The sequence below is a fragment of the Pristis pectinata genome, chromosome 1 (assembly GCF_009764475.1).
Source record: "Pristis pectinata isolate sPriPec2 chromosome 1, sPriPec2.1.pri, whole genome shotgun sequence".
NCBI lineage: Eukaryota > Metazoa > Chordata > Chondrichthyes > Rhinopristiformes > Pristidae > Pristis > Pristis pectinata.
In genome coordinates, this window is record NC_067405.1 from 146,114,818 (window position 1) to 146,186,906 (window position 72,089).

Here is a 72,089-nt window from a genome sequence, read left to right on the forward strand (position 1 = left end):
TTCACTTCTCTGCTGGAAGGAGCCCAGCTGAATTTCCCCCTCCCACAGCTGAGTCAGGCTCCCTCTCCCCAGCACTGACCAGGAGTCCCATAGTGATCACTGCAGGGTGAGTCCACTTGTGAAAGAGCAACAGAGAAGTTGGAAGAACTCAGCTGGTCAGGCAGCACTTGGGGAAAGCAAAGCCAGTTAACATTTGAGTCAGAGACCCCTTGCTCAAGACTGGGGGGAGAGTGAGGGGGTTAACAGTTTACAAAGGAGGGGGGTTGAAGGCCAAAGACGAAACAGAAACAGATTGAGACAGAACATTGCCAGGACTCGAGGGCCTGAGTTATAGGGAGAGCTTGGACAGGCTAGGACTTTATTCCTTGGAGTGTCGGGGACTGAGGGGTGACCTTACAGAGGTATATAAAATCATGAGGGGTACAGATAGATTGAATGTGCACAGTCTTTTTCCCAGGGAAAGGGAACCAAAAACTAAAGGGTTGAAGGTGAGAGGGGAAAGATTTAAAAGGGACCTGAGGGGCACACAGAGGGCGGTGAGTACATGGAACAAGCTGCCAGAGGAAGTGGTTGAGGCAGGTACAATAACAATGTTTAAAATGTACTTGGACAAGGGCATGGATAGGAAAGGTTGAAAGGGATATGGGCCAAACGCAGGCAAATGGGTGGACCAGAACAGGCTATTGGTGACATTTCTAGGAGTGAACATCACCAATAGCCTGTCCTGGTCCAACCACGTAGATGCCATGGCCAAGAAAGCTCACGAGCACCTCTACTTCCTCAGGAGGCTAAAGAAATTTGGCACTTCCCTATTGACCCTCACCAATTTTATCGATGCACCATAGAAAGCTTCCTATCTGGATGCATCACGGCTTGGTATGGCAACTGCTCTGCCCGGGACCGCAAGAAACTGCAGAGAGTTGTGGACACAGCCCAGCGCATCACGGAAACCAGCCTCCCCTCCATGGACTCTGTCTACACTTCTCACTGCCTTGGTAAAGCAACCAGCATAATCAAAGACCCCACCCACCCTGGCCATTCTCTCTTCTCCCGCCTCCCATCGGGCAGAAGATACAAAAGCCTGAAAGCACGTACCACCAGGCTCAAGGATAGCTTCTATCCCGCTGTTATAAGACTATTGAACGGTCCCCTAGTATGATAAGGTGGACTCTTGACCTCACAATCTACCTCGTTATGACCTTGCACCTTATTGTCTGCCTGCACTGCACTTTCTCTGTAACTGTAACACTTTATTCTGCATTCTGTTATTGTTTTCCCTTGTACTACCTCAATGCACTGTGTAACGAATTGATCTGTACGAACGGTATGCAGGACAAGTTTTTCACTGTACCTCGGTACATGTGACAATAATAAACCAATTCCAAGACCATATGGGACCAGTTTAGGTGGGCATCAGGATGAGTTGAACGGAAGTGCTTGTTTCCATATTGTATAACTCCAAAACTAGATGCTGACAAAAAACATGTGCCCTTGGAGGACCACAAGTTCTTGCTTGTGCCCTTGACACACAGGAGGGAGAGTGGACGGCTTAACAAGTGTCCCAGGTCACTGCTGAGGTGGTTGAGAGGTAAGGGAGGGGTCAGTCACGCGGAGACAGGGTCACACTATCCAGCGGTCAGTCACACGATGACGGGGCTACACTACCAAGGGGTCAGTCACATGGTGACGGGGTCACACTACCAAGGGGTCAGTCACATGGTGACGGGGTCACACTACCAAGGGGTCAGTCACACGGTGACGGGGTCACACTGTTTGGAGTTCAAGTTTGAAGTTCAGACACATCCAGCTCATTTATATCTTTAATAGGTCCGTAGCTCCTGATTGGTGGAAGGTGCAGCCCCAGCAGATGACATCAGCACTCCCACCGTAGCAATGACAATACTAAACCAATGCAGCTTCCCATGAAGGGGACGGAGTCCGCAGTGCAGTCCGAGGCCATTCTGTCCCGCCAGCCCTGCTTGCCCAACGTGAGGCAGTCCGAAACCAAGCAAACTACTTCACAGCCTCAGCTTGGGTCTGTACATTTCCCACTTACAGTCTCTGAGAGATCATCCCACCACAGTCCAAGCACAGTCCCTGAGCAATTATCCAATCAAAGTCCCTGATTGTCCAATCACATTGCTTGAGATGTTGTCTGATCACATTCCTTGAGAGATCAACCAATCACATTCGCTGAGAGATTGTCCGATCATATTCCTTGAGAGATTATCCAATCGTATTCCTTGGGAGATCATCCGTTCAGATTTCTTGAGAGATCGTCCAATCACAGTCCCTGAGAGATCATCCAGTCAATTATTTGAGAGCTCATCCATTTACAGTCCCTGAGAGATTGTCCAATCACATTCCCTGAGGGATCATACAAACACAGGGCAATCAGAGTTGGTCCCATCAGAGTTGCTGAGGAATAATCCAATCACAGTCCATGAAAGATGATCCAATCACAGTCCCTGAGAGATGATGCAATCATAGTACAGGATGATAATCCAATCACATAGCCTGATAGATCATCTAATCAGAGTCCCAGTCTTCACCCTGCTCCTGCAGTGAAGCTCCTTCATTGCAAATTTGAGGTTCGAGAATAATCATTATCTTTGGTTCTTGCTATAGTAAAACATGGCCACAATATTCACAAATACACGTCTGATATTCACCTCAAATCACTGTATGTCAGTTGAACTGATCAAAAAGATTCTAGCAATATTTGCTTTCATACATCAGCTGATGGTTGTCCATGCTGGTAAAGAAAATACAGAGGGTTAAGCACTTCCCGGCAGAGAAAGCATGGGATAGACACGGGGTGAAGCTCCCTCTACACTGTCCCATCACACACTCCTGGGGTCAGACACAGGGTGAAGCTCCCTCCACACCGTCCTATCACACACTCCCGGGGTCAGACACAGGGTGAAGCTCCCTCCACACCGTCCCATCACACACTCCCAGGGTAAGGACAGCATGGTTAGACATGGTACTAATCTCTCCTGATAACATACTCCCATCCCACCCTCCCTCACCTCCCTCACCTCCCTCACCTCCCTCTTCAGCCGCCCCATTTCCAGGGCGAAACACCCTCTCTTTAAGATTGTTCCGGGGTTGCTGCCCTTCCTTCCTCAGGCAACTCTCTGGCGATGATCCGGTCTCTCCCTGTCCTTCTGCAGGTGGTCATGGCACACACGGAGATTGAAACCTCTTCGAAAATCTTCCCTGGCACCCGGTCAAACCTCCTGTCTGCCTGCTCCCGAGTGCAAAGTTGGCAAGCCGTTCCCCACCTGAAAGCGCAGGTGGGACCACCTGATGCGTGTCTGAAGCCATGAGCTGGTCAGTTTATGCTGGCCACCTACTCCCTCTGAGAGCTGGACATCCGTCGGCTGGGGCCGTTCCTGAGGATGCAGCTCTCTGTCCCGGTATCCTGCGGGATGGGAAGGCAGAAGAGGATACGAAGGTCTCGGATCAACTCCTGCCTCACGCTCTCGGAGGAGAACATGTAGAGGAAGGGGTTGATGGCACTGTTGATGGTGGAAAGGCAGAGGAACACTGTGGAGACCGTGTAGATCTTCTGCTCGAACCAGCAGCTGTTCTCTAGGAGGGAATAGGCCACAGCCCGACTGAGGAGGATAATATGGTAGGGGGCAAAGCAGCCGAGGAAGATCAGGATCACGGCCAAGGCGAGGTATTTCACCTTGGCCTTCTGGGCCTGGTTGAGACAGGGGCTAGACTGGATCCTGCGGAAGATGAGGAAGTTGGTGGAGGCCAGGATGAGGAGGGGGATGCAGAAGCCCACAAAGAAGCGGGCGTAGTTGAACATGGCCACCAGGGGCGGCATGGGGATCGTCTCGAAGCAGGAGTTATTCTTGGACTGGGTGGCCCGCACACCCGACAGGACGAAGACAGGGGTGTGGGTCACCATGACCAGCATCCAGATGGTGGCACACACCGCCACAGCCGTCCGCCTCTGCCGGCGCCACTGCGCCTCAATGGGGTAGAGGACCACCAAGCAGCGGTCCACGGAGATGCAGCAGAGCAGGAGGATGCTGATGTACAGGTTGTTGAAGAAGATGTAGCCAGTGAGCTGGCAGGAGACAAAGCTCTGGCTCCACTGGTTGGAATTCCTCACGTAGGAGATCCACTGGGGGATGGTGCCCAGGTAGATCAGGTCCGACAGCGAGAGCGTGAAGAGGTAGACCGACAGCACGTTTTTGCGCCTGATCTTCAGTGTGCTCAGGCACAGGGTCAGCAGGTTGGCTGGGAGGCCGAAGATGAGGACCAAGCTGTAGACGGTGGCGAGTGGGACTGCCACCTCTTTGTAGGTGATGTTGCAGGACGCTTCCCCAGACCCGCTGGAATTGTTCATGGCAACGGGCTCTCCCGGCAGCCGATGCTCTCTAGCTGCCCCGCCTGCTGGGAGGAGAGGAAGTCGGGGGTGAGGGCAAAGGGCACGGTCCTTCCAAACGCTGACCCCGCACCACCACCCACCAGATTCCCCACCACCACCACCCACCAGATTCCCCCACCACCAGCACCCAGCAGATTCCCCACACCACCGCCCACCAGATTCCCCCACCACCACCCACCAGATTCCCCCACCACCACCAGCACCCATCAGATTCCCCCACCACCACCACCAGATTCCCCATGAGAAGGTGGGGAGGGATTGTCAAACAAAGGGATAGGATAAGATGAGTCAAAATGGCTTCTTGGTAATAATTATCGACACATTAAGCTTGTGGGTCTGTATAATCTGTTGTTAATGGTACGGTTTTGGGAGCTGTGTTAGGGTACAATTATCTAAGGGGTGACCTTATGGTTGTTTACAAAATCATGAGGGGCATAGATAAGGTGGACGGTCACAGTCTTTTCCCCAGGGAAGGGGAGATTAAAACCAGAGAGCACAGGTTTAAGGTGAGAGGGAAAAATTTAAAGGGGACCTGAGGGGCAACTTCTTCACACAGAGGGTGGTGGTTGTGTGGAACGAGCTGCCAGAGGAAGTGGTAGAGGCGGGTACAATTACAACGTTTAAGAGACACTTGGACAGATACGTGGAGAGGAAAGGTTTGTAAGGACATGGGCCAGATGCAAAAAAATGAGACTAGCTCAGGTAGATAACTCGGTCGGCAGAGATGAGTTGGGCCGAAGGGCCTGTTTCCGTGCTGTGTGACTCTGTGACTGTGACTGGAGGAACAGAAACTGAAGCCACATGATATAGAAACAGAAAATGGAAACTGCTGGAAAGATTCAGCAGGTCAGGCATTATCTGTGGAAAAACAGCCAGCGTTTCAGATGTGGGACCTTTCATTAGAAAGAGAGAAATACGTTAGTTGGGTTCGCAGCAAATGGCGTTTCTCTGATCGAGAGTGACTGGGAGATAAGGTTCAACAATTACAGCTTTCTCCTGTCCTGTTGCATAATGAAATTTTCATAATTCATTTCCTTTCTCAGCTTCCTGTGCATTCTTTATTGTGTTCTAATGCATTTTAGAGAGCATTCTGACTGGTTGCATCACCACCTGGTACGGAGGCTCCAATGCACAGGATCACAAGAGGCTGCAGAGGGTTGTAGACTCAGCCAGCTCCATCACGGGCGCAACCCTCCCCACCATCGAGGACATCTTCAAGAGATGGCGCCTCAAGAAGGCAACATCCATCACTAAGGACCCTCACAGCCGGGACATGCCCTCTTCTCGTTACTACCACCGGGGAGGAGGTACAGGAGCCTGAAGACCCACACTCAATGATTCAGGAACAGCTTCTTCCCCTCCGCCATCAGATTTCTGAACTGTCCGTGAACCCATGAACACCACCTCGTTATTCCTCTTTTGCACTATTTATTTATTTTTGTAATTTTATGCCTTTACACTGTACTGCTGCTGCAAATCAACAAATTTCACCTCATATAAGTCATTGAAAGTAAATCTGATTCGGATTCTGATTGTTATATTCTGTACATTTTCACCCCCAACATTTCGTTATTTGATACCTTATGTCGAGTTTTATACACCTAGTAATAGAGCAGACCAGCTCACCCTCTGCCAGGGTCGACTGAGGCAAGTGACCCAACCACTGTCAAGCAATTCAATTGTTTTTTGGGCTGGGGCATGATGGGGTAAAGGGTAGGGTAGAGGCACTAACGCACGTACACCCCCTCCCGGCACACCTCTACACGGGGGCTCATCGTAGCCCAGAACATCCTGCAATCAAATCAAAATAGGGAATATGGACAGGCACAGTGGTGTAGCGGTTAGCGTAACGCTATTCCAGCGCCAGCGACCCGGGTTCAATTCCGGCCGCTGTCTGTAAGGAGTTTGTACGTTCTCCCCGTGTCTGCGTGGGTTTCCTCCGGGTGCTCCGGTTTCCTCCCACATCCCAGAGGCGTACGGGTTAGGAAGTTGTGGGCATGCTATGATGGTGCCGGAAGCGTGGCGACACTTGTGGGCTGCCCCCAGAACCCTCTACGCAAAGGATACATTTCACTGTGTGCTTCGATGTACGTGTGACTAATAAAGAAATCTTATCAAAAACTGCAGACGCTGGAAATCTCAAATAAAAACAGAAAACGCTGGGAACACTCAGCAGGTCAGGCATCATCTGAGGTGGGGGTAGCAGGTAATGTGACCATCAGCTGCCGAGTCTGAGCCTTCTGATGGTTAAACAGCTCTCGAGGTCAGAGGTACGGCAGTGGAAAACCTGTGTATGACAATTTAGAGGGGAGTGTTGTATTCATAAGAAACAGAATGTTGGAAGACCCCAGCAGGTCAGGCAGCATCTGTGGAGGCAGAAGGTGTAAGGACCTCTCTGAGTTGGTAGTAAGGAAGGCAAATGCAATGTCAACATTCATTTCATGAGGACCACACTTGGAGTATTGTGTTCAGTTCTGGTCGCCTCATTATAGGAAGGATGGAGAAGATTTAGAGAGGGTGCAGAGGAGATTTACCAGGATGCTGCCTGGATTGGAGAGCATGTCTTATGAGGATAGGTTGAGTGAGCTAGGGCTTTTTTTTTGGAGAGAAGGAGGATGAGAGGGGACTTGATAGAGGTGCACAAGATGATAAGAGGCACAGATCGAGTGGACAGTCAGAGACTTTTTCCCAGGGCGACAATGGCTAATACGAGGGGGCATAATTTTAAGGTGATTGGAGGAAGGTATAAGGGGGATGTCAGGGGTAAGTTTTTTTACACAGAGAGTGGTGCGTGCGTGGAACACACTGCCGGCAGAGGTTGTGGGGGCAGATACATTAGGGACATTTAAGAGATTCTTAGATAGGCACATGAATGATAGAGAAATGGGGGGCTATGTGGGAGGGAAGGGTTAGATAGATCTTAGAGCAGGATAAAATGTCGGCATGACATCGTGGGCTGAAGGGCCTGTACTGTGCTGTAATGTTCTATGTTCTATGTTCTGGGACTAGAATATAAAAGCAAGGATGTACTGCTGAGGCTTTATAAGGTGTTGGTCAGACCACATTTGGAATATTGTGAGGAATTTTGTGCTCCATATCTAAGGAAGGATGTGCTGGAATTGGAGAGGGTCCAGAGGAGGTTCACAAGAATGATCCCAAGAATGAAAGGGTTAACCTGTGAGGAGCGTTTGATGGCTCTGGGCCTGTACTCACTGGAGTTCAGAAGGATGAGGGAGGATCTCATTGAAACCTACCAGATACTGAAAGGCCTGGATAGGGTGGACGTGGAGAGGATGTTTCCATCAGTGGGAGAGTCCAGGGTCTGAGGGCACGGCCTCAGAATAAAGGGACATCCCTTTAGAACTGAGATGAGGAGGAATTTCCTCAGCCAGAGGGTGGTGAATCTGTGGAATTCGATGCCACAGAGGGCTGTGGAGGCCAAGTCATTGATGCATTTCAGGCAGAGATTGATATGTTCTTGATTGGTGAGGGGGTTAAGAGTTACGGGGAGAATGGGGTTGAGAAAGAAATCAGCCATGGTTGAATGGTGGAGTAGAATCGATGGGCCGAATGGCCTAATTCTGCTCTGATATCTTGTGGTAGGTCAACGTTTCAGGCTCTGGTTGACTTGCACCTCTCGCCTCCACAGACGCTGCCTGACCCCCTGGGCACAACTTGGTGGGCCGAAGGGGTTTTGTGCTGTATGGTTCTATGGTTCTTCGAGCATTCTGGTTGTTGTTCCAGACTCCAGCAACTGCACAAACCCACTGCAGGTGTAGTGGGGGAGGCAAGCAGATGAGCTGCAGTGCAGGGCATCGATCCAAGCAGTCGGCTTAATAAAGAACGTCAGCCCAGACTGACTGACTGAGCAACTGTGTGGTGTCGTTCAGTCGCTTTGAAACTAGGATTGGGATTAGTATCTGTGGTAAGGGTGTTAGCTTTGTGGAGCGTGTCACATGCAGCTGGAGTGAGATGATTCATCTTTCTTGTTGAAAACTGCCAATTCTCACAGCCTCAGTGGGATTGTCCCCACTTCCGCTGCCAGTTTAGGCACTTATACCCTCTTGTTTGACTTTATTAAATGCATTTAAGTAATCAGAATCAGGTTTATTATCACTGACATATGATGTGAAATGTGTCGTTTTGCGGCAGCAGTAAAGTGCAAAGGCATAAAAATTACTATAAGTTACAAAAATAAATAGTGCAAAAGAGGAATAACGAGGTGGTGTTCATGGGTTCATGGACCATTCAGAAATCTGACGGCGGAGGCGAAGAAGCTGTTCCTGAATCGTTGAGTGTGGGTCTTCAGGCTCCTGTACCTCCTCCCCGATGGTAGTAACGAGAAGAGGGCATGTCCCAGATGGTGAGGGTCCTTAATGATGGATGCCACCTCCTTGAGGCACCACCTCTTGAAGGTGTCTTCGATGGTGGGGAGGGCTGTGCCCGTGATGGAGCTGGCTGAGTCTACAACCCTCTGCAGCCTCTTTCGATCCTGCACATTGGAGCCTTTTTAGCCGTCACCACTCTGTGAACCAATAAACTTCACCATTCCACCTTCTCAGATAGATCATCTGTATTGCAATGGAGTCAGAATCCTACATTGAACAGTACAGCATAGGAACAGGCCCTTCGGCCCACCACGTCTGTGCCGAACACAATCCCAAATTAAACTAAATCCCTTCTGCCTGCACATGGTCCATATCCTTCCATTCCCTGCGTATTCTGTGTCTGTCTAAAAGTCTCTTAAACACCACTGTCGTATCTGTCTCCACCACCTCCCCTGGCAGCCCATTCCAGGCACCCACCGCTCTCTGTGTAAAAAAACTTGCCCCGCACATCTCCTTTAAACTTTCCCCTCTCACTTTAAATGTATGTCCTCTAGTATTTGGCATTTTCTACCCTGGGGAAAAGACCCTGTCTACCCTACCTACCTCTCTCATAATTTTATAAACTTCTATCAGGTCTCCCCTCAGGAAGATACATCTCCACGTCTGCATTCTAATGCACTCCTATGCACTTCATTCTAATGTCGTTCCTATGCACTCTCTCAAAGCACCCTCATAAAATTACACAACACAATTGAATCTCCTGTCAGCTTCCTCTCCTCTGAGAGAAAAATCCCCCATAGAGTCATTGACTTCCTCATAGAGTCATCAAGTTATACAGCATGGAAGCAGGCCCTTCAGCCCAACTCGTCCATGCCGACCAAGTCACCTACCTGATCTAGTTCCATTAGCCCGCGTTTAGCCTGTGTCCCTCTAAACCTTTCCAGTCCATGAACCTGTCCAAATCCCTTTTAATCATTGCAATTATACCTGACTCGACCACTTCCTCTGGTGGCCCGTTCCAGGTGCCCACCACCCTCTGTGTGAAAAAGTTGCCCCTCAGGTCCCCTTTAAATCTTTCCCCTCTCACCTTAAACCTGTGCCCTCTAGTTGTAGACTCCCCTACCCTGGGGAAAAGACTGTGACCTTATCTACACCCCTCATGATTTTATAAACCTCAATAAGGTCACCCCTCAGCCTCCTTCACTCCAGGGAAAACAGCTTATCCAGTCTCTCCTTATAACTCAAGGCCTCCAGTCCCGGTAACATCCTCGTGAACCTTTTCTGCATCCTCTCTGGCTTAATGACATCCGTCCTACAGCAAGGCGACCAGAGCTGCACACTGTGCACAATTGTGATCTCACCAATATCTGGTACAGTTGTAACGTGACATCCAAACTCTTGTACTCAGTGCCCCGACTGATCAAGGCCAGCATGCCAAGCGCCTTCTTCACCACCCTGTCTACCTGTATCACCATTTTCAGGGAACTGTGTACCTGTACCCCAAGGTCTCTCTGTTCTACAACACTCCCCAGGGCCCTGCCATAGCTCCAGAGTTCCAGCTCTGACAACGTCCTTGCATCCCCTCCAGTGCAATCACACTGCTTCTGTAATGTGGGTGCCCAGAACTGCACCCACAGAGGCCTCAGGCTGTGGTCTAACTCATGTTGTAAACAGTTTCAGCACAACCTCACTGCTCTTACACCCAATGCCTCAAACAAAAACAAATCATGTGCCTTTTTAATCAGCTCAAGCAGGCTGCTCCGACAGCACCTCCTGAACCCCGTGAACCCTACTGCCAATAAGGACAAGAGCAGCAGGCACCTAGGGGTTCAAACCAGAGCTTCCCCTCCCAGTCCCATTTGAAATGTGTCACCAGTCCTTCACTGCCACTGGGTCTCAATCGTGAACCTCCTTCTGTAGGGCAGGCACGGTAGTGTAGCGGTTAGCACAATGCTTTACAGCACCAGAGACCCGGGTTCAAATCTGGCCACTGTCCATAAGGAGTTTGTACGTTCTCCCCATGTGTCTGCGTGGGTTTCCTCCCACATTCCAAAGACGTACGGGTTAGGAAGTTGTGGGCGTGCTATGTTGGCGCCAGAAGCGTGGCGACACTTGCGGGCTGCCCCCCAGAACACTCTACACAAAGATGTATTTTACTGTGTGTTTTGATGTACGTGTGACTAACAAAGAAATCTTGTCTTTGTCTTGTCTTGGGAGCACCTCCACCAGAAGGGGTGTAACGGTTCAAGACCATCACCTTCTCAAGGGACATTAGGGATAAGGAATAATCACTGGCCTTACCAGCGATCTGGAAATGAATGAATAAAACAAAGTGATCTGAGTGGGGCTTGAACCTGTAACTTTTCCACCCAAAGGAAAGTGTAATGTCATCGATCAAAGGCGGGCAGAGTTTCCATTGGCTCAAAGGCACAGGCCTAGAAAGGACACAACACTGCATAAGCAAGTAGACAGTGTGGTAAAGAAGGTGTATGGCATGCTTGCCTTCATCGGGTGGGGCACTGAGTATAAGCATTGGGAAGTCATGATGCAACTGTGTAAAACTTTGGTTAGGCCACACTCGGAGTATTGTGTGCAGTTCTGGTCGCCCCATTACAGGAAGGACATGGAGGCTTTGGAGAGGGTGCAGAAGAGGTTCACCAGGATGCTGCCTGGATTAGAGGGTATGAGCTGTAAGGAGAGGTTGGGCAAACTTGGGTTGATTTCTCCAGAGCGTCGGAGACTGATAGAAGTTTATAAAATTATGAGAGGCATAGATCGGGTAGACAGTCAGAATCTTTTTTTCCCAGAGTAGAAATGTCGAATACTAATAGCTGTACCAAACATGCGTCTAAGGTGAGGGGGGGGCGGAGTTTAAAGGAGATCTGCAGAGCAAATCTTTTTTACACACAAGTGCCTGGAATGTGCTGCCAGGGGTGGTGGTGGAGGCAGATACCATAGAACCATAGAACCATACAGCACAAAACAGGCCCTTCGGCCCACCATGTTGTGCCGTCCATCAAACCACCCTCACACTATCTAACCCTTTCCTCCTGCATATCCCTCTATCTCACATTCCTCCATGTGCCTATCCAACAAACTCTTGAACCTGTCCAATGTATCTGCCTCCACCACCACTCCAGGTAGTGCATTCCATACACCAACCACTGTCTGGGTGAAAAACCTCCCCCTGACATCTCCGCTGAACCTCCCACCCATAACCTTAAAGCCATGCCCTCTCGTCTTGAGCATTGGTGCCCCGGGAAAGAGGCGCTGGCTGTCCACTCTATCTATTCCTCTCAATATTTTATATACCTCTATCATGTCTCTTCTCATCCTCCTCCTTTCCAGTGAATAAAGCCCTAGCACCTTAAGCCACTCCTCATATTCCATACGCTCTAATCCTGGTAAATCTCCTCTGCACCCTCTCCAACGCCTCCACATCCTTCCTATAATGCGGCGACCAAAACTGAACACAGTACTCTAAGTGTGGTCTAACTAGAGTTTTGTAAAGCTGCATCATACGATACGATAGTGGTGTTTAAGCGGCTTTTAGATAGACGCAGGGATATGCAGGGAACAGAGGGATATGGATCGTGTGCAGGCAGAAGGGATTTAGTTTAATTTGGCATTGCATTCGGTACAGACTTTGTGGGCCGAAGGGGCCTGTACCTGGGCTGTGTATAGTTGTATATTCCATGAAATTCCCACGAACTGGAATTAACAACTTTTGCAGCTGATTCCATGAGCCTGACTTGGACTTTGGGAGCTCAGCAAATCCTGTGTGGGTTCTCCACAGAAACCTCAAGAAGGAACCTACAGGCTGGTGAACCTAACATCGATAGAAGAGAAATTATTGGAAAAAAGTTCTAAGGGAGGGGATTTATGTTCACATGGAAAGGCAGGGACTGATGGGGAGGAGTCAGCATGGTCTTGTGTAGGGAAAGTCCTGTTCCACAAGTCTGATTTAGTTTCTTGAGGAAGTAACTAAATGGATGAAGACAGGGTGTTAGACACGGTTTCTGTGGACCTCGGTGAAGTCCCGTACAGTAGGCTGGTCCAGAAAGTGAGGGCATGTGGGGCTGCATATAGGAGGCAAGAGGTAGTTGTCAAGGGATGTTTTTCTGACTGTACGCCTATGACCAGTGGTGTATCGTAGGGATCGGTGGTAGGATCATTGTTGATTGTCGTGTATATAAATGACTTGGACGAGAATGTAGGTGGACCGATTAGTAAGTTTGAAGATGACACATAAATTGGTGGAGTGGTAGTTAATGAAGAAGATTATGAAAGGATACAGAGCGACATAGATCAGCTGGAAAGTTGATCTCCTTTGACCCTCAAAGGGGTCAAGATAAGATAAGATAAGATACCTTTATTAGTCACATGTACAACGAAACACACAGTGAAATACATCTTTATGTAGAGTGATTTGGGGGGCAGCCCGCAAGTGTCGCCACGCTTCCGGCACCAACATAGCATGCCCACAACTTCCTAACCCGTATGTCTTTGGAATGTGGGGTGAAACCGGAGCACCCGGAGGAAACCCACGCAGACGCGGGGAGAACGTACAAACTCCTTACAGACAGCAGCGGGATTTGAACCCGGGTCGCTGGCTCTGTAATAGCATTACGCTAACCGCTACACTACCGTGCCTGCCCATTACCGGATTAGTGAGGTCCACATGGACGAGTTGGTCTGGAGGGCCAGTTTCTGTGCTGTATAACTCTGATTCCAAATACATTTCCCCAAACTGCTCTCAAAGGGCAAGTTAGGGTCACCCTCAGTCCCAGAAACTTGCCCTGGGACCCTTACTTAACATCCCTACTCAGATATGTTATACATGACACCTTGCTGCTCATTGCTACATTGCAGGAGTTAAAGGACAACTGGCTCTGAAAACCATCTGATCTATGATAAAAACGATAGTTTTGTTGCGATTTGCAAGGACGGCAATGAGGGTCCCAAACACGTCAGTGTTCACAAGGGGCACTCCTGCCCCCACAGACGCCCAATCTGATGAAGCACCACTGACCTGAAACATTGACACTGTTTCTCTCTCCACAGACACTGCCTGACCTGCTGAGTGTTCCCAGCCCTTTACTGGTTTTATTTCCAAAGACATCTGCAGGACTTTTGACGTTCCGTTAATCCCCATTAGGTCTTTCAATGACATTGATCGGACCCAGTAATATAACTGTGTCGTTATCAAAGCTACATTGTTAGGACTCAACACTCTTCACAATGATACCTTTAACAATCAATATTACTGTCATTATATCCTTAGAACCTAATACTTTATTGCAATTTCACACCAGGACCCAGAAGCTTCACATTGTTAAGATTCATTATTTTAGTATTGTGAGGAGCCTCTCTTATCATAACCACTTCTTTAGTATCAGTATCATAACACCGGCAATAGGTCTCCGTCTTTCCATAGGCATGTTATTACAACACAATGCTTCTGTAACCATGATTTTAGGAACCACCATTACTGTAAATATATCATTAAGACCCAATATTTTTATTTTAAATACATTGTTAAGGCTCATCTTTCTCATAAATACTTAGTTAGGAACCAGTGGTTTTGCTTACATCATTAGGACCAGAGTTATAATGACATTATTAGGACTGATAGTTTCATAATGACATTGATAACTGTAAAAACATTGTCAGCTCCTGGCACTATAACTGAATGGTAATGACCCAGTGTTGCACAGGTTAACAGAACGTCTCTCACACTTACTTCCTGCAGCCTCCCGCACTAGCGTCCTGGAGATGAGAGGGGAGGGGGCTGTAGAACTCTCCTTACCCCCTCACCTCTCATCCTTCACAACATCTGGGAGATGAAGTCAAATCTGCCCCTGTCCTCTCCCCGCCCAGACACTCACGCTCCCCGTCTCTCTCTCTCTCTCTCTCCCTCTCTCTCCTTTCCTCTCTCACATTCATTAATCCCTCTCATTTTCCCTCCCTGTGCCTGACCCCCTAAACGTCAAAGAACATGGAACATAGAATATGTTTGCGGAAGATAGAACATAGAACAGTACAGCACAGGAACAAGCCTTTTGGCCCACAATGTTGTGGTGAAATAATTAAAATGGTAAACTAATCCCTTCTGCCTACACAATGTCCACGTCCCTCCATTCTCCGCACATTCATCTGCCCATCTAAGAGCCTCTTAAACCCCTCGATCGTATCTGCCTCCACCACCACCCCTGGCAGCACATTCCAGGCACCCGCCGCTCTCCGTGTAAAAAACTGAACCCTTTTCTCTCTCTGTCTTTCTCTTTCCCTCTCTTTTTCGTTTTCCCTCGCGGTCTCTCTGCTTCCTACCATCCACTCCACATGCTCCTGTCACAGCCTGACTCCCTCACCTCTTGTTTGACCTGCTCCCCTTTCAAATGGAGAACCACGCAGAGTAAATCACCCAGTTCCCAATCCTGAATGAATTCCACTAAGTTACATCAAATAAGAGGACACTTACCTTTTCAAAAGGCTCTCTGCAATGAGGTTGATAGAAAGTCACTCAGCAACTGATTGGGTTCAGCGTGAAAGTAGCTCTGTACTGAATACAGGATATGACAGCACTGTCTACTTCTCTGAGTCAGTATGCACACTCACACCACACTTCCAAACCACAGTGATGCTGGGGGATCTCAGCAGGCCAGGCAGCATCCGTGGAGAAAAGCAGGCGGTCAACATTTCGGGTCAGGACCCTTCTTCAGGACTGGAGATGGGAAAAGGGGGAAGCCCGATATATAGGAGGGCAGAGCAGAAGGAATTACTTAAAGTGGGAGAATTCAATGTTCGTGCCGTTAGGCTGCAAGGTTCCAAGACAGAAAATGAGGTTCTGTTCCTCAAATTCCTCCACTTTAAGTAATCCCCACCCCCATATCTCCCCACCATGCTTCATCTCTTCCTCCCTTTCCCAGCCTCTCTCTCTTTTCTATCCCTTTTTTCCCTCCCTCTCCTTACCTGTGACGCATCCCCCAGTGGATCTGCTCTCCCCTCCTCCCCCGCACCTGCATCTACCTATCACCACCCTGTGCCCACCCCGCCTCCCCTGTTTTGTCCACCTATCACGGCTCTGCTTTTCCCTCCTATATATTGGGCTCCCCCCTTTTCCTAGCTTCAGTCCCGAAGAAGGGTCCTGACCCGAAACTTCGACCACTCTTCTCCACAGTTACTGCCTGGCCTGCTGAGTCCCTCCAGCATCATCGTGGTTTTCATCGAGATTCCAGCATCCACAGTCCTTTGTTTCTCTACACTTACAAACCAGCCACTCACAACCTGATAGACATTGCCACAGCCTTGTACAGACTGACGTTAATGCACCAGCCTCATGAGGATCTGGTGGCTAAGTCTAACCCACAAGTGTTGTAACAACAAATTGCTGGAGGAACTCAGCTGGTTGAGCAACATCTGTGGGGGGAGAGGAATTGTCGATATTTTGGGTTGAGACCTTGCATTTGGGGAGAGTTGATGGGAATGGGGAGAATAGGTTAAATATGAGAGGGCACGGCTTTAAGGTGGGGGGGGAAGTTTAAAGGAGATGTGCAAGGGGCAAGTGTTTTTACACAGAGAGTGGTGGGTGCCTGGAAGGTACTGCCAGCGGTGGTGGTGGAGGCAGATACGATAGAGGTGTTTCGACAGACCCTTGAACAGGCCGGGAATGGAGGGATGTGGATCATTTGTAGGCAGATGGGTTTGGTTTAATTTGGCATCATGGTTGGCACAGACATCGTGGGCTGAAGGGCCTGTTCCTGTGCTGTACTCTTCTACATTGTATGTTCTATGTTCTATGAGAGTTGGCATGGTCACTGCTCCAGCATCCTGGGTTCAATCCCGACCTCCGGCGCTGTCCGTGTGGAGTTTGCACGTTCTCCCTGTGACCGCGTGGGCTTCCCCCGGGTGCTCCGGTTTCCTCCCACATCCCAACGACATGCGGGTTGACTTCTGTAATCTACCCCTGAGTAGGTGGGACTGTTTTCCCTGAGGAGAAGGAGGCTGAGGGGTGACCTTATCGTGGTTTATAAAATCATGAGGGGCAGAGATAAGGTGAATGGTCACAGTCCTTTCCCCAGGGTTGGGGAGTCCAAAACCAGAGGGTATGAGGTTAAAGTGAAAGGGGAAGGATTTAAAGGAAACCTGAGGAGCAACTTTTTCCACACAGAGGGCGGTGGGTGTGTGGAACGAGCTGCCAGAGGAAGTGGTTGAGGCAGGTACAATAACAACATTTAAAAGACATTTAGGTACATGGATAGGAAAGGTTTAGAAAGATATGGACCAAACGTAGGCAAATGGGACCAGCTCAGGAAGGGAACTTGGGTGGCATAGAACACAGAACATAGAACAGTACAGCACAATACAGGCCCTTCGGCCCATAATGTTGTGCCGACCTATAAGATAAGATAAGATCTTTATTAGTCACTTGTACATCAAAACACACAGTGAAATACATCTTTTGCCTGGTGATTTTGGGGGGCAGCCCGCAAGTGTCGCCACGCTTCCGGCGCCAACATAGCATGCCCACAACTTCCTAACCTGTATGTCTTTGGAATGTGGGAGGAAACCGGAGCACCCGGAGGAAACCCACGCAGACACGGGGAGAACGTACAAACTCCTTACAGACAGTGGCCGGATTTGAACCCCGGCTCGCTGGCGCTGTAAAGCATTGTGCTAATCACTATGCTACCGTGCCGTCCTAAGACTATCTAACCCCCTCTTCCCACATATCCCTCTATTTTAAATTCCTCCATATGCCTATCCAGTAATCTCTTGAATTTGACCAATGTACCTGCCTCCACCACCGTCCCAGGCAGCACATTCCATGTACTAACCACTCTCTGGGTAAAAAAACCTTCCTCTGATATCTCCCTTGAACTTCCCACCCATTACTTTAAAGCCATGCCCTCTTGTATTGAGCATTGGCGCCCTGGGAAAGAGGTGCTGGCTGTCTATTTATTCCTCTCAATATTGAGGGGATGAGTTGGGCCAAAGGGTCTGTTTCCGTGCTGTATGACTCTATGAATAGGTCCCCATAGCCCTTCACTTCCCCACAGTCTAAAACTCTACCTATCTCACACTCAAGGTCTCGACCTCCCACAGCCTCCTGGTGCAGAGAACTCACTGAGAGATGAAATTCCTTCTCACCTTCAGCTGAAGTACAAGTCTCTGCATCCATTCATCCATCCAGACTCTGAGACAGCCACATGAATGACAGAGAAATAGGGGACTATGTGGAGGGAAGGGTGAGATAGATCTTAGAGCAGGATAAAATGTCAGCACAACATTGTGGGCCGAAGGGGCTGTACTGTGTTCGATGTTCCATGTTCATTCTATCCAGCCCCCTCAGGATGTTACACTTCTCAATCAGGTCATTCTTCTAAACCCCAGGTCCCTCTCCAGCCTGCTCAACATTACCTCTTAAAACAACCACTCCATCCCAGGAACCAACAGAGAGTTGGGCACTGGAGCTAGTCATCAACCTGAAACGTCAACTGTTTCTCTCTCCACAGACGCTGCCTGACCTGCTGAGTGCTTCCAGCCTTTTCTGTTTTTATTTCTGATTTCCAGCATCTGCAGTTTTTGCTTCTTGATCTACTGAGTGAATCTTGTCTGACTACCTCTAATGCAAGTCAGATACATACACAGTAAATTGGTAAATTGGTTTATTATTGTCCCATGTACCGAGGTACAGTGAAAAGCTTTGTTTTGCATGCCATCCATACAGATCATTTCATCACATCAGTGCATTGAGGTAGTACAAGGGAAAACAATAACAGAATACAGAGTAAAGTGTTACAGTTACAGAGAAAGTGCAGTGCAGACAGACAGTAAGGTGCAAGGTCATAACGAGGTAGATTGTGAGGTCAAGAGTCCATTTTATCGTACTAGGGAACCATTCAATAGTCTTATAACAGCGGAATAGAAGATAAGATAAGACATTTACTATATATTAGTCACACGTACATCAAAACACACAGTGAAATGCATCTTTTGCGTAGAGTGTTCCGGGGGCAGCCCACAAGTGTCGCCGCGCTTCCGGTGCCAACACAGCACGCCCACAACTTCCTAACCCGTACGTCTTTGGAATATGGGAGGAAACCGGAGCACCCGGAGGAAACCCACACAGACACGGGGAGAACGTACAAACTCCTTACAGACAGCGGCTGAATCAACCCCGGGTCGCTGGCACTGTAGTAGGGTTATGCTAACCGCTACCTTGAGCCTGGTGGTATGTGCTTTCAAGCTTTTGTATCTTCTGCCCGATGGAAGAGGGGAGAAGAATGTCTGGGTCAGGAGGGGTCTTTGATTATGTTGGCTGCTTTACTAAGGCAGTGAAGAGTGTAGATAGACAGTGTACACAATGTATAACTGTAACACTATAATTTGCATTGTGTTATTGCTTTTTCCTTTGACTGCCTCAATGTACTTATGTTTTGAAATGACCTGTACGGACGGCATGCAAAAAAAGAGTTTTTCACTGTACCTCGGTACATGGGACAATCATAAACCAACTATCAATTATGTAAAGTCCCAGCTGTGGTTTCATCAACAGCAGCAAGACTTATTTTTATACTATGCCCTGTTACAACGCAAACTGGTTCAGAGATTCATGAGACTGGTTCTGGGGACAACAAGTTGCTGCATGAGAGAATGCATAGCCTGGGGCTATATCCTCTGGAGATTAGAAGAATGAGAAGAGATCTCAATGGAACTTGCAAAATCCTTACAGTGTTTGACAGGCTGGATACGGGGAAGGTGTTTCTCCTGACTGGGGAGTCTGGGACCAGGGGTTACTGTCTCAGAGTAAGGGACAGGCTGCTGAGGATGGAGATGAAGGTGGTGAATCTCTTCCTTGGAGGGTTGTGGTAATTGGAAATTGGTTTATTGTTGTCACATACACAGTGAAAAACTTGTCTGCGTGCCATCCATACAGATCATGCTGTACATAAGTACATTGAGGTAGTACAAAAGGAAAAGAGGGGTGACACGTACGGACTGCCCCCAGCACATTCTCAGTAAGGCAAAGAGATGCATTTCACTGTGCATTTTGATGTACATATGACTACTAAATAAATATCTTATCTTCTATCCCACTGTTAACAGAATGCAGAATAAAGTGTTACAGTTACAGAGAAAGTGCAATGCTGGCAGATTGGTGCAAGGTCATGACGAGGTAGACTGGGAGATCATCTTTATTGTACAAGAGGTTCGTTCAAGAGTCTGATAACACTGGGACAGAAGCTGTCCTTGAACCTGGTGGTGCGTGCTTTCAGGCTTTTGTATCTTCTACCCGATGGGAGGGGGGAGAAGAGAGAATGTCCGGTGTGGGTGGGGTCTTTGATTATGTTGGCTGCTTTACCGAGGCAGCAAGAAGTGTAGACGGAGTCCAGGGAAGGGAGGCTGGTTTCTGTGATAGACTGGGCTGCGTTCTCAGGTTGGATTGATCCAAAACATCTATAGATTTGTGGCCATGAAGAGGTGAAGTGAAATGGAGAGTGTGCAGGAAAATGGAGCTGAGGTATATCGGCCATGATCTTGGAGGAGCAGGCTCAAGGGACCATTCCTACTCCTTTTTCCTGTTCTTACGACATTCCACTTGACATTGGTTTCATGTCTGATCTGCCTGCCATGGTGGTTGCTCCAGCAGCTGGATTAGATGGTGGGCATTGAACCCACAACATCTGGCTACCCGGAGTGAGCTGCCCGCGTGGTTCAGTGTAATGGATTTGTTCCAGACCACTCTTGGACTAGTTGGTGTAGACACACTGTACCACCACCATCATTGCACGACCAAAGACACACAAAGACCTGAAGTGGACAAGGGTGAGGGAGCAGACTGGAATTGGCTGGCATCTGCGTCAGGGTAACCGGTGCCACCTCACACCCTCACTCCTTCTCATGTCTTCCAGGTAACCATGGTGCAAGTAACCACAATGTCATCAGTTCCCCACTCCATGCTAACTTCAGTCAGCTGCCTAGGTTGGACCAATGGCTAACTACTACCGCTCTTCAACCACAAAAACCAACACTAATACTAGACAACAGCCAATGGTGTCTGTGTCTGTCTGGATGCATCACAGCTTGGTACGGCAACTGCTCTGCCCAAGACCACAAGAAACTGCAAGAGTTGTGGACACAGCCCAGCACATCACAGAAACCAGCCTCCCCTCCATGGACTCTGTCTACATTTCTCACTGCCTCGGTAAAGCAGCCAACATAATCAAAGACCCCTCCCACCCCGGACATTCTCTCTTCTCCCCTCTCCCATTGGGCAGAAGACACAAAAGCCTGAAAGCACGTACCACCAGGCTCAAGGACAGTTTCTATCCCACTGTTACAAGACTCTTGAAAGGAGCAGTGGGACTAGTTTGGGGATTGACACAGGGCTGTGGGGAGGGAGCGGGCAGTGGGATTAGTTTGGGGACTGATACAGGGCTGTGGGGAGGGAGCGGGCAGTGAGATCAGATTAGAAACGTCATAGAACACTACAGCACAGAAACAGGCCCTTCAGCCCATCTGGTCTATGCCAACCTGATCTTCTGCCTCATCCCATCTACCTGCACCCGGACCATATCCCTCCAAACCCCTCCCATCCATGTACCTATCCAAACCTCTCTTAAATGTTACAATTGAACCCACATCCACCACTTCCACTGGCAGCTCGTTCCACACTCGCACCACCCTCTGAGTGAAGAAGTTCCCCCTCAGATTCCCCTTAAATATTTCACCTTTCACCCTAAACCTATGACCTCTAGTTCTAGTCTCCCCCAACCTGGGAGGAAAAGGCCTGCATGCATTCACCCTATCTATACCCCACATAATGTTGTACACCTCTGTAAGATCTCCCCTCATTCTCCTGCAGGGAATAAAGTTCCTAACCTAGTCATCCTTTCCCTATAACTCAGGTCCTCAAGTCCCTGCAACATCCGTGTCAATTTTCTCTGCACTCTTTCCAGTTTATTGATCTCTTTCCTGTAGGTAGGTGACCAGAACTGCACCCAATACTCTAAATTTGGCCTCACCAACGTCTTGTACAACTTCAATAGAACATCCCAACTCCTGTATTCAGTGCCCTGATTTATGATGGCCAATGTGCCAAAAGTTCTCTTTATGACACTGCGATGCCACTTTCAAGGAATTATGGATCTGAATTCCCAGGTCCCTTTGTTCTACCACACACCTCAGAGCCCTACCGTTCACTGTGTTAGTCTTACCCTGGTTTGTCCTCCCAAAGTGCATCACCTCACACTTGTCTGTCCATCTGCCATTTTCCAGCCCATTTTCCTAGCTGGTCAAGATCAGGCTGCAAGCTTTGATAGCCTTCCTCGCTGTCCACTATGCCCCCAATCTTGGTGTCATCTGCAAATCTGCTGATCCAGTTTATCACATTATCATCTAAGTCGTTAATATAGATGATAAACAACAACGGACCCAGCACCGATCCCTGCGGCACACCACTAGTCACAGGCCTCCAGTCAGAGACACAACCATCTACTACCACTCTCTGGCTTCTCCCACTAAGCCAACGTTGAATCCAGTTGACTACTTCATCCTGAATACCAAGTGACTTAACCTTCTGGACCAGCCTCCCATATGGGACTTTGTCAAAGGCCTTGCTAAGGTCCATGTAGGCAACGTCCACCGCCTTCCCTGGATCAACCTTCCTGGTAACCTCCTCGAAAAACTCTATTAGATTGGTTAGACATGACCTGCCACACACAAAACCACGTTGAACCTGTCTATCCAAATACTTATAAATCCTGTCCCTCAGAATATCTTCCCATAATTTACCCATGACTGACGTCAGGCTCACCAGCCTATAATTTCCCAGTTTATTCTTACAGCCTTTCTTAAACAACGGAACAACATTAGCTGTCCTCCAGTCCTCCGGCACCTCATGCATGGCTAAAGACATTCTAAATATCTCTGCTAGGGCCCCTGCAATTTCTGCACTAGCCTCCCACAAGGTCCAAGGGGACACCTCGTCAGGCCCTGGAGATTTATCCACCCTAATTCACCTCAAGACGGCAAGCACCTCCTCTTCCATAATCTGGATACAGTCCATGACCTCACTACTCTTTTGCCTCAGTTCGATAGTCTCTGTGTCTGTCTCCCGAGTAAATACAGATGCAAAAAAATTCATTTAAGATCTCCCCCCATCTCTCTCAGCTCCACGCAAAGATGACGCTGATCTTCAAGAGGACCAATTTTGTCCCTTGCTACCCTTTTGCTCTTAATATAGCTATAGAAACCCTTGGGATTCTCTTTCACCCTGTCTGCCAGAGCAACCTCATGTCCTCTTTTAGCCCTCCTGACTTCTCTCTTGTGTTCTCTTGCATTTCTTTTACTCCTCAACTGCCTCATTTGATCATAACTTCCCATACCTGACATGCACCTCCTTCTTTTTCTTTACCAGGGCCTCAATATCCCTCGATAACCAAGGTTCCCTAAACCTGTTAGCCTTGCTTTTTATTCTAACAGGAGCATGCAGTTTCTGTAATTTCACTATTTCACTCTTGAAAGCCTCCCACTTTCCAAGCTTCCCTTTGCCGGAAAACAGCCTATCCCAATCCACACCTGCCAGATCGCTTCTGATGCCGTCAAAATTGGCCTTCCTCCAATTTAGAATCTTAACCCTAGGACCAGTCCTATCCTTCTCCATAATTATTATTAATGCAATTATATATTGACTGCAAATTGCCAATTATTGGCAAACATGACCTTCTAACTTGCAATGGTGTGATTTTAAGCAGAGTTTAATGCACGCACTTAGAAAACTAATGGTGAAGGTGGTTCTTCCTGTTGGTTGACTGACTTGTGTACAAGTTGTCCAATCCCCGGTAAGATGAACAAACAGATTGGCTCTTCAACACCACTGACTACAGCGCAGTCTGTGTTGGGTTTTTCCATTGTGGGCAAGAATTAATTTCAATTTGTCTAAAACAGCTGCCATATTCAGTCTGAAATATGGTATATGGTTCTTGAAATATGGTATATCTGTCAGCTGTCTGTGTCCTTTCTGTTCCTCAGCTTCTCCTGGGAAATACATTTCAGCTTCACCATTGTTGCGCCTTTGGAGAGGGGACACATCCTCTTTGGACATCTGCCCATGACGTGTACATTCCTGGATCCAAGGCGGAGGTACAGAGGGAGACTCAGAAATTGGACATGAAACATAGAACAACAATACAGCACAGGAACAGGCCCTTCAGCCCACCATGTCTGTGCTGAACACGATGCCAAATTAAACTAAATCCCTTCTGCCTGCAAATGACCCATACCCCTCCATTCCCTGTATATTCACGTGCTGTCTAAAAGTCTCTCAAACACCACTATTGTATCTGCTTCCACCCCTGGCAGCCCGTTCCAGGCACGCACCGCTCTCTGTGTAAAAAAAACTTGCCCCGCACATCTCCTTTAAACTTTCCCCTCTCACCTTAAATGCACGTCCTCAAGTTCTTGACATTTCTACCCTGGGAAGAAGATTCTGACTGTTTACATTATCTGTGCCTCTCATAATTTTATATGCATGCTTGATAAATAAGTTGAGGTAATGGTACTGCAGATAAGTAAGTGGGCTCTGCCCAATACATCACGAAGGCAACATCCATCATCAAAGATCCCCACCATCTCCCCTCAGCCTCTGACAATCCAGAACAGTTCCCTTATACGATGAGATGGACTCTGACCTCACGATCTACCTTGTTGTGACCTTGCACCTTATTGCACTGCACTTTCTCTATAGCTGTGACACTTTACCCTGTACTGTTATTGTTTTTACCTGTACTACATCAATGCACTCTGTACTAACTCAATGTAACTGCACTGTGTAATGAATTGACCTGTACGATCGGTTTGCAAGACAAGTTTTTCACTGTACCTCGGTACAAGTGACAATAATAAACCAATACCAATACCAATACCAAAACAATCCAAGTTTGTCCAACCTCTCCTTATAGCTCATACCCTCTAATCCAGGCAGCATCCTGGTGAACCTCTTCTGCACCCTCTCCAAAGACTCCACATCCTTCCTGTAATGGGGTGACCAGAATTGCACACAGTACTCCAAGTGTGGCCTGACAAAAGTTTTGTACGGTTACAACGTGACCTCCTGACTCTTAATGCCCTGAAATCGATAGGGAGAGACGCACAGAAGGAGCGGGCAAAGGAGAGACGGGTAGAAGGTGCAGCCAAGGGAAGTAACGGAAGCAGGTACAATAGCAACGTTTCAGAGGCATTTAGGCAGGAGCATGAATGGGGCAGGGAATGGAGGGGTATGGATCATGTTCATGAAGATTTGATTAGTTTAGATTGGCATCATGTTCAGCACAGACACCATGGGCTGAAGGGCCAGTTCCTGTGCTGTACTGTTCTCTGTTCTATGTTCTAAGCTCTATGTTCTATGTTCTATGTGAGGACATGAAGAAAGAATGCCGGCACACCAACTCCTGAGAAGCTTAAGGAGGTTCGACTTGTCACCGAACACTCTAACAAACTTTTGGAGTCATAGAGCACTATAGCCCGATGGTAGCACTACAGCACAGAACCAGGCCCTTTGGTCTATCTAGTCCATGCCAGCCTGGTTTTCTGCCTAGTCCCATCTACCTGCACCCAGACCATATCCCTCCATACCTCTCTCGTTCATGTACCCATCCAAACTTCTCTGAAACGTTACAATTGAACCCACATCCATCACTTCCGCTGGAAGTCTTTACTGTTGAAAGTATCCTGACTGGTTGCATCATGGCCTGGTACGGCAATTCTAATGCACAGGAACGCAAAGCTGCAAAGCATTGTGGACACAGCCACAGCACAGCCCTCCCCACCGCTGACAGCATCTGCAGGAGGCGCTGCCTCAAGAAGGCAGCATCTAACGACAAGAATCCCCACCATCCGGGCCATGCCACCTTCTCGCAGCTACCATCGGGCAGGAGGTACCACACTCCTGAAGTCCCACACCACCAGGTTCAGGAACAGCTACATCCCTACGACCACCAGGTCTTGAACCGACCTGCACAACCCTAACCCAACTCAGCAACGGGACACCACGGACCACCTCTTGCACTGCCGTGGACTTGTCTCTGATTGTGTCTTTGGTTTTGTTTGAACTAAGGTCTTGATTTTGCAAAGATGTGGAAGCTTTAGAGAGGGGTGCAGAAGAGGTTTACCAGGCATTTTATCACATAATTTTATGTATAATTTGTGTTCTGTGTGTTGTCTGAACCTATGTGCCTGTGATGCTGCTGCAAGCAGGTTTTTCATTGTCCCTGAACCTAACCGCACTTGTGCACATGACAATAAACTCGACGTGACTTGGAGCCGAGCGACACGGGGGAGGGTGCGAGAGACCTACAGAAGGATAGGAGCCTCATATGCTCCTCACTCACTCTCATTCTGTGCTCTCTCAGCCAACTGACAGAAGCTGGAGAGAGTCCGGGAGGCACGTCTGCGGGAGTGGATGCAGGGTGGGAGAGGTGGAAAGAGGCTCCGAAGGGGAAGGTCGCCCGTGAGTCACAAGGGCATGAAGTTAGGACATAGGAGGAGGCACAGACGTTTGCCAGGAAGAAGAATGTGGGCAGCCACAGCAGATTCACGTGCAGAAGATTAAGAAAGAGATAACGTCAGCTCTGACCTACTTGAAAAGGTCGTCAGCCAGAGTCCCCAAGAGCGAGGTAAACTCCTGTGCACCAATCCACACCCCACGCATTGACTGGCCTGGGAACTCCTGTCTTTTCACTGTACTGTCAACGGAGGAAATGCAGTGGGCTGCCTGATATTGTTACTGGGAGTTATGTGCAGTCCCACCTACATCCTCTCTCAGGCAACACTTAGGAAGCGAGTGTATTTTTATCCCGGCCCCCACACTTGTGAAGGTACATCTATCCAAATCTGCCAAGTATCTCACTGCAGCCGCTCAGCGACAAGAGACTTCGTGAGGCAGTTCTGTTGTAGCCAGTGAGCTTCAAATGTGCATCGGTCAGTCACAATTCGGCATCAAGCCACAGGGGGTCACATCAAACAGCACAGCATGGGAACAGGCCCTTTGGCCCATCATGTCTGTGCTAACCATGATGCCAAATCTAATTCAATCCATCCACCTGCACGTGGTCTGTATCAAGTCACGTCGAGTTTATTGCCATGTGCGCAAGTACGGTAAGGTACAGCTACAGTGAAAAACTTACTAACAGCAGCATCACAGGCAGCAAAACAGAATATGAATTATACACAAACTATACAAGACAGTGAAGAGAGAAAGAAAAACAGACTGTGTAAAATCAAGACAGTGCAAAAACATATCCCTCCATCCCCTGCCTGTTCATGTGCCTGTTTAAATGCCCCTTAAACACCACTATTGTATCTGCCTCTACCCCCTCCTCTGGCAGCCTGTTCCAGGCACCCACCACTCTGTGTAAAAAAGTTTGCCTCGTAAACCAGTTTCATGTGACCCAGCCTTCCCTTCCGTTGTGATGTAAACTCACCAACCTGTGACCTCAACTCAAAGTCTTTCTCCTTCCACAGATGCTGCCTGACCAGCTGAGTATCCACAGCATTCCTGGTTTTTTTAACATATTAAGGTAAGATAAGATATCTTTATTAGTCACATGTATATTGCATAGAGTGTTCTGGGGCAGCCCTCAAGTGTCGCCACGCTTCTGGCACCAACGTAGCACGCCCACAACTTCCTAACCCATACATCTTTGGAATGTGGGAGGAAACCGGAGCACCTGGAGGAAACCCACGCAGACATGGGGAGAACGTACAAACTCCTTACAGACAGCAGCCGGAATTGAACCTGGGTCACTGGCACTGTAATAGCGCTACACTAACCGCTACATTACCGTCCCTGCCCTAAGGCAGGTGACTAAAAGCTTAACAACAGAGGTGTGCTTCAGGGACCATCTTAGATGAGGGGAGAGTCACAGTCAAAGCACAGAATCAACACAGAAACAGGCCCTTCATCCCATTGTGTCCATGCTGACCAGCAGGTCCGATCTCTACCGAGACACAAGAGATTCTACAGATGCTGGAATCTGGAGCAACACACACAAAGTGCTGGAGGAACTCAGCAGGTCAGGCAGCAGCTATGGAGGGAAATAAATAGTCGACGTTTCAGTCCTGATGAAGGGTCTCAGCCCGAAACGTCGACTGTTTACTTCCCTCCATGGATGCTGCCTGACCTGCTGAGTTCCTCCAGCATGTTTTGTGTCCTATCTCTACTGATCCCATTTGCCAGCTTCCCCTCCACTGACTCTGTCTACACTTCCTGCTGCCTCGGGAAAGCAGCCGACATAATCAAGGACTCCTCCCACCTGGTCATTCTCCCTTTTTCCCCCTCCCATCGGGCAGAAGATACAAAAGCCGGAGAGCATGAACCACCAGAGCTTCTACCCTGTTGTTATCTTGAATGGATCTCTCATACGCTAAGGATGATCTCCCAGTCCACCTCGTCGTGACCCTTGCACTTTATTTGTCTATCTGCACTGCACTTTCTCTGTAACTGTAACACTACATCCTGCATGGTAGTTATCTCATCTTAATCTTATCTTTTAATGACCTCGATGTGCTTATGCATGGAATGATGTGCCTGGATGGCACACTAGCAATAGCTTTTCACTGTATCTTGGTACTCGTGACAATAATAAACCAGTACCAGCTTTAAATTTGCATCTCCTTCCACCACCACCCCTGGCAGCCAGTTCAAGGCACCCACCACTCTCTGTGTAAAAATAACCTGCCTCGCACATCTCCTTTAAACTTCCCCCTTCCCACCTTAAATGCATGCCCTCTAGTATTTGACATTTCTACCCTGGGATAAAGATTCTGAATCTCTACCCCATATACACCTCTCATAATCTTATGAACTTCTATCAGGTCTCCCCTCAGCCACCACTGCTATAGAATACAGAACATTAATTAATTCTTGTTATTATTTAACGAACAATTAATTATTGATCTTCAACCCCTTTGAAATGTCGCTAACACCCCACAGAGGTCACAAAAGAAATAAGAATGACTTGCTTCCCTAAAGTTAGTTGGCCGCTGTAAATTGCCCCAAGAACGTACGTACATGGTAGAAGCCATGGGGAATTGATGGGATTGTGGTGGGGTATAGAATGGGATCAGTGTAGGATTGGAGTAAATGGGTTTGCAGAGGAGATTTAAGAACCATAGAACCATAGAACAGTACAGCACAATACAGGCCCTTCGGCCCACAATGTTGTGCCGACCTCTAAACCACACCTAAGACTATCTAACCCCTTCCTCCCATATATCCCTCTATCTTAAATTCCTCCATATGCTTATCTAACAATCTCTTGAACTTTGACCAACGTATCAGCCTCTACCACCGCCCCAGGCAGCGCATTCCATGCCCCAACCACTCTCTGGGTGAAAAACCTCCCTCTGATATCTCCCTTGAACTTCCCACCCATTACCTTAAAGCCATGCCCTCTTGTATTGAGCATTGGTGCCCTGGGAAAGAGGCGCTGGCTGTCCACTCTATCTGTTCCTCTTAATATTTTGTACACCTCTATCATGTCTCCCCTCTTCCTCCTTCTCTCCAAAGAGTAAAGCCATTGCTCCTTTAGTCTCTCCTCATAATCCATTCTCTCTAATCCAGGCAGCATCCTGGTAAATCTCCTCTGCACCCTCTCCAACTCTTCCATGTCCTTCCTGTAATGAGGTGACCAGAACTGGACACAGTACTTCAAGTGTGGTCTAACCAGAGTTTCGTAAAGATGCATCATTACTTCGCGGCTCTTAAACTCGATCCCACGATTTATGAAAGCTAATATCCCATAAGCTTTCTTAACTACCCTATCCACTTGTGAGGCAACTTTCAGTGATCTGTGGATATGAACCCCCAGATCCCTCTGCTCCTCTACACTGCCCAGAATCCTACCATTTACCTTGTACTCCGCCTTGGAGTTTGTCCTTCCAAAGTGTACCACCTCACACTTCTCTGGATTGAACTCCATCTGCCACTTGTCAGCCCAGCTCTGCATCCTATCAATATCCCTCTGCAAGCTTCGACAGCCCTCCACACTATCCACAACACCACCGACCTTTGTGTCATCTGCAAACTTGCTAACCCAGCCTTCCACCCCCTCATCTAAGTCATCTATAAATATCACAAAAAGTAGAGGGCCCAGAACCAATCCCTGTGGGACACCGCTAGTCACAGCCCTCCAATCTGAATGCACTCCCTCCACCACAACCCTCTGCTTTCTACAGGCAAGCCAATTCTGAATCCACACAGCCAAGCCTCCCTGGATCCCTTGGCCTTTGACCTTCTGAAGAAGCCTACCATGTGGAACCTTGTCAAACGCCGTACTAAAATCCATGTAGACCACATCCACTGCACTACCCTCATCAATCTTCCTGGTCACCTCCTCAAAGAACCCTATCAGGCTTGTGAGGCAAGATCTTCCCTTCACAAAGCCATGCTGGCTGTCCCTAATCAGTCCATGATTCTCTAAATGCTCATAGATCCTATCTCTTAGAATCCTTTCTAACAGCTTACCCACCACAGACGTAAGGCTCATTGGTCTGTAATTCCCTGGACTATCCCTACTACCTTTTTTGAATAAGGGGACAACATTCGCCACCCTCCAATCCTCCGGTACCATCCCCCTGGACAACGAGGACTCAAAGATCCTAGCCAACGGTTCAACAGTCTCCTCCCTCACCTCACGAAGTAGCCTGGGGAATATTCCGTCAGGCCCTGGGGACTTATCTGTCCTAATATTTTCTAACAGCTCCAACACATCCTCTCTCTTGATATCTACATACTCTAGAACATTACCCTCACCAACACTGTCCTCAGCATCATCAAGACCCCTCTCCTTGGTGAATACTGAAGAGAAGTATTCATTGAGAACCTCACCCACTTCCACAGCTTCCAGGCACATCCTCCCACCTTTGTCTTTAATCAGACCTACCTTTACTCTAGCCATCCTTCTGCTCTTCACGTATGAGTAAAAAGCCTTGGGATTCTCCTTAACCCTACTCACCAAAGCCTTTTCATGTCCCCTTCTCGCTCTCCTCAGCCCTTCTTAAGTTCCCTCCTTGCTACTCTATATTCCTCATGAGCCCTGTCTGATCCTTGCTGCTCACACCTTATGTATGCTGCTGCCTTCTTCTTCCTAACTAGTTGTTCCACCTCTCTCGTCACCCACGGTTCCTTCACCCTGCCATTCCTTCTCTGCCTCACCGGGACAAATTTATCCCTAACATCCTGCAAGAGATCCCTGAACGTCGACCACATCTCTATAGTACATTTCCCTTCAAAAATGTCATCCCAATTTACTCTCGCAAGTTCTCGCCTTATAGCCTCATAATTCGCCTTTCCTCAATTAAATATCTTCCCGTCCTCTTTGCTCCTATCCCTGTCCATGACAATTCTAAAGGTTATGGAGCAGTGGTCACTGTCCCCCAAATGCTCACCCACCGATAGATCTGTCACCTGCCCCGGTTCATTACCTAAAACTAGATCTAATATGACATTTCCTCTGGTTGGCCTGTCAATATACTGTGACAGGAATCCATCCTGGACACATTTAACAAACTCCACCCCGTCTAAACCTTTGGCACTGAGCAGGTGCCAATCAATATTTGGGAAGTTGAAGTCTCCCACTATAATAACCCTGTTATTTTTGCATCTTTCCAAAATCTGCCTCCCAGTCTGCTCCTCAGTATCCCTACTGCTACCAGGGGGCCTATAGAATACTCCCAGTAGAGTAACTGCTCCTTTCTTGTTCCTAACTTCCACCCATATTGACTCTAGAGGGGATCCTTCTACATTATCCACCCTTTCTGCCGCTGTAACAGTGTCCCTGACCAGTATCGCCACCCCTCCTCCTCTTCTCCCCCCCTCCTAACCCTTTTAACGAGGATGTTGCCGAGACTCCAGGAACTGAGCTATAGGGACAGGTTGGGCAGGTTGGGACTTTATTCACTGGAGTGTAGGAGAATGAGAGTGAGTGGTGATCATATTGAGGTGTATAAAATCATGAAGGGCATAGATAGGGTGAAGGTGCACAGTCTTTTTCCCAGGGTTGGGGAACAATAACTAGAGGGCATGGCATTAAGGTGAGAGGGGAGAGATTTAATAGGAACCTGAGGGGCAACTTTTTCACCCAGAGGGTGGTCCGTATATGGAACAAGCTGCCAGAGGAAGTGGTTGAGGCTGGTACAATAACAACATTTAAAAGGCACTTGGACGGGTACATGGATAGGAGAGGTTTAGAGGGATACGGGCCAAATGTGGGCAAATGGGACTGGCTTAGATGGGAATCTTGGTCGGCATGGACCAGTTGGGCTGAAGGGCCTGTTTCTGTGTTGTATCTCTCTATGACTCCATGAAATGTAACAGCCAAATTGCCTACAGCAAACAAAAAAACGAATAATGACCAGGTTACGTGCTTCAGTGCATGGAGGTTGAGAGACCAAGACATCTGGGCGGCCACCCGTTTTCTCCCCTGAAGCAGTGTCCTGGCACAGACCGCGTGAGAGAAACGGTGGGACATGTTTTACCTACCACGTCATAGGTTGCACTTCAACCCTGGCTGGATGTCTATGTAAATCTCTCACCCACAAAACTGACTCTGGAACAAGAGGGCTACTGAGGTACAAAAGAGATCAGGTGAAAGTTTGACCATTCTCTGTAACTGTAACACTTTATTCTCATTCTGTTATTGTTTTTACCCTGTACTACCTCATTGCATTGTGTAATGAATTGATCTGTAAAAACAGTATGCAATACAAGTTTCTCACTGTACCTCAGTACATGTGACAATAATAAACCAATTTACCAACTGCTTATCCCAGAGATATAGAGTTGTACAGCATGAAACAGTCTATTTGACCCAACACGTCCAGTGGGCACCCATTTAATCCCATCTTCCAACACTTGGCCTGTAGCCCTCTATACCTGGGCAATTCCATTGCTGGTCTAGACACTTCTTCAATGTTGTCTGTGACTCTGCTTCCACCAATCTCTCAGGCAGTGGTGTTCCAGGTACTCACCGCTCTCTGGGTGAGAAAGGTCCCCCTCAGATCCCCTCGACATTGCTCATTCCTTACCCTAAATATACAACCTTTCTTTTATATACCTTTGATAAAGAACAAAGAACAGTACAACACAGGAACAGGCCCTTCGGCCCACAATGTTGTGCTGAACCAATTACATTAGTAATAAAATGCCCAACTAAACTAATCCCTTCTGCCTGCACAATGTCCATATCCTACCATCGCCCTCACATTCATGTGCCTGTCTAAGAGCTTCTTGAATACCTCTATCCTATTTGTGTCCACCACCACCCCTGGCAGTGCACTGCAGGCACCCACCACCCTCTGTGTAAAAAACTTACCCTGCACATCTCCTTTGAACTTTCCCCCTCTCACCTTAAATCCATGCCCTCTAGTATTAGACATTTCAACCCTGGGGAAAAGATACTGGCTGTCTACTCTATCTGTGCCTCTCATAATCTTATAAACATCCATCAGGTCTCACTCAGCCTCTGCCGCTCTAGAGAAAACAACCCAAGTCTGTCCAACCTCTCCTTGTAGCTCATGCCCTCTAATCCAGGCAGCATCCTGGTGAACCTCTTCTGCACCCTCTCCAAAGCCTTCACATCCTTCCTATAATGGGGGCAACCAGAACTGAATGCAATAATCCAGATGCGGCCTAACTGAGGTTTTACAAAGATGCAGCATAACCTCCTGACTCTTGAACTCAGTGCCTCAATTAATGAATGCAAACAAGCCATATTCCTTCTTTACCGCCCTATCAACCTGCGCAGCCACTTTCAGGGAGCTATGAACTTGGACCCTAAGATCCCTCTACTCATCAACACTGTTAAGGGCTTTGCCATTAACAGTGTACTGTCTCTACATTTGATTCCCCCAAGGTGCAACACTTCACATTTGGCTGGGTTGAAATCCATCTGCCATTTTGCCGCCCATATCTGCAACTGATATATATGGGGAAATGTTTCATACAGTCCATCTATACCCCTCAGACTGATATACCTCAATTATGTTCCCTCTTAATTTCTTTCCACTCCAGGGAAAACAGATTTGTCTTCTCATTAACAAACTGCTCCATCCCAGGCAACATCCTGGTGAATCTCCTCTGCACCCTCTCCAGAGATAGGAGAGAATGTGAGCCCCACTACCTCCGAGAGTGGCCAGGCTAACAGTAGAGAGACGTTTAAGGAGGTACAGAAGCCTGAAGTCCCACACCACCAGGTTCAAGAACAGCTACTTCCCTTCAACCATTCAGTTCCTGAACCAACCAGCACAACCCTAATCACTGCCTCAGTACAGCAACACTATGACCACTTTGCACTGCAGAGGACTTTGTTTTTTTTTGTTTAAGTTGTGTTCTTTCTTGTAAAAATTGTGTATAATTTATATTTAATTTATGTTTTTCTTGCGAATACTGCTTAGCTGATGCTCTGTGCCTGTGATGCTGTTGCAGGTAAGTTCTTCATTGCATCTGTGCATCTGACTTGTGCATCTGACAATAAACTTGACTTTGACTTTAAGAGAGACCTTGATGACTATCCTGCGATGGTATCATCCATACATCCGAGATTATCGGCAATCATTCCACAGGACAGAGGCAGCCAAACTTTGGACAAGCTTCAGTATTCGTAGCGGAACAGAAGACCAGCTGGTCCATTGGGGTCTGGGGCTTTCAAGTTGAGTCACGGCTGTGGGGAAATGCTATACTTCTTAATTTAGTGGTTGTCCACTTCTCCGCAAACACCAATAACCCACCTTCATCCAATTCCCTGAGGGTATGTCTAAACCACCACAAGCACCAGCTATGACTCAGTCAGAAAGTTGTGGGTTTAAGATGCACTTCGAGGCTCCCACAGAGCAGAAAGAGGCCATTTGGCCCATTGTGGCTATCCTGGTCCTTTGAGGGACTCATCCTGCCTCACTACCCAGCTCTTTCTCCAGTAGGAGTATCAAAAACAAGAGGGTATAGGTTTAAGGTGAGAGGAAGGAATTTTAAGGGGGATTGGAGGGGTATTTATTTTTTATACAGAGAGTGGTTGTTGTCTACCTGAGGAGGTGGCAGAATTGGATACAATTTTTGCGACTGGAACATCGAACATTGAACATAGAACACAGAACAGTACAGCACAGGAGCAGGCCCTTCAGCCCACAATGTTGTGCTGAACTAATTAAGCTAATGACACCTGATCTCTACTGGCCGCACATGGCCCGTATCCCTCCATTCTTTGCAAATTCATGTGCCTATCTAAGAGCCTCTTAAACCCCTCTATCGTATCTGCCTCCACCACCACTCCTGGCAGCACATTCCAGGCACCCACCACTCTCTGTGTAAAAAAACCTGACCTGCACATCTCCTTTAAACTTTCCCCTCTCACCTTAAATGCGTGCCCTCTAGTATTTGACATTTCCACCCTCAGAAAAAGATACTGGCTGTCTACTCTATCTATGCTTCTCATAATCTTATAAACTTCCATCAGGTCTCCCCTCAGCCTCTGCCGCTCCAGAGAAAACAACCCAAGTCTGTCCAACCTCTCCTTATAGCTCATACCCTCTAATCCAGGCAGCATCCTGGTGAACCTCTTCTGCACCCTCTCCAAAGCCCCCACATCCTTCCTGTAAGGGGGTGACCAGAACTGAATGCAATACTCCAGATGCGGCCTAACCAGAGTTTTATAAAGCTGCAACATACCTTCCTGACTCTTGAACTCAATGCCTCGGCTGATAGTCAAGTGTGCTGTACGCGTTCTTTACCGCCCTATCGACTTGTGTGGCCACTTGTGTGAGCTATAGGCTTGGACCCCAAGATTCTTCTGTACGTCAACACTGTTAGGGGTCCTGTCATTAATCGTGTACTGTCCCCTTACATTTGACCTCCCAAAGTGCAACACCTCACACTCGCCCGGATTAAACTCCATCTGCCATTTCTCCGTCCATATCTGCAACTGATCTATATCCCACTGTATCATTTGGCAATCTTTTACATTGAGACAGACACTTAAATAAGCAAGGATATGGACCCAACGCAGGCAAATGGGAGTAGTCTAGATGGGCAATAAGGTCAGCATGGACAAGTTGGGACGAAGGGCCTGTCCCTGCTCTGTGTGACCTCTGAAACTCAGTCCTGTCCAAACTGTGTATCTGGTTGCCCTGGGAAATTTGGAACCCTCCAGCCCTCCAACTGGGGACTCAGTGAAGTGTGTTCTGCAACCAGCTCAGGGATAGGCCTCATGTGAAGGCTGAGCAGCTATGAGAAGCGCTGATGCTGCAGGCCAGGGTGGAAACCAAACCCAAAGGTGCTCTGCACACCCCAGCAGCAGAGCTAGGCGCGGTTGCTCAGTGGTTAACAACTGCTGGCGTTTTTCGGTCAACAAGCGGAGAGTGCTGCAGCTCTTCGACTGCGTAAGGCAGCATTTCCTCCTGCGGCTGTGGACATGGGACTGTGACTCGCAGGTACTACCACTGTGGTTGCCATTGCACACTGATCTGACGGGCAATATCCATCGGTTACATTTCTCTTCTAATTCAAGCAACCTCTTATCAAAAGACCATGAGAACATAAGAAATGTGAAGCAACAGTGAGCCACGTAGTCTATCTGTCCATCACTCAACAGAACTGACCCCAGAAACCAGATGGGCCTCTGCAATGTAGCACCGAACAACATCCAGCTGTTGAGAGGTGAGATGTCACAAAAGGCTAAGTAGACAGTGGAAAGATCTTTCTCCTCAGCACCACTATCCTGCCCTAATTCTTTATACCTTGATTCCCTTAATATCAAAAAAACCTGTCGTCAAGTCAATGCTGAGTCTATTGTCCTCTGCACAAGTCCATGTGTGCATGGGTGCAATGAAAAGCTTGCTTGCAGCAGCATCACAGGCACAGAGCATCAGATAAGCAGTACTCACAAGAAAAACATAAAGTAAGCATAAATTGTACACAATTTTTTTCAAGAACACAATTAGAACAAAAAAAACAAATTCCATTTTAGTGCAAAGTGATCAAAGTGTTCATAGTGTTGCTAAACTGTAGTGATTAGGGTTGTGCAGGTTGGTTCAAGAACTGAATGGTTGAAGGGAAGTAGCTGTTCCTGAACCTGGTGGTGTGGGACTTCAGGCTTCTGTACCTCCTGCTCGATGGGAGCTGTGAGAAGACGGCACGGCCCGGATGGTGGGGATCCGTGATGATGAATGTTGCCTTCTTGAGGCAGAATCTCCAGTAGGTACTCCCGATGGTGGGGAGGGATATGCCTGTGATCCCTCAATGTCAGCAAAACAAAAGAGCTGGTCATTGACTTCAGGAAAGGGGGTGGTGTACATGCACCTGTCTACATCAATGGTGCTGACGTCGAGAAGGTTGAGAGCTTCAGGTTCCTAGAACATTACCAACGGCCTGTCCTGGTCCAACCACATAGACACCACGGCCAAGAAAGCTCACCAACGCCTCTACTTCCTCAGCAGGCTAAAGAAATTTGGCATGTCCCCTTTGACACTCACCAATTTTTATTGATACACCATAGAAAGCATCCTATTCAAATGCATAATGGCTTGGTATGGCAACTGCAAGCAGAGAGTTTTGAACTCAGCTCAGCACATCATGGAAACCAGCCTCCCCTCCATGGACTCTGTCTACACTTCCCGCTGCCTTGGTGAAGCAACCAGCATAATCAAAGACCCCTCCCACCCCAGACGTTCTTTCTCCCCCCTCCTATCGGGCAGAAGGTACAAAAGCCTGAAAGCACGTACCACCAGGCTCAAGGACAGCTTCTATTCCACTGTTATAAGACTATTGAACGGTTCCCTAGGATGATAAGATGGACCCTTGACCTCACAATCTACCTCGTTGTGACCTTGCACCTTATTGTCCGCCTACCCTGCACTTTCTCTGTAGCTGTAACACTTTATTCTGCATTCTGTTACTGTTTTCCCTTGTACTACATCAATGTACTGCTTTAATGAAATAATCTGTATGGATGGCATGCAAAACAACGTTTTTCACTATACCTCGGTATATGTGACAATAATAAACTAATTTACATTGTGTTACATTCCTGCATCTACCCTTTCAAGACACTTGGATATTTTTTCACCCAGAGGGTGGTAGGGATGTGAAACGAGCTGCCAGAGGAAGTGGCAGAGGCGGGTACCATTAGAAGACATTTAGATACATACATGAATAGGAAAGGTTTAGAGGGATATGGGCTAAATGCAGGCAAATGGGACCAGCTCAGGAAGACACCTTGGTCAGCATGGATGAGTTGGGCAGAAGGACCTGCTTCCGTGCTATATTACTCTATGACCTCTAAGCTTAATGAAATCACCACTCACTTTTCTACGTTCAAGAGGATGAAGGCCCTATCTGCGTCATGAGATACCTGGCAAACCCTCCATCTCAGGGTGTGACCTTTAAGGCACCCTCTTCATCACAAGTATCTCCTTCCTCAGGTAGAGAGACCAGACCTGTACTCAGTTGTCCAGGTGCAGTCTCACCAGGGCTCGATATAACTGGAGCAAGACATCTCCATGCAAACCATCTTGCAATAAAGGTCAAAGTTACTGCTCACTAACAGGCACCAATGCCTGTTAGTGACCTGTTCTCACGTCTTTAATAATAGGTCCAGCATTCACCTGACTCCTGATGTCAGGGTTCGATTCTTTTGTTAACTGAGATAGACTATGAAGTGCTGGAGGATGAGGTAGGTGGGGGAGAGGATCCAACATACAATGGACCTAAGCAGATACAAAGGGGTTGTACTGACAGATGAGTCAGAGTGATCTCCACAGCACTTTAAATGTTGCTCTTTAATCGACTTTAGTCGAGTTTATTGTCATGTGCACACGTACGGTGAGGTACAGGTACTTGCTTGCAGCAGCATCACAGGCACATAACTCAAAATATAAATTATACATCAATTATATAAAACAGTGAAGAGAGAGAGAAAAAGAACTGAGCAAAAACAAGACAGCGCATAGAACAAAGACACCATCAGAGATGTTGATGGTAATCAGTAAATGCTCTCTCTCTTTTTCACTCACACACACTCACTTGCACGCAAACATATGACGTGCGGTCAGTACTGTTTTGTGTTATGACTGGTCTCCCAGTCACCACAACGTCTGCAGATCTCCATTCCACGTGTTTGACTTTCCAAGAAAACTTCGCTGATGTTTCAGGTCCAAGGGAAGACTCAGCAGCTCATAGAACACGGAATGCAGAGTGTAAAACACAGCACAGCACAGGAACAGGCCCTTCAGCCCACCATGTCTGTGCTGACCATGATGCCAAATTAAGCTAAACCCATCTGCCTACAAATGATCCACATCCCTCCATCTCCGGCCTGTTCATTTGTCTGTCTAAATGCATCTTAAACACCACCACTTCCACCGCCACCCCTGGCAGCACATTCCAGGCACCCACCACTCTCTGTGCAAAAAAAGCTTACCCCCCACATCTCCTTTGAACTTTCCCCCTTCTCATTTTAAATGCATGTCTTCTAGTATTTGACATTTCTACCCTGGGAAAACTTTCTACCCTATCTACGTTTCACACACCACCAGGCTCAAGGACAGCTTCTATCCCACTAAGACTATTGAACGGTTCCCTAGTACGATAAGATGGACTCCTGACCTAACAATCTACCTTGTTATGACCTTGCACCTTATTGTCTGCCTGCACTGCAACTCTGTAACTGTAACACTTTATTCTGCATTCTGTTATTGCTTTTACCCTGCACTACCTCGATGCACTGTGTAATGAATTGATCTGTATGGACGGTATGCAAGACAAGTTTTTCACTGTACCTCAGTACGTGTGACAATAATAAACCAATACCAATTCTCATCATTTTATAAGCTGCTCTCCAGCCTCCCACGTTCCATGGGAAGAGGAGGAGGATCCAAGAACAGCCTCACCTCCAGTGATGGCAGAGCCCAGCCCGGGAGTCCCAGAGACAAGACCTGAAGCACTTGCAACCCTGTTCAGTCACAAGGTCCATCTGGGTTCCCTCCTGAGATCCCACCGTCACAGACCGCAGTCTGCAGCCAATTCCATTCACTCCAAATGACTGAGATTAATGGATCAAAAAATATGACTCTTTGGAAGCACCTCCTCAGACAGCAGCCTCCAAACCCACAGCCTCTACCAGCTAGAAGTTCAAGGTCAGCAAAAGCACGGGGAACACCACCCCCTGGGAGTTGCCCTCCGAGCCACACCCCATCCTGACTTGGAAATATATTGCCGTTCCTTCACCGTCGCTGGGTCAAAGTCCTGGAGCTCCCTCCCTAACAGCACTGTGGGTGTACCCCCACCTCAGGGACTGCAGTGGTTTGAGAAGGCAGCTCACCACCACCTTCTCAGGGGCAACTAAGGATGGGCAGCTTATGCTGGCTCAGCCTGTGAAGTCCACATCCCTTGAATGACTTTATATTTTTTAAATAAGAGCTAGACAGGGTAAATGCTGAGATGTTTCCCCTCGGGGGAGTGCAGAACCACAGGGCATGGTCTTAGAATAAAGGGCACCTGTTTTAGACTGAGATGAGGAAGAATTTCTTCTTTCAGGGGACTCAGAGTCTTTGGAAGTCCTTGCCACAGAGAGCAGTGGGAGCAGAGCTCTTCTATATAAGGCTGTGATAGGTTTCTAATCAGAAAGGGTATCAAGGGTAATGGGAAAAGGGTAGGAGAGTTGGATCAGCCATGACCCTATAGAATGCTGAGGCAGGATTCGAGGGGCTGAATGGCCTATTCCTGCTTCTAATTCTTATGGAGCAACACACACAAAGTGCTGGAGGAACTCAGCAGGTCAGGCAGCATCCATGGAGGGAAATAAACAGTCGACGTTTTGGGTCGAGACCTTTCATCAGGACTGGAAAGGAAGAGGGCAGAAGGCAGAATAAGGTGGTCGGGGGAAGGGGAGGAGCACAGGCTGGCAGGGGAGAGGTGATAAGATCTCCTTATTAGTCACATGTACATCGAAACACACAGTGAAATGCATCTTTTGCGTAGAGTGTTCTGGGAGCAGCCTGCAAGTGTCGCCACGCTTCTGGCGCCAACATAGCATGTCCACAACTTCCTAACCCGTACGTCTTTGGAATGTGGGAGGAGACTGGAGCACCCGGAGGAAACCCACGCAGACACGGGGAGAACGTACAAACTCCTTACAGACAGCAGCCGGAATTGAACCCGGGTCGCTGGCGCTGTAATAACGTTACGCTAACCACTGCACTACTGTGCCTGCCTGAGTCCAGGGGATAACTGTTTAATTCCCTCCATAGATGCTGCCTGACCTGCTGAGTTCCTCCAGCACTTTGTGTGTGTTTAACCACCAACCGTTGACATTCATCGAGCCACAGAGTCATACAGCATGAAAACAGGCCCTTCGGCCCAACTCGTCCATGCCAACCAAAATGCCCACCTAAGCTAGTCCCAGTGGCCCACGTTAAGGCCGCTGTCCCATGTCTCCGTAAACCTTTCCTTTCCGGGTACCTGTCTTTGAAAGGTTGTTATTGTACCTGCCTCAACCACTTCCTCTGGCAGCTCGTTCCACACACTCACCACCCTCTGCGATAAAAAGTTGCCCCTCGGGTCCCTTTTAAATCTTTCCCCTCTCACTTTAAAATTATGTCCTCTAGGTTTTTATTCCATTCCTCAGAAAGAAAGACTGTGTGCATTCACCTTATCGATGCCCCTCACGATTTTATACTATAAGGTCACCCCTAATGTCTTCTACATTAGGACCCTCACTATCAACATCCTGAGGGTCACCATTGGCCAGAATCTCAGCTGAACCAGCCACAGAAACATTATGTTTAGAAGAGCAGGTCAGAGGTTGATTGCCCTGTGGGGAGTGACTCATCTCCTGATACCCCAAGGACTTTCCCCCATCTACAAGGCACAAGTCAGGAGTGTGGTGAACACTCTCCACTTGCCTGGGTGAGTGCAGCTTCAACAACACTCAACGACACGGTAGTGTAGCGATTAGCGTAACGCTGCACAGCGCCAGCGACCCGGGTTCAATTCCGGCCGCCGTCTGTAGGGAGTTTGTACGTTCTTGCCGCGTCTGCGTGGGTTTCCTCCGGGTGCTCCGGTTTCCTCCCACATTCCAAAGACGTAGGGGTTAGGAAGTTGTGGGCATGCTATGTTGGCGCCGGAAGCGTGGCGACACTTGCGGGCTGCCCCAAGAACACTAAACAGAAAGATGCGTTTCACTGTGTGTTTCGATGTACATGTGACTAATAAAGAAATCTTATCTTATCGTATCAAAGTTGAACACTATCCAGGACAAAGCAGCCCGCTGAATTGACACCCCATCCAACAACCAAAGCACTAATTCCACCCATGAAGGACAATGACCACAGTGTGCAGAGTCCACAAAACACACTGTAGTTACTCACCCAGGCTACTCCGACAGCACCTCCCAAACCTGCCACCCACCTCCAAGAAGTACAAGGAGAGCAGGTGCAGGGGAACACCACCGCCTGCAGATGCCTCTCTGTGTTGTACACCATCCTGATTTGGAAATATATCACTGTCACCAGATCTAAACCCTGGAACTCGCTCCCCCACAGCACAGTGGGAGCACCTTCACCAGAAGGACTGCGGCGGTTCAAGGGGTTGGCTCACCCTCACCTTCTCATTGGCCATGAGGGATAGGCAATAAATGCTGACCTTGCCAGCAACAAGAGCCGAGAATGACTTAAAACAAAAATGAAACCTGGCTGAGTTAACAGCCCAATCACCCAACAACGTTCACGAAACAGAGCTGAGAACTAGTAAAATGAAAAGAAGGTTTCAGTAAAAGTGCTGGTGCTGGATTTTTGGAAAGCCCGCAGCAGTTACCTCAGGCCTTTCAGGGAATGTCCTCCTCACAGAATGATCACATCTCCAGTTGTCACACTGAAGTCCCAACTCAGAGGTTTCTTGCTGAGCTGCCTGGTTCTACCAGAGCTTCAACCAGATAAAGAAGGCATACGGCACACTTGCCTTTATAAGTCGAGGCATTGAGTTCAAGAGTCAGGAAGTTATGTTACAGCTTTATAAAAACTCTGGTTAGACCGCATCTGGAGTATTGCATGCAATTCTGGTCGCCCTCATTACAGGAAGGATGTGGAGGCTTCGGAGAGGGCGCAGAAGAGGTTCACCAGGATGCTGCCTGGATTAGAGGGTATGAGCTATAAGAAGAGGTTGCACAAACTTGGGTTGTTTTCTCTGGAGCGGCGGAGGCTGAGGGGAGACCTGATAGAGGTTTATAAAATTATGAGAGGCATAGATAGACAGCTTTTTTCCCCATGGTCGAAATGTCTAATACTAGAGGGCATGCATTTAAGGTAAGAGGGGGAAAGTTTAAAGGAGATGTGCGGGGCAAGGTGCCAGGGTGGTGGTGGAGGCAGATACGATAGAGGCGTTTAAGAGGCTCTTAGACAGGCACATGAATGTGCAGAGAATCGAGGGATGTGGGCATTGTGTAGGCAGAAGGGACTAGTTTAGTAGGCACAAGAAATTCTGCAGATGTTGGAATCTGGAGCAACACACACAAATTTCTGGAGGAAGTCAGCGGGTCGGGGAGCATCTGTGGAGGGAAATGGACAGTCCACGTTTTGGGTCGAGACCCTTCATCCTAGTGGAAAGGAAAAGGGCAGAAGCCAGAATGGAGGGGGAGGGTGACGAGCACAGTGGCAGGGGAGAGGTGAGTCCAGGTGAGGGGGGGAGAAGGTAGATGGGTGGGGAGGGGTTAATGACAGGGAGTGACGCAAGAAGCTGAGAAGTGATGGGTGGAGGAGGCAAAGAGCTGAAGGAGGAGAGGACAGTAGACCATGGAATAAAGGGAAGGAGGTGGGGAATAGGAGGGAGATAGTGGGCAGGGGAGGGGAAAGACAAGGGGTGAGGCAGTTTAGTAGGCTTTTAATTACTAGTTTAATTAGCTGGGCACAACATTGAGGGCCAAAGGGCCTGTTCCTCTGCTGTGCTGTTCTATGTTCTATGTTCTAGATTGGAGGCAGGGACAGCTCTCCAGATCCTTGGATGTCACTAGGTATCTGCTCACTCAACACAAGGCAGGCCTTAAAGAATAATTCACGACAGGCCCCAGCTGTTGACTTTCTTCACTTGAAACTGCTTTACTCAAAGCTGTTGGGGGGGTCCCAGTGTGTGGGTACGCGAGGGCTGGGCTGAGGGAACAGGCCACCTGTCAGATAACTTGTCGGTCTTCACCTTTCATCTTTCAGACTGAACTGAGCGGGTGATCCAAGCCCAGGCCCACTCAGGAGGGGTGTCCCAACTTAGTGTCCCTCCGAGCACCAAAGTGTTTGTGGGTTAAGGTCTTGCTCCACAGCACAAGAGGGCCAGGTACTTCTGAGGGAGTGTCGCACTGTGGGAGGGGCAGTACTGAGGGAGGGTCACACTGTGGGAGGGGCAGTACTGAGGGAGGGTCACACTGTGTCCCAGTGCTGCCAAATTAAAACTAGTCCCTCCGCCTGCACGTGGCCTATATCCCCCGTTGCATCTGTTTCCATGATGAGGCTTTCCGTTCTAGGACATCAGAGATGTCCTCCGTCTTCAGTAACCAGGGTTTCCCTTCCCCCACCATCAGTGCTGCCCTCACCCGCATCTCCTCCACTTCCCACATGTCTGCCCTCACCCCCCTCCCCCCACTGACATAACAGGGACAGGGTTCCCCTTGTCCTCACCTACCACCCCTCGAGCCTCCGTATCCAACACAATATTCTCTGCAACTTCCTCCACCTCCAATGGGATTCCCCCACCAGGCACATCTTCCCCTCACCTTCCCTCTCTGCTTTCTGTAGGAACCGATCTCTCTGCGGCTCCCTTGTCCACTCGTCCCTCCCTACCGATAACCCCCCTGGCACTTATGCCTGCGACCGCACCAAGTGCTACACCTGTCCCTACACCTCCTCCCTCACCACCATTCAGGGTCCCAGACAATCCTTCCAGGTGAGGCAGCGATTCCCCTGTGAGTCCGAGGGAGTCATTTATTGCATCTGGTGCTCCCGGTGCGGCCTCCTGTACATCGGCGAGACCCAAAGCAAATTGGGCGACCGCTTCGTCGAGCACCTTCACTCCATCCGCCGCAACAGCCAGGACCACCCGGTGACCACCCACTTCAATTCCACACCCCACTCCCACACTGACATGTCCGTCCACGGCCTCCTCTGCTGCCACGTTGAGGCCAGGCACAGGTTGGAGGAACAACCCCTCATATTCGGCCTTGGGAGTCTCCAACCTGACGGCCTCAACATCGATTTCTCCAGCTTCTGGCAACCCCCCCCTCTTCTTTTTCTCCCCCCCCCCAACTCCTTTGTCTTCCCTTATTCCTGTGGCTCCCTTCCCCCGCCTTGATGACCTGCCCATCTCCTCTCCTCCCCTCCCTCACTCTTTATTCCATGGTCCACTGCCCTCTCCTACCAGATTCCTCCTTCATCAGCCCTCAGCCTCTTCTACCCATCACCTCTCAGCTTATTACATCTCCCGCCTCCCCCACCCACCTACCCTCCCCCTCTCACCTGGACTCACCTCTCCCCTGCCTGCGTGTGCTCTTCCCCCTCCCCCCACCTTCTTATTCTGCCTTCTGCCCTCTTCCTTTCCAGTCCTGATGAAGGGTCTCGGTCGGAAACATTGACTGTTCGTTTCCCTCCACGGATGCCGCCTGACCTGCTGAGTTCCTCCAGCACTTTTTGTGTATTGCTCCAGATTCCAACATCAGCAGAATCTCTTGTTTCTCTATACCCCTTCATTCCGTGCATAGTCATCGTTCTAATCGTCTCTTAAACATTACTAACATATCTTACTTCACCACCACCCATTCCAGGGACCCACCACTCTCTGTGTAAAAACACTTGCCCCGCACATCTGCCTGAAACTTCCCCCCTCTCACCTTAAATCTATATCTTCTACCAGGGAAAAAGACTCTACTTTATCTACACCTCTCATAATCTTATAAACTTCCTTCAGGTCTCCCCTCAGCCTCCGATGCTCCAGAGAAAATGATCCATGTGTCCAATCTCTCCTTATAGCTAATACATCCCAGTGAACCTCCTCTACACCTTTCCAAAGCCTTCACATCTTCCCTGTAATGCAGTGACCAGAACTGCACACAATACTCCAAGTGAGGTCTGACCAGAGTTTTATACAGCTGCAACTTGACTTCCTGACTTTTATACTCAACACCCCGACCAATGAAGGCAAGCATGCCGTACGCCTTCTTTACCACCCTATCTACTTGTGTTGCCACTTTCAGGAAGCAGTGGACTTGCAGCCCAAGATCCCTCTGTACATCAATGCTCCTAAGAGTGCTGCCATTTCCTCTTGCATTTGACCTCCCAAAGTGCAACACTTCACACTTGTCCAGGTTAAACTCCATCTGTCATTTCTCTCCCCACATTTCTAATTGATCTTTGACAACCTTCCTCACCATCCACAACTTCACTAGTTTTTTTTGTTGTTGTCTACAAACTTAATAATCAGCCCACTTACATTTGATCCAAATCATTGAACTATGTCACAAGCAACAGAGGTCCCAGCACCGATCCTTGTGGAACACCACTGGTCACAGACCTGCCGTCAGAGAAACGCCCCTCCACCACTCCCCTCTAGAACATAGAACATAGAACACCACAGCACAGTGCAGGCCCTTTGGCCCACAATGTTGCGCCGACATTTTATCCTGCTCTAAGATCTATCTAACCCTTTCCTCCCACATAGCCCTCCATTTCTCTATCATTCATGTGTCTATCTAAGAGTCTCTTGAATGTCCCTAATGTATCTGCCCCCACAACCTCTGCCAGCAGTGCGTTCCACGCACCCACCACTCTCTCTGTAAAAAATTTACCCCTGACATCCCCCTTATACCTTCCTCCAATCACCTTAAAATTATGTCCCCTCGTGTTAGACATTTTTGCCTTGGGAAAAAGTCTCTGACTGTCCACTCGATCTATGCCTCTTATCATCTTGTACACCTCTATCAAGTCACCTCTCATCCTCCTTCTCTCCAAAGAGAAAAGCCCCAGCTCGCTGAACCCATCCTCATAAGACATGCTCTCCAATCCAGGCAACATCTTGGTAAATCTCCTCTGCACCCTCTCTAAAGCTTCCACATCCTTTCTATAATGAGGCGACCAGAACTGAACACAATACTCCAAGTGTGGTCTGACCAGAGTTCTATAGAGCTGCAACATTACCTCACTGCTATCGAACTCAATACCCCAACTAGTGAAGGCCAACACTCCATACACCTTCTTAACAACCCTATCAACCTGCGCAGTAACCTTGAGGGATCTATGGACATGGACCCCAATATCCCTCTGTTCCTCCACAATGCTAAGAGTCCTGCCATTAACCTTGTATTCTGCCTTTGAATTCGATCTCCCGAAGTGTATCACTTCACACTTATCCAGGTTGAACTCCATCTGCCACTTCTCAGCCCAGCTCTGCATTCTATCAATGTCCTGTTGTAACCTACAACACCACCAACCTTTGTATCATCAGCAAACTTACTAACCCACCCTTCCACATCCTCCAAGTCATTTATAAAAATCACAAAGAATCTCTGTCTTCTGTGGCCAAGCCAATTTTGAATCCAATCTGCCAAGTCATTGTGGGTCTCAAGTGCCCGGGGTAATGTCACTGGGAGTATTGTGTTCAGTTCTGGTCGCCTCATTATAGAAAGGATGTGGAAGCTTTAGAGAGGGTGCAGAGGAGATTTACCAGGATGCTGCCTGGATTGGAGAGCACGTCTCATGAAGATAGGTTGAGCGAGCTAGGGCTTTTCTCTTTGGAGAGAAGGAGGATGAGATGTGTCCGGGAGGGTTGATGATAAGAGGCATAGATCGAGTGGACAGTCAGAGACTTTTTCCCAGGGCGACAATGGCTAACACGAGGGGACATAATTTTAAGGTGATTGGAGGAAGATATAAGGGGGATGTCAGGGGTAAGTTTTTTACACAGAGAGTGGTGGGTGTGTGGAACGCACTGCCGGCAGAGGTTGTGGGGGCAGATACACAAGGGACATTTAAGAGACTCTTAGATAGACACATGAATGATAGAGAAATGGAGGGCTATGTGGGAGGAAAGGGTTAGATAGATCTTAGAGCAGGATAAAATGTCAGCACAACATTGTGGGCTGAAGGGCCTGTACTGTGCTGTAATGTTCTATGTTCTATCTCTCACTACTCCCCCTCTGTTATCTCTGCAGCTCTTCGACTGGCCATTTCCCCCTTTCTTCCCAGTCCATACGAAGGGTCTCGACCTGAAATATCAACTGTCCATTTCCCTCCACGGATGCTGCCCGACCCGCTGAGTTCTCCCAGCATTTTGTGTGTTGCTCCAGATTCCAGCATCTGCAGTCTCCTGTGTCTCTTCTCTGAACATATCTTATGTCTGTTTTCACAGACAGGGAGACAGAAAACTTCCTAAAATTATAGAGAACAGGTGTGGAGCAAATGAGGAACTGAAAGAAAGTAATTCAAGTATAAAAAGAAACAATGAGTAGCCAAGACATGACCTGCACCCCAAGGTTATGAAAAAGTCCACTTTAGACATAATTAAAGAACTGACTGCCATCGACCATAATTTTGGCAATGGTAGTATGTTTCCCATACACTGAAAGGTTACGACCGAAACCTCACGACTTAAGGAAGGAAGCAAAGACAAAAGTGGGAACTATATATCAGATAGCTGACATCACAGTGGGGAAAGGCTGCATCTATTATTAAGGAAGTGGTATTAGATCACAAATTAATTCATCATAGGCAAAGTCAGCATAGGTTTATGAAAGGAAATTGATGTTTGATAAATCATTTGGAGAAATTTTAAAACGAAACTCACAGACGAGATGAGGAGGCACCAGCTGCTGTGATATATTTGAACTTTCAGAAGGCCTTTGATAAGGCGCCACACAAGAGACTATGAAACTAAATTGGAGTGCAGAATATCGGGGTGATATACTGACGAGAATAAGGACTGAGTGTGGAACAGGGAGCAGAGAATGGGAATAAAGGACGGTTTTCAGGAGACTGTGAACAGTGGGTGACACAGTGTTTGGTGCTGGGGACCCGGAGGATCACCATCTTCACTTTGGGTGAGGGACCAAGTACAGGCAGTCCCACAGTTACACAAGTTTCCGTTCCTCAAAACTGCCCAGAAGCCAATCTCTCTGTAAATTAGAAACGTGTATTTTCTATTGCTGCCAATACTGTATCACTCTACGTACACCTGCTATAATTAAAGTACAGAACAGGAATAGGCCCTGCGGCCCATGATGTCTGTGCCAAACACGATGCTAAATTAAACTAATTCCTCAAAAACACTCAATCAGGGTTGTAAGACATGACCTGCCCTGCACAAGGCCATGCTGACTGTCCCAAATTAGCTCCTTCATTGTGTCACCCTGAAGCCTCTCTGAATCCTCCTCACAGCCCACACTGCCACGGAGATGTATATCACAGACAAACTTGAATATATTATCGAGGGCTCCCCAGGTTACAACTGACTTTTTCCATAAATCCGACATGTTCTTCCAGATGCGAATAAATCCTATCCCTACGAATCCCCTCCAGTAGTTTCCCTACCGCTGATGTCAGGCTCACTGGCCTATAATTTCCTGGATTATCCCGAATTCCCTTCTTGAACAAAGGAATAACATTGGCTACTCTCCTGTCCTCTGGAGCCTCGCCTGTGGTTAGAGAGGACACAAACATCTTCATCAAAGACCCAGCAATCTCCTCACTTGCCTCTCTAAATAACCTGGGACAGATCCCATCAGGCCCTGGGGATTTACCCACCTTAATGCTCTTCAAGAGACCCAAACCCATGCCCTTCTTGATATCAAAATATCCTAGCATATTAGAATACCCCACTCTGATCTCACTATCCTCCATGTCATGGAACATCAAACAGTACAGCACAGGAACAGGACCTTCGGCCCACAATGTTGTTCCGAACCAATTACATTAGTAATAAAATGCCCAACTAAACTAATCCCTTCTGTCTACACAATGTCCATATCCTACCATTTCCCTCACATTCATGTGCCTATCTAAGAGTGTCTTGAATGCCCTTATTGTATCTGCCTCCACCACCACCCCCGGCAGCACATTCCAGGTACCCACCGCTCTCTGTGTAAAAAACTTGCCCCACATATCTCCTTTGAACTTTCCCCCTCTCACAAATGCATGGCCTCTGGTATTAGACATTTCAATCCTGGGAAAAAGATACTGGCTGTCTACTCTATCTATGCCTCTCATAATCTTATCAGATCTCTATCAGATCTCCCCTCAGTCTCCACTGCTCCGGAGAGAACAACCCAAGTTTGTCCAACCTCTCCTTATAGCGCATGCCCTCTAATCCAGGCAGCATCCTGGTGAACCTCTTCTGCACCCTCTCCAAAGCCTCGACATCCTTCCTGTAATGGGGCGACCAGAACTGAATGCAATACTCCAGATGTGGCCGAACTGAAGTTTTATAAAACTGCAGCATAACTTCCTGACTCTTGAAATCAGAGCCTCGACTAATGAAGGCAAACATGCCATATTCCTTCTTTACTGCCTTATCAACCTGTGTAGCCACTTTCAGGGAGCCCAAGATCCCAAGATCCCTCTGCTCATCAACACTGTTAAGGGTCCTGCCATTAACAGTGTACTGTCTCTTTACATTTCATCTCACAAGGTGCCGGGTTGAACTCCATCTGCCATTTCTCCGTCCATATCTGCAACTGATCTGTATCCCGCTGTATCCTTTGTCAGTCTTCTACGCTATCCACACCACCACCAATCTTTGTATCATCTGCATCTTTGTGTCATCTGCTTTCATATTATTTCATTTCATTGAACGTTCACCCTTACACTACCCACAATTAAACTTATGGAATATATAAGGTATCCCGTGAATATAATGAATATCATGAATAACATTTTATGATTATTATTACTACTAGATTGAAAAATGCTTTCAAAATGTCTGGAAGAACATGTTGAATTTCCGAAAGTCATTTGTAACCTGGTGAGCCCTCTATAATATAGCCAAGTTTGTCTGTGATAGATACCTCGGTGGCGGTGTGAGCTGGGAGGAGGATTTAGAGAGGTTTCGGGGGGATACAGTGAAGGAGCAAAGAAGTGGCGGAGGGACAACATGTGGAAAAATGCAAGGTCATCACTTTGGCAGAAAGAAAGCTGAAGTACTTTTTAAATGGTGAGAGATTTAAAGGAATTGTTTTTCAGAGGGACCTGACTGGTTGCATCACGGTCTGGGACGGCAATTCAAATGCACAGGAATGTAAGAAGCTGCAGAGAGTAGTGGACTCTGCCCAATACATCACGGGCACGTCCCTCCCCACCATCGGGAGTATCTACAGGAGGCGCTGCCTCAAGAAGGCAACATCCATCATCAAAGATCCCCCCCATCCGGGCCGTGCCGTCTTCTCGCAGCTCCCATCGGGCAGGAGGTACAGAAGCCTGAAGTCCCCACACCACCAGGTTCAGGAACAGCTACTTCCCTTCAACCACTCGGTTCTTGAACCAACCAACACAACCCTAATCACTGCCTCAGTACAGCAACACTATGACCATGTTGATCACTTTGTACTGAAATGGACTTTGTTTTTTTGCTCTATTTGTGTTCTTTCTTGTAAAAATTGTGCATAATTTATGTTTAATTTAAATTTTTCTTGTGAATGCTGCTTCTATGGTGCTCTGTGCCTGTGATGTTGCTGCAGGGAAGTTTTTCATTGCACCTGTACGGACATGTACTTGTGCACGTGACAATAAACTCGACTTTGACTTTGTGTCCTAGTACAGAAATCACTGAATCACTAACAGTCATTCTTTCGGAAACCAACAGTATGTTGGCTTTTAATGCAAGAGGATTCGAGTACAAAGAACATACAACACAGGTACACGATGTTGTGTCAAACTAATTAAACTAGTAACTAAACGCCTAACTAATCTAATCCCTCTGCCTACACAGTCCATATTCGAGACTGTACATTCACTGCACATTCGAGACTGTAGACTTCAGTAAAAGACTGAAGATGTCTTTTAGTAATTATATGGAGAGCTGGTGAGACTGTAGCTACAATGCTGTGTACAGGTCTGGTCTCGCTACCAATGGAAGGGTGGAGAGAGAGCAGTGAAGGTTCACTACAATGAATCCTAGGACAGAGTACTTATCCTATGAGGAGAGATTAAACAGACTAGGTCTGTACTCTTAAGGGTTTAGAAGAGCAGGAGGTGTTCAAAATTCTGAGGTCAGAGCCTCAAAGTAAGGAGCCTGCTGTGGACTGAGAGAAGCAGAAGCTTCTTCACCCAGAGGGTTGTGAATCTGTGGAATTCTCTGTCACAGAGGCTGTGGAGATTCATTCGCTGAGTATATTCAAGACGAGGATTGATAGGTTTTTGTTTAAGATATTAAGGGATTGGTGGGTGTGGGGATACAGCAGGAAAAGAGGGCTGGGATAAAAAGATTGGCCAGGGTCTTAGAAACAGAAAATCTACAGCACAATTCAGGCCCTTCGGCCCACAAAGCTGTGCCGAACATGTCCCTACCTTAGAAATTACTAGGCTTACCCATAGCCCTCTATTTTCCTGAGCTCCATGTACCTATCCAAAAGTCTCTTAAAAGACCCTATCGTATCCGCCTCCACCACCGTTGCCGGCAGCCCGTTCCACACACTCACCACCCTCTGAGTAAAAAACTTGACATCTCCTCTGTACCTACTCCCCAGCACCTTAAACTTGTGTCCTCTTGTGGCAACCATTTCAGCCCTGGGAAAAAAGCCTCTGACTATCCACCCGATCAATGCCTCCCATCATCTTATATACCTCTATCAGGTCCCCCCTCATCCTCCGTCGCTCCAAGGAGAAAAGGCCAAGTTCCCTCAACCTGCTTTCATAAGACATGCTCCCCAATCCAGGCAGCATCCTTGTAAATCTCCTCTGCACCTTCTCTATGGCTTCCACATCCTTTCTGTAGTGAGGCGACCAGAACTGAGCACAGTGGTCCACTTGGGGTCTGACCAGGGTCCTATATAGCTGCAACATTACTATCATTGCAATACTAAATTCAGTTCCCCGATTGATGAAGGACAATAGATCATATGCATTCTTAACCACAGAGTCAACCTGTGCAGCCTGTTTGAGCGTCCTATGGACTCGGACCCCAAGATCCCTCTGATCCTCCACACTGATTACATCATCTTATTGAATGATGTAATGCATACAATGGGCTGAATGGCGTACTCCTGCTTCTATTTCCTTACGTTCTTCTGAGAATGGTCGGCAGGAGCTGGGAACAGTATAGAAAGGCGGGAGCAGTCAGGAAGGACCCTTGTGCTTGGGGCGGGCTGGCTGATGATTCAGAGTAAGCGCCTTGGAGAAAGCAAGTACATCAGAACCTCTGCAACCCATTCCTCCATCTTGGGAGATCTGCATCATGTTGTCTTTCACTTCCCATTCTGTCGTGAGAACTTGGTTTCTGAACTCATTTGTCGGTTTTTCATAAACTTGCAAGGATTTGCTAGTTCCTCTGGGTCAAAAAGTGAGATTTGATGCAGGACAGTTAATCAATAAACTCACCATGGAAAACAAATAAAGACCCCATGTTACAAAGGTGCCATCACCACTTCAGCAGGTTGTAATATATGGCCGTATTAGTCCAAGGATCTTACCTTGTGCAAACTTGTTGATCAAGAATGTTGTATCCTTCTGTCCTGTAGCCCTTATCTCTCCAGTCTTTGTATGTGTCTCTCTTTTTTCACTTTCTGACTCTCACTCTCTCTCTTCCTCTCAATCTTTTTGCCTCCTCTTTTTTTCATCTCTCTTTCTCTCTCCCACCTTCTTTCCCCCTCCCCCTCTCTCTCCCTCACTCACTGCTTTCCACCCCCCCTTTCTCCCTCACACACATTCTCTCCCTCTCTCTCCCCCTTCGTCTATCGCTCTCCAGCCGTCACCCCTCCCTAGAATTAGATGTCGAAGCCTGATTTACAACCATCTCTTTGACCCCGACCTGGACTAAAATGAGGCAGGAAGTGGTGAGATATTTTTTCTAAATGGATTTGTCTAATATATTTCTCACAATGCTGTGGGTTTTCATTTCTGCATTCGATAAACTACAAGTTAATTGTTTAATGACTGTAAAAAGTTTTGGACAGTTCTTCAGACGTAGAAGGAACTAACCCTCAGATATTCACATTTCTTCTAATTTTGAAAGTATCATAATTTGCTGTTAAATTCAACAAGGATTGTTCATTTCTTTCTGAGAACAAAAAATTAATGCATCTTGCTGATTTTCTGTGTGGAGTTTAACTCTGTGCATAACTGTTCTACAGATCACGGGTCTTGTGGTCTGTGGGGTGCCTAAAAATAACAAGTACTATTTTTAATAATACTAATACTAAAACGAATAGTAATGAAAGATGGCTTCATGTGCAACCTCCTGGACCACCTCATGAAGATTTGAGACTTTGAGTTGATTACACTGTTAATGGAATACAATCATAACATTAACTGGGGAAGAAGATTTGGCATTTTGTTGGTATTGGTATTGGTTTATTATTGTCACTTGTACCGAGGTACAGTGAAAAACTTGTCTTGAATACCGATCGTACAGATCAATTCATTACACAGTGCAGTTATATTGAGTTAGTACAGCGTGCATTGAGGTTGCTTCCAGAAGGAGATTTTGCTTACCTCCTGTAAGATTTCGGTCATTTGTGACCCACTCATGTTTAACCAATTATGGTGACCCTCAGCTGAGGTGTACGAGGGAAGCTCTCGGCTGAGAAAGCATCACAGTAAGCCTTTGGCGGTACATCAAGGTAGCCACAGTTGGATTATTTTGTTCCTATGGTAACACAAAGGGTTATGGACTGAATATGAAAGATTGGACAATTTGGACAAATGACTTTAAATATGTAGAACAGTACAGGAACAGGCCCTTCAGCCCACAATGTCTGCTCTGAACACGAGCCTGAATTAAACTAGTTCTCTTTTGCATGCACATGATCCTGCACGTGGGCAGGCACGTTAGTGTAGCGGTTAGCGTAACGCTGTTACAGCACCAGAGACCCGGGTTCAATTCCCGGGTCTCTGGCACAGTAAGGAGTTTGTACGTTCTCCACGTGTCTGCGTGGGTTTCCTCCGGGTGCTCCGGTTTCCTCCCACATTCCAAAGACGTACGGGTTAGGAAGTTGTGGGCGTGCTATGTTGGCGCTGGAAGCGTGGCGACACTTGTGGGCTGCCCCCAGAACACTCTACGCAAAAGATGCATTTCACTGTGTGTTTCGATGTACGTGTGACTAATGAAGGTATCTTATCTTAACTGATCCACATCCCTCCATATTCATGTGTCTAACAGCCTCTTAAACACCACTATCGTATCTGCTTCCATTACCATCCCTGCCAGAGCATTGCAGGCACCCACCGCTCTCTGTGTAAAAAACTTGTCCCCCTCTCACCTTGAAACTATGCCCTCTAGTGTCTAGACCTTTCTACCCTGGAGAAAAGATTCTGACTGTCTACCCTATCTCTGCCTCTCATAATTTTATAAACCTCAACCTCCACCGCTCCAGAGAAAACAACCCAAGTCTGTCCAACCTCTCCTTATAGCTCATGCCCTCTAATCCAGGCAGCATCCTGGTAAACCTCTTCTGCACCCTCTCCAAAGCCTCCACATCCTTCCTGTAATGGGGCGACCAGAACTGCACACAACACTCCAAGTGCAGCCTAACCAAAGTTTTATACAGCTGCAACATGACTTCCTGACACTTATATTCAATGCCCCGACCAATGAAGGCAAGCATGCCGTACACCTCCTTTACCACCTTATCCACTTGTGTTGCCACTTTCAGGGAGCTCTGGACTTGCACTCCAAGATCCCTCTATACATCAATGCTCCCAAGGGTCCTGCCATTAACTGTATAGAGGTTCAAGTTCCTAGGAGTAAACATCACCAATAACCTGTCCTGGTCCAATCACAGACACCATAGCCAAGGAAGCTCACCAGTGCCTCTACATCCTCAGGAGGCTAAAGAAAATTGGCATGTCCCCTTTGACACTCACCAATTTTTATTGATGCTCCAGACAAAGCATCCTATCTGGATGCATCACGGTTTGGTACAGCAACTGCTCTGCCCAGGACCGCAGGAAACTGCAGAGAGTTGTGGACACAGCTCAGCACATCACAGAAACCAGCCTCCCCTTCATGGACACAGAGGATCTTGAGTGTCTGGAATACTCTACACTGGAGGGATGTGGGGGTTACATTACTGGAGGTATTTAAAGCCAGAGGATATTTTCCAAAGATTGGGGAATTGACAACTGTGGACCAGGTACTGGAGAGGAGTGGAGGCCTGTGGTAGATTCACCATGTATTCTGATAGTACTGCCTGGCAGAGCAGGCTTGAGGGGCTGGATGGACTACTCTTGCTCCTATTGTGTGTTCTTGTCTAAAGACATGAAAGGATCTCAGCATGTAATTCGAGGACAAAGGGACTTGGCAACCAACGCTGGAGAAAATAAATCCATCAGATTTCTGAACAGTCCATGAACACCACCTCGTTATTCCTCTTTTGCACTAGTGTAGGGGCAGGCACCGTCGTGTGGTGGTTAGCAGAACGCTATTACAGCACTGGCGACCCAGGTTCAATTCTGGCCGCTGTCTGTAAAGAGTCTGTACGTTCTCCCCATGTCCTCCGGGTGCCCTGGTTTCCTCCCACATTCCAAAGATGTACGGGTTAGGAAGTTGTGGGCGTGCTATGTTGGCACCGGAAACGTGGCGACACTTGCGGGCTGACCCCAGAACACTCTACGCAAAAGATGCATTTCGCTGTGTGTTTCAATGTACATTCAATGATGAATAAGGATATCTTCTCTTATCTTACCTTAACTTTATATACTTCAATCACGTCTGACTTCCTCCCACTTCCCAAAGGTGTGCAGGTTGATTAATTGGCTGCTGTAAATAACCCCTGGTGTGTACGTGAGGGGTAGGATGTGGGGGGAATTGATGGAAATGTGGGGAGAATAAAAAAACAGGATTAGTATGAATGGGTGGTCAGCATGGACTCGGTGGGTCAAAGGGTTTGCTTTCGTGCTGTATGACTCTATGGGGCAGAGATAGGGTAGACAGTCAGAGTCCTTTCCCCAGGGTGGAAACGTCAAATACTAGAGGACATGCATTTAAGGTGAGAGGGAGGTTGTTTAAAAGAGACGTGCGGGGCAAGTTGCTTTCTTTACACAGCAGTGGGTGCCTGGAATGGGTTGTGGAAGCAATATTTAAGAGGCATTCCGACAAACACATGCACTGGGGATGGAGGGATGTGGACCATATGCAAGCAGATGGGATTAGTTGGATTGACATTGTGTTCGGCACAGACATTGTGGGCTGAAGGGCTTGTTCCTGTGCTGTATTGTTCTATGTTCTAAGTTCTAAAAAAGTCCTCAGCTCTGAAAGCTCTAAGCTTTGAAAGCCCTAAGTTCTGAAAGTTCTGCAAGCTCCAAGAAAGTTCTACAAGGTCTAAATAAGTTCTGCAAGCTTTAAGTAAGTTCTGCAAGCTCCAAGAAAGTCCTGCAAGCTCCAAGTAAGTTCTGCAATCTCCAAGTAAGTTCTGCAAGCTCCAAGTAAGTTCTGCAAGCTCTAAGTAAGTTCTACAAGGTCTAAATAAGTTCTGCAAGCTCTAAGTAAGTTCTGCAAGCTCCAAGTAAGTTCTGTAAGCTCCAGGTTCTACAAAGGATCCATCTCGAAGGCCTGTCTCTTACTTCTCACCCTTCGTGCGTATGCCTGAACACTCTCTGTCCACGCCTGCCCATCATTAACGGAATTACCACATCATACTAGTGAGCCAATCACAAATGAACGGGTAACCCAGGCACTTCCTCCTTCAGCAGATCATGTGGCCGTGTCTCTTCCCCATCTCTGGCCTTCCTAACATGGTCTTGGCACGACCTGATGAGAGAACTATCCCATAAGATATCAGACCAGAATTAGGCCACTCGGCCCATTGAGTCTGCACCATTCAATCATGGCTGATTTTTTCTCAACCCCATTCTCCTGCCTTCTCCCCGTAACCCTTACCCCCCTTACCAATCAAGAACCTATCAATCTCTGCCTTAAATACACCCAATGACTTGGCCTCCACAGCCCTCTGTGGTATCGAATTCCACAGATTCACCACCCTCTGGCTGAAGAAATTCCTCCTCATCTCAGTTCTAAAGGAACTTGAGTCTGTGCCCTCAGATCCTGGACTCTCCCACTGATGGAAACATCCCCTCCATGTCCACTCTATCCACGCCTTTCAGAATCCGGTACGGTTTCAATGAGATTCCTCCTGAACTCCATCAAGTACGGGCCCAGAGACATCAAACGCTCCTCGTACATTAACCCTTTCATCCACGGGATCATTGGTGTAAACCTCCTCTGGACCCTCTCCATCCTTCCTTAGATACGGGGCCCAAAACTGCTCACAATACTCCAAATGCGGTCTGACCAACGTCTTTATAAAGCCTCATCTTGTAAGGCCTCTTTGATGTCACCGACTGTATTGACTCAGCTACTTTACCTGCTTCAGAGTATTGGAACCAAGGTCTCCCTGCCCCCCATTATGCCTTCCACCCAGCCTGGTGTGTTCCCCTTATCCCAGAGGAATATGGCCTGGCCCTTCCCTCGCCCTCAGGGACACAGATTTCCTTTCAAGCTTTCCTGGAAACCACTGTAGAACAGACATAAGTTTGTTATTCGATGAAGACCATTGCTTCCCATGGTCATCACTGAGAGATCTCACTCCTCACAGATCCACTGAGGACCACACACCACAAGAGCATCAACACATCTGTCACAGACTGCATATTGTTATTGTAATATCAATGGTAAGCACCAATACTAATAAATCTGTCCCTTTCTCTAGGGAGCTGCAGAGAGAAGTGGACTCAGTCCAATACAACACGGGCACCTCCCTCCCCACCATCGGGAGTATCTACAGGAGGCGCTGCCTCAAGAAGGCAACATCCATCATCAAAGATCCCCACCATCCGGGCCGTGCCATCTTCTCACAGCTCCCATCGGGCAGGAGGTACAGAAGCCTGAAGTCCCACACCACCAGGTTCAGGAACAGCTACTTCCCTTCAACCATTCGGTTCTTGAACCAACCGGCAAAACCCTAATCACTACAGTTTAGCAACACAATGACCACTTTGATCACTTTGCACTAAAACAGACTTCTTTTGTTCTAATTGCATTCTCTTGTAAAAATTGTGTTTAATTTAGGTTTTTCTTATGAATGCTGCTTATCTGATGCCCTGTGCCTGTGATGCTGCTGCAGGTAAGTTTTTCATCGCACCCGCGCACACATGGACTTGTGCTCACGACAATAAATTCAATTTGGATTCGAAGTACCTGCAAACTCTGGGGGAATCCTGACAGTGCTGGGGTTCAGGGAAAGAAATAAGATTAGTTATCTTGCAAGATCAGTAAAAACTGTCAGATTTTCTGTTCAGAGGCTTGAGTGATAAAGGGAAAGATTTAGAGATTAAGATAGAGAAAGAAAGATAAAGAGATAGAGAGAGATGGAGAGTGAGGTAGAGCGAGATAGCGACAGATAGAGAGATTAACGAGACTGCAGAGAGATAGAGCTGATTGCTTGGTAGATAGAGGGAGAGGGGGAAATGTGTTCTTCTGACATAGCAGTTGGTGGTGTGGCTGTTGTGATGAGTCATTCCTTTGAGGAGAAGTGCAGGTTTTTCTACAAAACTCCCGAGCAAGGAAGAGGATTTACGTCAGCTGAGTGGAAATCCTGAGAGGCAAATGTTTGGTTTTAAATTCCGCCAAATAGGAGAGGTGGGTGTGAGTAATGTAAAGGTGAAACTAGGAACAACAACGCACAGGCACGCAGGTCCTGAAATTTAAATGACTCGATCTGAGCCGACTCAGGTCTTTCTCAGGTACGCTGGAGCCAGACTCCAGCACCATTGGAGTTCTCCCACACGGACAGAGATCTGGGGTGCATCCCTGCAGAGTCAGTGGCTCTGCATGCTGCAATGGTGCAGCAGTGCATTAGATGCAGCACCCAGAGGAGACAAGGCGATGCCAATGTTGTCTGCAGTGGTTATAATGTTCCACAGCGGAACACATGAGTTAGAAGCAGGAAACTGCAAACCCTGTTACAGAGTCAGAGTCGTACACCACGGAAACAGGCCCTTCGGCCCAACTGGTCCTTGCCGACCAAGGTGCCCATCCAAGCTAGTCTCATTTGCTGGCGTCTGGTTCATAACCTTCTAAACCTTTCCAATCCGTGTACCTGTCCAACTGTCTTTTAAAAGTTGTTAATGTACCTGCCTCAACCACTTCCTCTGGCAGCTCGTTCCACACAGATACCACCCTTCGTGTAAAAAAGTTGCCCTTCATGTTCCTCTTAAATCTTTCCCCTCTCACCTTAAACCAATGCCCTCTAGTTCTTGATTCCCCAACCCTGGGAAAAAGGCTGTGCGCATTCTCCCTATCTATGCCCCTCATGATTTTATACACCTCTATAAGATCACCTCTCACTCTCCCACGCTCTAAGGAATAAAGTCCCAGCCTGCCCAACCTCTCCCTTTAACTCAGGCCCTCAAGTCCTGGCAGCATCCTTGTAAATCTTTTCTGCACTCGTTCCAGTTTAATAACATCTTTCCTATAGCACAGTGACCAAAACTGAACACAATACTCAAGTGTGGCCTCACAAGCGTCTTGTACAACCTTCTTGTACAATATAACCTCCCAACTCCTATACTCAGTGCCCTGACTGATAAAGGCCAGTGTGTCAAAAGCCTTCTTCACCACCCTGTCTACCTGTGACACCACTTTCAGGGAACCATGTACTTGTACTCCAAGGTCCCTCTGTTCTACAACACCCCCCAGTGCACTACCGTTCACTGTAAAATTCCTACCATGATTTGACTTTACAAAATGTAACACATTGCACTTATCTGAATTAAACTCCATCTACCGTTCCTCGGCCCACTTACCCAGCTGATCAAGACCCCCCTGTAAATTTTGATAACCTTCTTCATTGCCCACTATACCACTTGTTTTAGTTTCATCTGCAAAATTACTAACCATGCCTTGTACATTCTTATCCAAATCATTGATATAGTTGACAAGCAACAATGTCCCAGCACCGAGCCCTGGGGAACACCACTGGTCACGGGCCTCCAGTCCGAGAAACAACCTTCCACCATCCCCCTCTGCTTCCTACCATCAAGCCAATCGTGTATCCAGTTAGCCAACTCTCCCTGGATCCCATGCGACCTAACCTTCCAGAGCAGCCTACCTTGTGGAGCCTTATCAAAGACCTTACTGAAGTCCATATATACCACATCCATCGCCCTGCCCTCATCAACCTTCTTAATCACATTATCAAAAAACTCAATCATTCATAAGACATGATCTCCCATACACAAAGCCATGCTGATTACCCTAATCAACCCATCTTTCCAGATATATGTATACCTTATCCCTCAGAATCCTCTCCAGTAACTTACCCACCACAGATGTTCCAAGTTCTGACTGTAAACTCAACTCCATGGTAATCTTTCACCCCCTCATTTACCAAGAATCTATCCACCTCTGCTTCAAAATTATCCAAAGACTCTGCTTCCACCAACCATTGAGGAAGAGAGTTCCAAATCTCGCCACCCACCAACAGAACACAAATCACCGCTGCAAGTCATTATTTTTAAATGAGGGAGCCCTTGTCCTCCAACTCAGACTGATAATGCTGAGGCTTTATAAGACGTTGGTCAGACCTCATTTGAAGTATTGTGAGCAGTTTTGGGCCCCGTATCTAAGGAATGATGTGCTGGTGTTGGAGAGGGTCCAGAGGAGGTTTACAAGAATGATCCCGGGAATGAAAGGGTTAACGTATGAGGAGTGTTTGATGGCTCTGGGCCTGTACTCACTGGAGTTTAGAAGGATGAGGGGGGATCTCATTGAAACCTACCAGATATTGAAAGGCCTGGATAGAGCAGCCATCGAGAGGATGTTTCTAGTAGCGGGACAGTCCAGGACCAGAAGGCACAGCAGAATAGAAGGACGTCCCTTTAGAACAGAGATGGTATTGGTATTGGTATTGGTTTACTATTGTTATTTGTACCGAGGTACAGTGAAAAACTTGTCTTGCAAACCGATCATACAGGTCAATTCATTACACAGTGCAGTTACATTGGGTTAGTACAGAGTGCATTGATGTGGTACAGGTAAAAACAATAACAGTACAGAGTAAAGTGTCACAGCTACAGAGGAAGTGCATTGCAATAAGGTGCAAGGTCACAACAAGGTAGATCATGAGGTCAGAGTCCATCTCATTGTTTAAGGGAGCCATTCAATGGTCTTATCACAGTAGGGTAGAAGCTGTCCTTAAGTCTGGTGGTACGTGCCCTCAGGCTCCTGTATCTTCTGCCTAATGGGATAGGGGAGAAGAGAGAATGTCCGGGGTGGGTGGGGTCTTTGATTATGCTGGCTGCTTCACCAAGGCAGCGAGAGGTAAAGACAGAGGAGGATGAGGAGGAATTTCTTTAGCCACAGGGCAGTGAATCTGTGGAATACATTGCCACAGACGGCTGTGGAGGCCAAGTCATTGGGTATATTTAAAGCAGAGGTTGATGGGTTCTTGGTTAGTAAGGGTGTCAAAGGTTATGGGGAGAAGGCAGGAGAATGGGGTTGAGAGGGAAAAATAAATCTGCTGTGATCGAATGGCGGAGCAGACTCGATGGGCCGAATGGCCTAATTCTGCTCCTATGTCTTATGTAGAGCCATAACCCGAAGCATCAACAATGCCTTTCCCCCCACAGATGCTGCTCAACCCGCTCAGTTCCTCCAGCAGATGGTCTGTTGCTCCAAATTCCAGCGTCTCTTGTGTCTCCAGCCCTAGTTCTAGATTTTCCCACAAGGGAAAACATCCTGCCCACATCCACCCTGTCAAAACCATAAGGGGCTTGTTGGGCCACTTCAGGATGCAGTTAATAATCAGCCACAATTAGTTGGCGGTAAAGTATTGGTTTAGTTGTCCAGCCCCTCCCCATGAAGCCCTTCACCAACCAGCTTGGGTGGGCGCTCAGAAGCACATCTGTGATGCTATCAAAGAGATAGAGGAGATCCAATCACCTTCTTCCTCTGCTGACTCAGGCAAGAGGGGTACTAATCACTGCCCTGCTCTGTCAGATCAGGAAAGGGATAAGCGCCAATCACTGTTGTCCACCATTGGCTCAGGGGAGAGGTAGACCAATCACAATCCTCTGTAGGTTCAGGGGAGAGATGGACCAATCACCATCCTCCTCTGTTGGTTCGGGGGAGAGTTGGACCAGTCACCATCTGCCTCTGTTGGTTCAGGGGAGAGGTGGACCAATCACCATCTGCCTCTGTTGGTTCGGGGGAGAGTTGGACCAATCACCATCTGCCTCTGTTGGTTCGGGGGAGAGTTGGACCAATCACCATCTGCCTCTGTTGGTTCAGGGGAGAGTTGGACCAATCACCATCTGCCTCTGTTGGTTCAGGGGAGAGGTGGACCAATCACCATCTGCCTCTGTTGGTTCAGTGGAGAGGTGGACCAATCACCATCCTCCTCTGTTGGTTCGGGGGAGAGTTGGACCAATCACCATCTGCCTCTGTTGGTTCAGGGGAGAGGTGGACCAATCACCATCTGCCTCTGTTGGTTCAGGGGAGAGGTGGACCAATCACCATCCTCCTCTGTTGGTTCAGGGGAGAGGTGGACCAATCACCAATGTGTCCGTCTAAATGCCTCTTAAATGTTGCTATCATATCTGCTTCCACCACCTCCCCTGGCAGCCCGTTCCAGACACCTACTAGTCTCTGTTTAAAATAAACTTTCCTCGTAAATCTTTAAATTTTCCCCGTCCCACTTTATACATATGCCCTATAGTATTTGACATTTCCACCCTGGGGAGAACGATTCTGTCTACCCCATCGATGTCTTTCATCATTTCATGAACTTCTATCAGGTCTCCCCTCAGCCTCCACTGCTCCAGAGAAAACAACCCAAGTTTGTCCAACCTCTCCTTATAGCTCATGCCCTCTAATCCAGGTAGCATCCTGGTGAACCTCTTCTGCACCCTCTCCAAAGCCTCCATGTCCTTCCTGTAATGGGGTGACCAGAACTGCACACAGTACTCCAAGTGTGGGTCAGCCAAACTTTTATACAGCTGAAGCAAGACTTGCCAATTTTTATATTCAACATCCTGATCAATGAAGGCAAGCATGCCGTACGCCTTCTATACCACACTATCTACCTGTGTCACCACTTTCAGGGAGCGATGGACTTGCACCCCAAGACCCCTCTGTACATCAATGCTCCTAAGGGTCCTGTTAGTAACTGTACACTTTCGTCTTGCACTTGACCTCCCAAAGTGCAGCACCTCACACTTGTCCATGATCATATTAAGATATAGATATCTTTTTATCAGTCACACGTACATCGAAACACACAGTGAGATGCATCTTTTGTGTAGAGTGTTCTGGGGGCAGCCCGCGAGTGTCGCCACGCTTCTGGCACCAACATAATATGCCCACCATTTCCTAACCCATACGTCTTTGGAACATGGGAGGAAACCAGAGCACCCGGAGGAAACCCACACAGACACGGGGAGAACGTACAAACTCCTTACAGACAGCGGTGGGAATTGAACCCAGGTCGCTGGCACTGTAATAGCATTACGCTAACCGCTACACCACCGTGCCAATACATACGTAAGTGTTGGAAGATGGGATTAAGTGGGTGCCCACTGGACGCGTTGGGTCAAATGGACTGTTCCATGTTGTACGACTCTATGACTCTGTGGCTCTGGGATAAGCAGTTGGTAAATTGGTTTACTATTGTCACATGTACTGAGGGCAGGCTTGAGGCGCTAAATGACCTACTCCAGCTCCTATTTTCTTCTGCCCAACCTGTTGAAGATCCGCAGCAGTTTCTGTTTTTATTTAGTTCTTACAGGTGTTGACTGGGGCTGACAATTCCTCTGTAAGGAAGCAGAGGTCACAGACTCGGAATAAGGGGCCAACCATTCAGGACACAGATGACGAGCTATTCCTTCTCCCTCAGAGTGGGTTCTTCAACACCAAAGGAATCGAGGGATTTGGGGTGAGTGCAGTAAAGTGGCACTGAGGCAAAAGATCAGAATGATCTTATTGAATGGAAGAGCAGGTTTGAGGAACACATGACCTATTTTTCCTTTTAGTTCTTATAATGGTTTACACCACAAAACCACAGGATATCGGAGCAGAATTAGGCCATTCAGACCATCGAGTCCGCTCTGTTATTTAACCATGGCTGATTTTAGTTTCAACCCCATTCTCCTGCCTTCTCCCCGTAACCCCTAACCCCCTGACCAATCAAGAACCTATCAATCTCTGCCTTAAATACACCCAATGACTTGGCCTCCACAGCCCTCTGTGGCAATGAATTCCACAGATTCACTGCCCTCTGGCTGGAGAAATTCCTCCTCATCTCAGTTCTAAAGGGACGTCCCTTCATTCTGAGGCTGTGCCCTCAGATCCGAGACTCTCCCACTGATGGAAACATCCTCTCCACGTCCACTCTATCCAGGCCTTTCAGTATCTGGTAGGTTTCCCCCTTCGTTCTTCTAAACTCCATCGAGTACAGGCCCGGAGACATCAAATGCTCCTCATATGTTAACCCTTTCATTCCTGGGATCATTCTTGTGAAACTCCTCTGGACCCTCTCCAGGGCCAGCACATCCTTCCTTAGCTATGGGGCCCAAAATTGCTCACAGCATTCCAAATGTGGTCTGACCAACGCCTTATAAAGCCTCAGCATTACATCCTTGCTTTTATATTCTCGTCCTCTCGAAATGAATGCTAACATTGCATTTGCCTTCCTTACTACCGACTCAACCTGCAAGTTAACCTTCAGGGAATCCTGCACCAGGACTCCCAAATCCCTTTGAACCTCCGATTTCTGAATTCTCTCCCCGTTTAGAAAATCATCTACACCTTTATTCTTGTTTGGTGAGCAAGGGGGGAGAGAGAGCTCAACCCTTGGCCACTGTTATCTCTGGCCAAGTTTTACTCAGCTCCTGAATTTGTTCGCAGTGGGTGAGACCATCTTGAAAGGGCTGGGGCGGGGTTTGCGACTGATCTAACACTGCTCGGGAGCATGTTTGGGCTGATATCCCGACACCACCCACTGGATCAGATGTGCCCATGGCTTTAATTCAACCCACAGTCAGGTTCCTTTGTGCCTTTGACTGCCTCAACAGGTGCCCTGTAGGACCCCAAGGATGAACACTTCCTTGTCAAAGAACTTTCCTACAGATGGAGGAATTTCCCATACTCTCACTTCAGATCATTTTTGGTTCATAATGATTAAATACTGCTGTTCAGAAATACATGACGTGGAACACAGAACAGTACAGCACAGAAACAGGCCCTTCAGCCCACAATGTCTGTGCCAAACATGATGCCAAGTTAAATTAATTCCTTCTGCCAACACATGATCCGTATCCCTCCATTCCCTGCATATTCTGTGTTTATCTAATAGCCTTTTGAACGCCACTATCGTATCTGCCTCCACCACCGCCCCTGGCAGCCTGCTCCAAGCACCCGCCACTAGTTCCAAGCACCCGCCACTAGTTTATTGTCATAAGCAGACACACCCAGGGTATAAATGCCATGAGAGTTAGCTTTTTGCAGTAGCAGCTCAGTACACTACAGACATGACAAATGTAAGTTACATAAACTTAAATTAACGTCAATTATACTTACATAACAAAATAAAGAACAACATTGATGCAAGTTGAGCGAGAGGAAAATGAAATATAGTCCGAGGTAGTATTAGGGTTTTTCAGGTCAGTTCAAGAACCTGAGGACGGTCTACCCTATCTATGCCTCTCATAATTTTATAAATTTCTATCAGTCTCTGATGCTCCAGAGAAAACAGCTCAAGTTTACCCAACGTCTCCCTATAGCTCATGCCCTCTAATCCGGGCAGCATCCTGGTGAACCTCTTCTGCACCCTCTCCAAAGCCCCCACAACCTTCCTGTAATGGGGCGACCAGAACTGCACACAGTGCTCCACAAGATCACAAGATCACAAGACAAGGGAGCAGAAGCAGGCCATTCGGCCCATCGAGTCTGCTCCAAGGAAAGGGAAATAGAAATGAGAAATGGGGAATGGGGGAAGAAAAAAAAACTATTCTAATCCCAATTTCCGGCCTTATCCCCATATCCCTTGATAGCCTGACTATTTAGATATCTATCTATCTCCTCCTTGAATGCCCCCACTGATCTGGCCTCCACTGCTGTAAGTGGCAAGGAGTTCCACAAATTCACCACCCAAGTGCAACCTGACAAAAGTTTTATACAGCTGTAGGGTCCTCCTCAACCACCTCCTCCCAGTGGTTGAAGACCCACTCCCTGAAACACATTGTGGATTCTGTCCAATAAAGGCACAGTGGACATGTTCTTCACCGCGAGTAACTCAAAATCAAAATCAGGTTTATTATCACTGACGTATGTTGTGAAATTTGTTGTTTTGCAGCAGCAGTGCAGTGTAAGACGTAAAATGTATTATAAGTTACAAAAATAAATAAATAGTGCTAAAAAAAAAGGAATAACGAGTAGTGTTCGTGGGCTCATTGACCATTCAGAAATCTGATGGTGGAGGGGAAGAAGCTGTTCCTGAATCGTTGAGTGTGGGTCTTCAGGCTCCTGTACCTCCTCCCCGATGATAGTAAAGAGAAGAGGGCATGTCCCGGGTGGTGAGGGTCCTTAATGATGGACGCCGCCTTCTTGAGGCACCGCCTCTTGAAGATGTCCTCGATGGTGGGGAGGGTTGTGCCCGTGATGGAGCTGGCTGAGTCTACAACCCTCTGCAGCCTCTTGCGATCCTGCGCATTGGAGCCTCCATACCAGGCGGTGATGCAACCAGTCAGAATGCTCTCCACCATACGTCTGTAGAAATTTGCAAGAGCCTTTGGTGACGGACCAGATCTCCTCAAACTCCTAATGAAGTAGAGCTGCTGGCGTGCCTTCTTCGTGATCAATGCGTTGGTCAATATATCCAAGGAAAGTACAGGAAGCAGCACCAACCTTCTTCAACTTCACTAATGAATCAGTCAGGAACACCCTCCGCAAATTCCTCAGCCCAGAGAAATTCCCCTCCATGTTGTGTTTACTCCATGAAGGTATGAGGGGCCGATCACAGAGCAGAGCCATCGCAAGCGTTCCCCACCCTGCCACCACCAGAGGGAAGTGCAGCACCACTACGGCCAATCGCAATCCCGAAGCCAACCAGCAATGCCGCCATCTCCTGGCCCCTGGAGTAAGTGCAGGCTCTGCCATCCACCCAACACAGGACCATGGACATAGGAGCAGAATTAGGCCATTCGGCCCATCGAGTCTGCTCTGCCATTCAATGATGGTTAATTTTTCCTTCAACCCCATTCTCCCTGTAACCCACAACCCCCTTACCAATCAAGGATCTATCAATCTCTGTCAAGGCTTTAGAGAGGGTGCAGAGGAGGTTTACTAGGATGCTGCCTGGATTAGAGGGCACCTGCTATCAGGAGAGGCTGGACAAACTTGGGCTCTTTTCTCTGGAGCGGCAGAGGCTGAGGGGTGATCTGCTGGAGGTATATTAAATTATGAGGGGCATAGATAGGGTGGACAAGCAATATCTTTTTCCCATTATTGAGCGATCCAATACCAGAGGGCATGCATATAAGGTGAGAGGGGGTAGGTTCAGAACAGACGTGAGGGGTAAGTTTTTTACTGAGAGAGTGGTGGACGCCTGGAATGAGTTGCCTGATAGGGTGCTAAATTCATGGGGGGCTTTTAAGAGGGGCTTGGTGGGCACATGAATGAAAGGAAAATAGAGGGATATGGGCATTCTGTAGGTAGGAGGGATTAGCTATGTGAGCACAACATTGTGGGCCGAAGGGCCTGTTCTGTGCTGTACTGTCATATGTTCTATGTTAAATACACCCAATGACTTGGCCTCCACAGCCCTCTGTGGCAACGACTTCCACAGATTCCTCCTCATCTCAGTTCTAAACAGACGTCCCTTTACTCTGAGGTTGTGCCCTCGGATCCTGGACTGTTCTACTGATGGAAACATCCTCTCCACCTCCACTCTATCCAAGCCCAGTACTCTACGACCCAGGGAGACACAAGACTCTGCACATGCTGGAATCTGGAGCCACAGACAATCGGCCGGAGGAACTCAGTGGGTCTAGACCCTCCACCAGTCCTGATCCAGGGTTTTGGCCTGAAACGTCGACAGTTCCTTTCCCCCCACAGATGCTGCTCGACCCGCTGAGTTCGTCCAGCAGATTGTTTGCTGCTCTATAACCCAACCCATATCCAAGCCACCACACTCCTTCATTCCACAGCTCAACATAACACTCACCCAACACTTTCCACACATATCCCTCCACTCAACACATCCAACACCCTACCCAATTCCCCAAAATATCCCAAACCCAACACAGCCCATGCACCCACCACACTCCCCAACTTATCCCACACCCAGCGAATCCCACACTCCATATCCCAACAAACACAGCACCATTAAAGCTGCTCCCTTACATCTCCACGAACCCTGGTTCGATCCTGACCTCCAACGCTGTCTGTGTGGAGTTTGCATGTTCTCCCTGTGACCCTGTGGGTTTCCCCCGGGTGCTCCGGTTTCCTCCCACATCCCAGAGACGTGCGGGTCAGTGGGTTAATTGGCCACTGTAAATTATTCCTAGTGTGTAGGTGAGGGGTAGAATCAGGGAGCATGTGAGAGGCGAGAGATAAGGGAAATAAGTTGGGGAATGGGACTGAGGGAAATGGTCTGAGAGCTGGCATAAACTTGATGGGCTGAATGGCCTCCCTCTACGTCATAAGGAAATATATGAACTGTACAAGTCCAACTCACAAACCATTCCCTAACATACCCCAACGCACCTCACTCCCCCACCCTCGCCAACCCACACCAACACTTACCCAGTCAAGAAGAAATGAAATTTTCAGATTGTTGTTTAAAAACCCATCTGATTGACTAATGCCCTCAAGAGAGGGAACCTGCCCTCCTTAATGTCTGCCCTATAAGTGACTCCAGTCCCACCAATGTGGTTGACACTTAACTGCCCTCAGTGTGTGGGGCAATTTCAAATACCCGTGGACCTAGAACGGGTCTTGAACCCATGACCTTCTGGCACAGAATAGTGCCTTGGGAGTATTTGTGCTCAGCCAAGAGAACAGGCAGGGCTTCATTCCAGAGACATCATCTCTCCAAAGACGTACAGGTTAGGAAGCTGAGGGCATGTTATATTTGCGCCGGAAGCGTGGCAACACTTGCGGGCTGCCCCCAGAACACTCTACGCAAAAAATGCATTTCACTGTGTGTTTCGATGTACATGTGACTAATAAATAAATACCTTAAATACCTTAAATCTCTCACACCGAGTGTCTGCTGAAACCAGATCTACAACTTGCCCTGTTGGGTCAGAGGTGTGAGTGAGCCAGTATTCCACCACAGCCCAAAGACATTTGTACTCGTACAGCACCGTCACCCCAATGAACTACTGAAGCCCAGTCTCCCTTGGTCCACATTCTGCCAGTCCCGATGCAGGGTCTCGACCCAAAACGTCGACCATCCCTCTGCCTCCACAGATGCTGCCTGACCTGCCGAGTTCCTCCAGCAGGTTGTCTTTGGCTTCAGCCCAAGAAGTATGAGGACGTATCTGTGTAACGTTGGTCTTCGTGACGAGAGGGATTCTGGCCTCTTGCTCTAGTACCGGACTCCTTTACATCCACCTTAGAAGCAGGTGTATAGAGTTAGGGGTGAGGGGAAGTGAGATCTCAGACTGCACTATGATAAGAACAACAAAAAATTTGGCCATTGATTTGCGGTGTCATTTTGCCATTTGACCAGCATTTTTTATTCGTGCCTACTTGCACTGAACTGAATGGTTGCCGAGGCATTTTGAGGGATTGAAGTCACATATAGAACAGACTGGGTGAAGATGGCAGATTTATAAAACTTTGGTTAGGTCGCACTTGGAGTATTCTGTGTATATCTGGTCGCCCCATTACAGGAAGGTTGTGGAGGCTTTGGAGAGGGTGCAGAAGAGGTTCACCAGGAAGCTGCCTGCATTAGCGGGTATGAGCTGTAAGGAGAGGTTGGACAAACTTGGGTTGTTTTCTCTGGAGCAGCAGAGGCTGAGGGGAGACCTGATAGAAGTTTATAAAATGATGAGGGACATTGATAGGGTAGACCATCTTTTTCCCCAGGGTGGAAATGTCAAATACTGGAGGGCATATGTATAAGGTGGGAGGGAGAAAGTTTAAAGAAGATTTATGAGGCAAGTTTCTTTTAAACAGAGACTAGTAGGTGTCTGGAACGGGCTACCAGGGGAGGTGGTGGAAGCATATACCATAGCAACATTTAAGAGGCATTTAGATGGACACATTGGTGATTGGTCCACCTCTCCCCTGAACCAACAGAGGACGATGGTGATTGGTCCACCTCTCCCCTGAACCAACAGAGGACGATGGTGATTGGTCCACCTCTCCCCTGAACCAACAGAGGCAGATGGTGATTGGTCCACCTCTCCCCTGAACCAACAGAGGCAGATGGTGATTGGTCCACCTCTCCCCTGAACCAACAGAGGACGATGGTGATTGGTCCACCTCTCCCCTGAACCAACAGAGGACGATGGTGATTGGTCCACCTCTCCCCTGAACCAACAGAGGACGATGGTGATTGGTCCACCTCTCCCCTGAACCAACAGAGGCAGATGGTGATTGGTCCACCTCTCCCCTGAACCAACAGAGAGGAATGGTGATTGGTCCACCTCTCCCCTGAACCAACAGAGAGGAATGGTGATTGGTCCACCTCTCCCCTGAACCAACAGAGAGGAATGGTGATTGGTCCACCTCTCCCCGAACCAACAGAGGCAGGTGGTGATTGGTCCATCTCTCCCCTGAACCAACAGAGGCAGATGGTGATTGGTCCACCTCTCCCCTGAACCAACAGAGAGGAATGGTGATTGGTCCACCTCTCCCCTGAACCAACAGAGGAGGATGGTGATTGGTCCACCTCTCCCCTGAACCAACAGAGGCAGGTGGTGATTGGTCCACCTCTCCCCTGAACCAACAGGGTTAGGTCCTGAAGATAGGGTCCTGACCTGAAATGTTGACTTTTCTTCAATCCTGACGAAGGGTCCCGACCCAAAATGTTGACTGCCTTCTTTTCTCCACGGATGCTGCCTGGTCTGCTGATGGTGATTGGTCCACCTCTCCCCTGAACCAACAGAGGAGGATGGTG

General features: G+C 47.9%; 1 protein-coding gene across 4 annotated transcripts; it reads right to left on the reverse strand.

Annotated features, from left to right (window-relative positions):
• Positions 1-1,807: 1,807 nt before the first annotated feature.
• Positions 1,808-42,728, reverse strand: LOC127579284 (probable G-protein coupled receptor 132). Of its 4 annotated transcripts, none has more exons than XR_007957669.1 (2): positions 15,221-15,691; positions 1,808-2,755 (listed from the first exon to the last, which is right to left on the reverse strand). XR_007957669.1 is itself a non-coding variant. In XM_052032178.1 (2 exons), exon 2 carries the CDS (start codon positions 4,367-4,369, stop codon positions 3,356-3,358), a length of 1,014 nt encoding a protein of 337 aa, XP_051888138.1. In that variant the 5' UTR covers positions 4,370-4,413; positions 42,605-42,728; the 3' UTR covers positions 3,057-3,355. The 4 variants fall into 4 exon arrangements, 3 of the variants coding, with proteins under 3 accessions (XP_051888138.1, XP_051888057.1, XP_051887974.1); XM_052032178.1 differs by lacking the exons at positions 1,808-2,755; positions 15,221-15,691 and adding exons at positions 3,057-4,413; positions 42,605-42,728; XM_052032097.1 differs by lacking the exon at positions 1,808-2,755 and adding an exon at positions 3,057-4,413.
• Positions 42,729-72,089: the final 29,361 nt, after the last annotated feature.

Bases quoted from the DNA above. Each gene is read 5' to 3' on its own strand.
- LOC127579284 (XM_052032178.1), bottom strand. From the start codon at position 4,369: ATGAACAATTCCAGCGGGTCTGGGGAAGCGTCCTGCAACATCACCTAC.